Raw genomic sequence first — 72,089 nt, 5'->3', positions numbered from 1 at the left:
TCAAATCAGAAATGGATCTAAGTGGAGTCACAAAGCTTTGACTACTCACAGGTAGCATTTACATTGCTACTGGGGCTACTCTAATTTCTCCTATTGCTATTAACTCTGGTCCTGTGGGTAGGTCCCACTATACTCCTATGGAAACACTAATAGGGTTATGTAATTAAAGCTGCTAAGTTTGCCCATGGGCAGTAACCCACAGTCACAAGCACAATTTCTTGATGGGTACACACTACAGACACGGGTGAAGGTGGTTAAGAAATAGCTTTATTCACAATAATAGGATTATTATAGGATCACACAAATAGGATTATTGTGAATAAAGCTATTTCTTAACCACCTTCACCCGTGTCTGGAGTGTGTACCTATCAAGAAATTGTGCTTGTGACTGCCAGGTCTCCCTTTGCTACGGGTCTGGGGTGCTGCACTCGGACCACCGGATCAGTGGGGTGAGTGTCCATGAAAAACTGTGATTCACGTAATAATTTAATGGAAAAAATTTCCCTGGGTGAAGGGTCCGGGGCAAGGCACCTGAACCAACTCTGTGAAGGGGTGAGTGAATGCAAATTGAGACTGGCTGTTTCAAATTTTAAATTAGGCTTGATGTATTGTATTTAACAGTAACCCATAGCAACCAATCAGCAGGAAGCATTTACAGGTCACCTTTTTAAAAACAAACATCTTATTGGTTGATATGGTTACTGCACCTGGGCAAACTTAGTGCCTTTTATTATGTATGGGGGTAAATGTTCTACAGGATACAGCTTACTGCATTGCTGGACATTAGAAATGTCTCCATGATTCTATTTGTGTACAGGACAAACCAAATTACTGCATAAATTCAATCATGTGTATAAAGGGACTTGGACCCAACCAATTCTTGGTTCATGGATTAATGTTTTACTTAGTTTATGTCTTTTTTATTATGTATTGGGTGTTTATACACACATAATTAGCAATGCCTTATTAGATTCTAATGATGATATAATGGATTAGTATCTCCAGTCATCATAAAAGTAAGTATCTCCTTTTCTGTATGCTTTATTAGGTGTCTGTTAAATGGTGTTCTTTGTTTGTATGGGCCAACTATTTCGCATAGAATGGGTGCCAGCTTCTGAAGGAGCCCAGGGCTAAAGTAGTACAAAGGTTGTACAAAGGTTTATACTGGAGATGCTACTGAAACAGGCAGGATTCTGATTATGTTGCTATATAAAAGGCTTGCAAGGAATCCCCAGAGACATTTATACATTTTAATAGCCTACCAGTGAGTAAAGAGGAGGATAGCAGTAGTGTAAGTAACCCATGGGCATCATTCAGCGTCATTGGAGAGAACTTTCACTTGTAACTACTGACAATTACAATAATCAAGGGGTAGGAGTGCAAAGGTATAATACGGTCAAGAAATACATCCTAGCTGTATTTGCCAAGCTACACCTGAGAACCTGATAACACCTGGCACTGAAAGTTTAAGGTGAAGCAATCATCACATTGTTGTTTTCTTATTTACTTAAGCCCTTAATGACCATGGATATTTCTAAATATCAAGAGGAAGAAGGTCAAGCAGGTCTTTCATTTAACTCTGTAGAGGACTATGCATGTCTGCATGAGGCACGCATGTTACAGACAAGGAAAGGTTCACTATCAAGTGTATGTAGATCAGTGAGTGCAGTTATTGTTATGTCATGGATCACCACTACTTTACTACGCCTGTCTATCAAAGTCAAGCATTCTCTTAAGTAAGTCCTACCTAAATTAATCCAGAGGATATCTGTTTAAATTTTTCTATGAAAAGGAGTAAGAATTTTGTCTTTACTCCAAAAGGCTAGTCAGACCTATCCTGGCATCTACATTGCACTATTATCAGATGCCATGTAATCTCTCACTTCCCAAAAGCGGATCCAACCCAGTTGAGTAATTCATGGAGAGAATTACAGTCATTTGCCCTTTACAGCCAAACAGCATGCAGCTTTTATAGGTGCCAATGAAATAGTATAATGAATGTAAATATCTGACTGGTTGCTGTAAGATGAAGGACTAGGTTATACTCTGTATAGCCCTTAATGAGTTCCTTATTGGGAAAGACAACAGCTCAGGAAGGGCATCTGTTCAGCATTCTAAAGGCAGTGATTAATAGGGCACCTTTTTGTAAATTATATTCCAACATAAACCCAGAACAGAAAGCCATTGTTTGATTTTGTATAACTTATATCTCAAAAGTATATGCTCAGTCATATGTGTAATTATCAGAATGTAATGGATCCTTTATCTCTGTACAATGGAGAAGACATATACAGGTGGTGCAGAGGACCCTGCCAGTAAGAGGCTGAACAAGGTAAGATTGGGCAGAGGTGAAACATAGCCAAAAAACATTCTGTGCTGGATGAAGTGTCTCTTTCATGAATTCTGTGGAGTCTGGCCAAATTTATTATTAACAATAATAGGACTCTTTAGAAAAAAAAAACATCTACAGGCAGTGGGGCTATGAAGGTTGGAGAGCTCAGAGAATGTGGAAGAAAAAGGTGATTCCACATGCAGGACTGGGATAGGGTCGGCTGAACTTAGAAACAGTTTTAGTTTTAATGGGAACAATATTAACTGAGACATAAATGGCATGATGGTGTTCACTCTAGGGTAGGCACTGGCTTTATAAATCATTCACAAACTGTAGAAAGTTACAGAGTAGAGCAAGAGACAGAGGAGTCATATATCATAAGTCATACTCTGTATATCACAGGGCATACATATTATTAAAAGCCGCCACTTTTCATGTGCAGCATATTAGCTTGCCATCTAAACACTGACGGCACAGCCAGGCGCCCAATTATAGGGTCCTGACTGCTTCTTCAGGCAGTTCTATAGTGGCTGTGCACCCCACATATAAGGAGCAAAGTCATTCAGGCTTTCTGCCCACATAACAGATTTTAACCTCCCCAGTGCCATCTTGTGTCTCACTCCCAATTCTCAGTTGCATGAGATGTGAGAAGTCAGGCCCAGGCAGAACACAGAATAAATTGATGGCCTTGTATTCCATTTATACAAAAACCTACTTGCTATGAACATGACCCAAAGCTATTTTGAGTGCAGTGTCCAGGGAAGCTAATGATGCAATACCAATCAAAATTAAATGTGGTAAATGAGAACCTAGTGGCAATGTGAGCGTTAGTAAAATATCTTGACAGGAAGCTATAAAACGCGTAAAGCATATGGTGTGCTATAAATCTTCGTTTGATAGATGTTTTTAATCTTCTAAATAAAAGTGATGTTTTAAAATGGATGAAGCCTGGTCTCTGGTGCTCCCCTATTTTGATCCTTCTATTAACAAAAAATCTGGCCCGGGCATGGTGCATGTTGCAGCAAGGAGCAAGTTCTGCATTATAGCCATATATTAGCACTAATTATATGTTAGCACTAATTATTGAAGCTCCTGGTTAAAGATAAGAGTTTATTGCTACTTTTAGAAGTAAAGGCAGGACTTACGCATTAATAGAAAATCAAGTGTTGTGAGCGCCTGTATCAAACCAGCCTAGGAGAACTCCCATGGCCTGACCAGGCCATCAGTAAAGGTACAGATTGCAACAGGTACTTGGGAGTCCAACAACTAAAGTTGGTCATATTTACATTTACAGGTTGGAACCTTCAAGAAATCCAAGTGGGATTTGAACTAATCCTGCCCTCCTTAGTACAACAAACTTTGCTGTTTGCTGTCCTGTTGTATTAAGGAAAACAAATAATCTTTGCTTTAAAGCTAGAAGCATATAGGCAGGTCATGAACAAATAGTACTGTATGATATATCCATTTACCTCACCATTCACAGAAAATGTTGAATTCAGGGAGATAAAGATAAACATTCTTAAATATGCTGTGGACTGCATGTTAACCAGCATGGCTAATCTATGGCAGCTAATTTATCTTACCCTTGCGCTCTCTTATAGCATTGGGTGCATTAGGGGACACCGGCAAAAAAACATTTCATCAATTTTTATAAACAAACGGTCGAGACCAAAGTGTTAGCAATATCAAAAGCATGCAAAATGTATTTTCACCCACAAAATCATTTAAAACTCAACACAGATTCCCTTGAAATCACACAAGTTATTTATGTTTGTCCATGATAAATGCAAATGCTTGTACATGTTCCCTTTGTCTTTATACTAAAGTGCAAATATAGATAGACGTCCTGCCGTAGCTCCCAGTGTAATTCAGTTAGTGCTCATCAACAGGTATCAGTCCCTGTGCTGGCTGTATATCTTACAAATATATTTACAAGAACCTGGAGAGCACACTTAATTTGCAGTGAAGTAGTGTAGTTTTATTGAGATATCTTATAGCTCATTTTGCAGGAATTTATTCTTCAGAAGCATAGGTTCCTGTTCAGAGGCTCACAGTCCCAGCCAGGTCTCCTAAATACGTCCAAGAGATATGCTTGATACACAGACCCATTAATAAATGAGCCTCTTGAGTCCTCTTATGTATGGGATGCGATGTGCACTTCTCATGTTGCCCCGTGGGATGCACCTTGAGGCAGAATTGATCAGGGGGAAGAGCAATGTACGTAAAGGGGTGGTTGACCTTTATGTTACCCTTTAAGTATGTTATAGAATATCCTATTCCTAGAAACTTTGCAATTGGTCTTTATTATTTATTTTTTTTAGAGTTTCTGAATTATTTGTCATCCTCTTCTAAATCTTTCCAGCTTTCAAACGGGAGTCACTTACCCCCCTACAGAACTATTGTTCTGTGAGCTTACAGTTTTACTATTGTTACTTTTTAATCCTTATCTTTTTATTCTGCCTGGTTGCTAAGGTAAACATGACCCTAGCAACCAGATAGCTGCTGAAATTCCAAATTGTAGAGCTGATAAACAAAAATCTAAATAACCACAAACCCTGAACCTGGCAGTGCTCACTTTGTGCCAGACTCCTAATCCAGCACAAGGTACAGCGCTCAGCCCCAGTCGACGATTACCATAAGGGGTTTACGGAGGGGGCATCGGCAAGGGGCAGTATTCAGTCAAATCTACATGCTCTGAATTTATTCTCCCTGTGCACCCATCTCCTTAAAGGGATGTTGTCATCAAGGCGAACAGGGAAAGGGTTAAATGTCTAAAGAAACCATTCAAATCCAGCGCACTTTAACCTTGTGCAAGAAAATGGAATTCTAAAAATTTGTAAGTATAAAATACAGAATTGATTAAACCCAAACACATCCAATAAATCAGCAGACACTTTAAAGCATATGGATTTTTTTTAAAAATCCAGAAACATCCCATATATAATAACTGTATATATTCTGTCACATACTGTATAGCAATTGCTTCTTGTAAAACTCTTGTAACTATAGGGATGTGTTAGGGGAAAGTGAGACCCTACTGCTGTGCGGATATTACTTTTCAAAATTAAATGATATGAAGCCGATACATTGTTACTTCTTCTATTCCAAGCATATGGCAAATGGCATATACTGTGCTATCATCCAATGGCATCAGGTAAAAATGAACAAGGCAAGGCCTATATAAGCACTCACATGAGTTGCCTCTAGGCTACATAGCTGACTATCAGCATGTGGCAAGGCACCAAAGTGTCTGCTAAGACATTACCCATGACTCTATACCATAAAGGGACTGCCTTACTGCTCTCTACATGAATACATCTAGTCACCATTAGCGTGCCAATGGACTGACAGCCGCTCTGTACACCCCGGGTCGTCCCCAATGTTATCACAAGTTAATGCTACATTTATTACTGCTGTGTAAAAACACTTAGTTCAGTACATATTCATCCCAATCCACCTCTTTGAAAACATTAACCAGTGTCTCATTGTTCTTCAAGGTTTCTGTTGCCAAAGTATTTAACGTTATTGGATACAGAACCATTTTAGAGAATGTAATATTTCAATAAAGGCAGAACTTGTTCTTCTTGGCTTTATAAAAAAATAAAATAAAATAAGTTTTTATAGCCCCTGATTGGCTCTAGGATTATTGCAATAGGGAGTAGGTTGTGACGCTCAGTCTTCTGCTGCCCAGAACACGAGCAATAGAAACTAGAAAGGGACAGGTTAAAAAAACAGTTCTTCGGATGTCAGGAAAGGGTAAAATGTGCACAATTTTACTCATGCCCCACATACTGTAAGTTCTTGAGCTCATATACATAAAGCTGAGCAGTCCCACTGTAACCTCTGTCTGTAGACTAGACTTTACCGCATTAGAGAATTACGATACACTAAGAAGCACATTTGTCCTGAACTTTCAGTCTCAGAGCGTGGGTCCATAACAAAAAAAACATGCTTTGTGTTAAGTCCACATCACCAATTCCTACAGCAATGGGCCCTCCAGCTATTGTTACAATGCAATTTCCACATTCACCATCAGCCACATCTTCTTTGTCTCTAGTCACAATTACATATCCCGAGTCCTGACCCAGTTCGCTATGCCTAATATACAATACACTGAAAGAGTGTACAGATTATTTGAGAAATATATAGGATTTTTTTCTCTCTTTTTTTTGTATGTATTTTATCCGTCAAAGGAAAACTTAGCTATCATAATTCAACAAAAAGAAATAAAAAAGCATATGTTTGAAGGGTGGCACTATAATATGAGCTATGCTGTCATTGGGCACTGCTACATGTCTGCTCTGTTGGCTTAAGTAATAAAAAGCACAGGGCTTTCTCTGTGGATTACATTACATTCTATGGTGTTTAGGTCACACAGCAATGATGTTCAGTAATGGGAAAGGAACAAGTGAGTAAATCCCTTTTGGAGTGAAAACAAAATCTTCTTTATGCAAAAGGTAATAAAAAAGCAAATGGCACTTAACCGTATAATATTATGGCCATACGTTCACCAATGTAGCACAGCAGTTTGCCTGATTTCAATCTTCGTACCTGTCCACCTGTGCATGTATGGGGGCCATTAGGCCAGTTTGGGCAGACCACCATGCAATGCTATTGGACCACAATCATTCTGGGCAGATTATTTGATCTGCTGAGATCTCTGAAAGCGATGTATGGCACATGCAGGGGTCACTGCTCCGTCCCACTTCCTTTTAGATTAGCTTGTAGGAACTTGTTGTCCTTACTGATAACAAGGGCAGAACTATACATAGAACATCCAGTCCAGAGGCAGTTTGGCTTTTCCAGTCCAAAGGCAGTTTATTGGTTCAGTGCATTCGAGGATAGAAGTTACTTGTGTATGTTTTGTGTGAGAAGGACCATCTAAGCTTTTGTCCCACAAAATTATAATATTCTTGTATCTCAAAAAACACTGCATGTGCTATGGAATTGCTTTCAAGTTCACAAAAAGCTTGATTAAAAAAAAAACAGGCAAAATAATGCACAAGTTTACTCATGTAACCCTCTCTTGGCCCAAACTATGATGTTCCAGTTACAATGGAGCAGGGTATGGTTACACTATAACCCTCTCAGTTGGGCCCTCATGAGAGCATGTGGAGGAAGAAAGTGCTGCTGAACTTCACCTCTCACGCTGCAAAATCAGGATATTAGGACGCCACTAACCATTGCAGAGATAGTACTCACATAGCACAAGTGTAGTAACAGAGACAGATTTGTTGCAGTAATATTCATTTGCAGAGTAGAGTACACTAGCGCCACTGTGGAGATGGATTCGGTAGGTTTATGCTCAGCTTGTGGAGAAATCCTTTAGTGGTTCAGATTCCCTCCAGTTGAAGCCTCAGGGAGATACTTCCAGTCCTTTTTCAAACTGTGGTCCCTTCACTTCACTTTCAGGCAGAGTTTCACTTGTGATTTTTCTTGCTGGCCTGTTTGTCTTATACTTCTATGTACCAGGACTTGCTTAGCCAGTAGGGGAATTCCCAAACCTCTAGGGGATTTAACCCTATGGGTCCCCTACACTCACATAGCCAGGCAATAAGTATAGAAACTTGGCAGCTTTGGAATTTTATGCTGCCTGCGGCTGAATTACTGGTTAAAAAAACCTTCAGTGTACCTGTTTGTAAGTGGGTGGAAATTACTAATTTGGTTGTGCCGATTAGCACAACAAATTCTGGCGAAATTCTGGAGAAAATCACATGACGATTTGCATATTTGATACTAATAAAAGAGGCCTTGTGTCCAATTGTTTGTTTTCTAAAGTTGTAAAAGACTTTAAAATTCATTTGGATTGTGGTAGAGTTGTGTGTGTATGTGTACACAAGCTAGTCACATGAGGGTCATTTATTTGTACACACCCATACAACTGTGATTCTTCTTATTCTTTTCTCTACACTCATTGTTATAATGTGGCTGTGGGTCCTGTTTGTGCGTTAGAAGGACTCTATCATGAAAGGAAGTAAGGTGATCTTTTAGCAGGACAGTGATCCCTTACATACAAACCCAGACTGGGATTCAACCTAGGCCCTGGCATATCAAGTACACACAGGCCCAAACCGGCCCCCACCAAGCCGCTAAATAGTGACTGTCTATATGGCATCTTACAGCAGTCCCTCTGGCATTTGCCAGGTGAAGCCCCAATCTCAATTCAGCTGAGAATTTTGGGTACTATTGAAAACTGAGGTGCACAAATGTCAGACTAACATGGAGCAAATCTGCCTGCATGAATGGCACAAAAACACTCCTGATGTGCAAAGCCGGAGGTAGTTATTTGCAGTAGGCTAAGGCACTGTATTGGAGTAGAAAGTCTACGGCCAATGGAAAGATTGGTTTGAAATCTTTTACATCCTTCAAGAAATGGTTCATTTATGAGCAGGTGGGGGGGGGGGGGGGAAGGTGCAAGTTCAAACAATAGTCAAAAACGGCAATAGCTTTGCCATCTTGCTTGCCCATTAGGTGGAGCGAAAGGACCTGTGCTGTTCCACTTCCAATGAATACATACAGACTTGTCTGGAGGATATTTTCCTAATATAATGTACTTTATAAAATAAGGTGTTCAATATAAAACATTTTGGGGATAATGTGCCAATGAGGCATGTATAAAGTGCTTTTGGGACACGTCATTTTAATGCCAGTTTGAAACAACATAATGATGCCAATGTGCTGTATATAAGGTATTATGAGAACAGTGTGTTCAATAAAATGTTAGGCTTTATTGCATATGAAATGTTCTTTGCGGTTATAAAAGGGGATGTCCGCCTACCAAAATGTTTCAATTATGCATTAATATAAACTTGGCCATGAAAGTTGTTTGAAAATGTGTTCAAAGCAGTCTGAGTCTCGTAGTATTTCAGGCTCTGCTTGTTCTGACTCCCCGTGCCATTAAAACATCTGTAGTCAGCTATCCTTCAGCCAAGACTTCAATCCCACAATGCCTTGCATTTTCTGTAACAGACAGAAGTGTGCAAAGCATTGTGGGAATCAGAATCTTGGCTGTAGGAGAGATGGTTTTTGCCTTATTATTTCTGTAGTCAGGCAAGCAGTGAAATGAAGAGTAAAGGAGAGACAGCAAGTACTGCTTTTATTTGCAAATACAATGTATATTACACTGGAAAGCTGTAATTAATGTGCTGGTATAGAATCTATTATCCAAAATGCTTAAGGTCTCATAAGGGATTGGAATTGCTATACTTGAAAAACCCACTGAAACATTGGATTCATGCAGTTTAGTTACCATCAAGAACAAAAGTACTGTTTTATTATTACAGAGAAAAGGAAATCGATTAAGAAATCTGAGATCCAATACCTTTATATTGAAAAATGTACCATTTGCAGTGTCTTATACTAAGCTAATGTCATTCATTTGATGACAAACTGTCCGCTCACATAGCACTATAGCAGACAAGTGCTAGACTAGTTTGATGGAGGGGCCTGTCAAGATTCCATTCATGCCTGAAACCTGCTTGCTGACAACATGGAACAATGTCCTATGTCAACACACAAATGTGCAACTCTCAGGGAAACTTTTATGCTTGGGAAGGTCCAGGATGGAAACCTATAATCACTATTTGCCCAATTAAATGTTTGGTATTTATTTGCTGATCTTCTCCCTCACCTCCTACTTTCTGGGATTCTATAAAGATAGTTATCCCCCATCTTTAAGGCGGCAATACACTGCAAGATCCGCTCATTTGGGGAGGTCACCAAGAGAGCGGATCTTCTTCTGATATGCCCAACTACAGGTAGGAGATATTGGACTAATTCGATTGAATTAAAATGGCAGAGACCGCATCAAGGAGCCGACGAAAAAGTCAAACCTGCCAGATGCTGGTCGGTGAGGCTCATCGGTGGTGCCCATACACGGGCTGATAAGCTGTTGAATTAGTCTGAAGGACCAATATGGTGAGCTAAAATACGTCCATGTGTGGCCACCTTTCTTCTTTAACCTTTGTCTCTCTTGATGTATTCACCATTGTTCTGCCCTGCTCCATACTTCTTATTTTACGTACCATGTTCAGAAAATGTCTCAATATGCACCTTTATGTATATGCAGAATAACCCTCTGTATATAATTACGCCTCTTACAATACTATATTTATTATCATGCTACAGTGTATGAGTGCTTAATGTAAATTCTTCTGTAAAGCAACGCCCACATCATTTCCAATTATAAACTGTATGCTACAAAGTGCCATACTGCATGAGCAGAGAACTAACTAGAGCACGGTGCATAACATGAGCCTTATTAATGCACTGTTGTACCATGTTCCATGTATGGCACGCTTTACTTTATGGACTTCAAATATCCCACATTTATTTATGTTTTTTGAATGCTTGTGTTATGGCCATATTAAGAAACCAGGGCATATCTGCGGTGTTGATCTGTTAATCCGTGTAACTATTTATCCATAAAACAGCATTGGGGCAATAATTTCCTACTTTGCTTTAGGACAAATACGATAATACAAGGCCATTAAGGCTGATCTATACATTATGAGGATGCTTCAATTACATCTTTATAACCAGCTGATCACACACCAATACCACAGAATAGAGAGATTGTTATGTGGAACAAAATTAATTCCAAAGAATTCCTTTGCTTTAAAGGGGAACTTTGTTGTGGACAGAACAGGATTTATAACCCTTCTTTTGGACACACTGAGGAATGATCTTCAGACAAGAGTGAATGGCATCTGCAAAGCACTCCCTACACTCTGCAAAGGTTCAAGGCCTACACAGATTATACTTAGTGAACAAAATAACCCAGAAATAAATAAGAGTTTAAGGGGCCCACTCCTGCACTTCTATGTGGTGTCTATGATGATGATCAAGAGTTTTCTAATGATCTAGACTTTACTCCTCCACATAGGCACCAGACCCTTCTGCCGGTGCTCCTCTGGGGTTTCCATCAGCTCCAATGTATTCTTCATCAGAGCCTTTGCTTTCCTATGATTCTAGCCATTTGGATCATGGGAGCTGGAAAACAATGTCCATAATATTAGCAGACTCAAATAGGTTATGATTTTGTCTGCAAAATATGATTCACTCTTTCATATGTTGGGTTTATCAGTGTCACAATGGAGAACATAGGGAGCCCCTATCCTTGTGGTGGTGGTGTTTCACAGGTGCTGTCACCCAATCATATATGCAGTGCAATCACATGTGCACACAAAGCACCTAGGCACAGCTAAGGAATGAAAGTATTGCTGTCAAGCTCAAAGTTAAATTGGAGGCAATAAGAAGCTGATATACAACTGCAGGTATTATAACAGCATCAGTGTGACAGAGTTAAATACAGATTAGGAATAGCCAGATACTTTTAAGGAAAGGTGACAGCAGCATGGCAGTGGCATCTTGTATATGTCAGAGATCCAGACAGAGAGCTCATGTGATGGTTTGATCCCATGTATTGCTGCATTTCCAGTCTACCACAGGAATCAGCCAAAAAATAAAAGTAGAAGATCTGGTTTACTGAACAAGAGAGATTATTTTGTGATCATAGATTAAATTACAGTTTACTGTTATACAACAATAATCTTATTTGCGTGAAATTTTAGATGTGTAAATATGCAACTGCCACACTACCCATTGCTGCACAGGAAGATTGCACCATTGCATTCATTGTATTATATCTCACACGTACACAATATGCCTTTATTTTTTAGCAAGACTTGATGAGTCTTTGTAATGTAGGTGGTAGGCTTTAGGAAAGTTTTCTATAGATCTAAGTAAGAGTTTAGTCCACACCATCTATAAGTGCTGGTTTGGTCAAATTATTCATGGCCTTTCATCCAAGCAAAAAATAAAATGACCATATATCTATCACCTAAAGCCTATGTTTATCGTACTCTACCCTAAGACAAATTAAATTTAGTTAAGCATTTCCCATACCTGCACTGCCCAAAGATAATCACTTTGCTAACATTCTATTAGAGAACGCCCAATGGCTGTTACAATGACCTGTGTTCTGCTCAGTGTTCCTTTGTTCTGTGACTTATCACTTGGTTTTAGCATATTCAGGAATTGTATTAGAGAAAGGACAGATATATTTTTGGATATGTGCAGCCCTTTCTGGATATTTTACAGCAACGTTAAGTAATTTGAATAAACCACCCGCCCCGCCCCGGGTGGGTTAAAAGATTTTGATCGGGCGCCATAGAAGGCGCCTGAGCAAAATCTGCCGCCAGGGCTGAATCGGCAGAAGGAGGTAGAAATCCTATTGTTTCTAACTCCTTATCTGCCGTTTTTACGCCATTTTTACACGGCGAAACATGGCGATGTGTGGCGAATTTTCTCGCCCTTTTTTACACAGCATAATAAATATGCCCCTTAGCTTTGCCTTCTCCTTTATGCTATATGCACGAACGCAACAAAAAGAGCAACCCAAAGCAACCAATAGGATTTTTGTTTTCAAATAGCTGACTATTAAATGCTCCAGGGGTGCAAGATACCTCTTTGCCCATCATAATGAATACATAGTAAGTCAGAAATGACAACGCAGTACTGTGCTTTTCATATTGGAAATAACAATATGCTTAAATACATTGGTTTACATTAGTACTGTCCAACTGGCAGCCTGCAGGCCGGACCCGCCTGTGTGTGGCCCCCCCACCTGTCTGGCTGTTGTGACCGCTTACCTTTGTGTAAGATTTCAATGGTATCAGTACTGAGATTAACTGGCCCCCTGCATTGTTCACACCTTAGATTCAGGCTGTAAATCCCTGTATTGTTTAAACATGCAATCCCCTGTGTTGTTCACACCTTTTAGTCCCCCCATTGTTCACCCCCTGCATTGTTCACACAGTGTATGGCACACATGGGCAGCATAGGGCAGGCAGAGTATGGCACACACAGGCAGCATAGGGCAGGCAGAGTATGGCACACACGGGCAGCATAGGGCAGGCAGAGTATGGCACACACAGGCAGCATAGGGCAGGCAGAGTACTGCCTGTGTGTGCCATACTCTGCCTGCCCTATGCTGCCTGTGTGTGCCATACTCTGCCTGCCCTATGCTGCCCGTGTGTGCCATACTCTGCCTGCCCTATGCTGCCCGTGTGTGCCATACTCTGCCTGCCCTATGCTGCCCATGTGTGCCATACACTGCCTGCCCTATGCTGCCTGTGTGTGCCATTCTCTGCTTGCCCAATGCTGCCTTTGGGAGGTGAACCTGGCAGGGGTTTGTTCTGGGAGTTTGTTAGTATTTGAAAATAGCCATTATATGGTCCATAAGGTGTGTAATTATGTGCTGGAGGTTGCTGTGCTATCCGCAGGGGAGGAGGAGGAGCAATATGTATTTAAGGGTGTGTCTTAATATGACATAATATCATTTTTTCATATACGAATAAAAGGTGATATCCCTGCAGTGAGCACCAACCATTTTGGGTTTTTGCAGCGCTACCACCATTAATGTGGGTATGGTCTTAAAGGCTCCTGAGCCTAAAGTGGGTGCAGTTTAAAAAGGGGGAGTGCCCTCCATTACGTAGGCCAGAAAAATTCTAGCTCTGCATTACATTGCTCTTATCTATATGTATCATACAAATGATCTTTTGCCTTTCTGTTCAGTTTCATATTGTTGCATTTTATTTATGTCATTATTAATAAATGTTCCTTATATTCCGCTGCGGAATATGTTGGTGCTTTATAAATAAATATTAATAATTATATTATATAATATAATATATTCCGCAATGCTGAACATGCATGAGCGAATGCTAAATGGCACAGGCATAATGGAATAAGTGATAGCCTTAAAAGAGTCATTAACATTTTTTTATCTTGGAGAAACTTAAATCAAGCATCGTTGCAGTTTCCCTGTGTAAAAGGCATAGGCCTTCCCGTTACTATCAGATGGTTAATATCGGGTAACACTGTGAGCTGTGGCGCCACCGATACAACTAGTAGCTAAGTAAATAATCCATCATACTAATCTTTGCCATCAGACAGCGAAGATGCTACTCGGCAGCTGCAGTATGAACATTAGAGCCGAGCTAGCATGTTTTGATAACATTGCTTTGTAATCCCACCACAATGTGTTGCCTTAACTGTCATCTCCAATCTGCTGCCTGCCTATTTCTAAGCTAATAATCAACATTAACAATATTTTGTATATAAATAGAGCTAATTACCATGAATATTTTTCATGTAAAAATTAGAGTTGATAATTAACATTAATATTTTGCATATTAAATATCAAGCATACAAGTTTCAGCCGGAACACAGTAATTGTAATCTCTGCTTTTTGCTACACAAATTGCCACAGTTTGTGGCACAGAATTAGAATTATCAGCAACATTTGTAACTTTTAGTGAAGCAGAGTAGTATTGGGAAAAGATAAAGGAAATATATACTTTGAAGAGGGTTTATGTAGCCTTTGTATTTCCATGGGTAAATTCTGTGAAAAGAAGGTTATTTGTTTGATGCTGACAATCACAAACGTTTCTTTTCTGATGGTCTTTGCAAGTTTCCTAAATGTTCTGTTCAGATTCATTCAGCCATGAGGCAAGATGAGAAACTCACATCAGACGGAACCATTGTGCTGGGCTGGGAAATATAGGCCTGCACGGAATGTTACATGTGGTCCTGCAGAACAGACAGGCTTGGTTCTTACAGTTCAGGAGAGGGCAGAAGGGTCAATGCTCCTGTTCCCCACCGCACCAGGTCCCAGGGGTTAGATTTAGAGGTGAGTAGTGGGACAGAATAGGAACCAGTGGCTCGTGAGCAACATGTTGCTCCCCAATCCCTTGGATGTTGCTCCCAGTGGCCTCAAAGCAGGTGCTTATTTTTGAATTTCTGGTAAGGAGGCAAGTATAATGCCAATCAGATCCACATAGGGGCTATTAAGTAGCCAATTGTAGCTCTTATTGTGTTGCTCCCCAAAACTTTTTCCATTTAAATGTTGCTCAGGGGTATAAAAGGTCTGGGATACCTGAAATAGGCTTTGCTTCCTTGATGAGACATGAACAAACTATCACACTTTGCACTTACACTGCCTTTTCTAGCCATACTCATATCATGGTGACCCCATTGTAAATGTTGCGCTCTTACTTAGCAGAACATATATTTCGCCCCCATTCACACCAAGAAATTGCAAAAACAATTTAAGCACTGCAGTTGGGCAACAGACAGAGGGCAGGTTAGGTAAAAAATAAATAAATAAATAAGAGGTTTATACAGAAAAAAATGCATAAATGATAAAAAAAAATTGTATTTGACAATGCAATATTCATTAGACAGGTATTACAATGCAAATTGTATTTGCACTTTTAAGGCCTGTGAGAAGCCCTGGTGTCAGGCGTGTCTGAGAGTGGCGTGTTCTTGACAGCCTGTATAAAGGTGACTTACTCTTCTGTGCAAAAGTAAAGTTTTCAAGTAAGAAGTTCTGTACATACACTACTATAAAATGTGTATACTTTCTTCCACTTGCAGATGAGTTCACTAAATAATTCCTGGGTCCAAAAAGCTATAATTAGTTTACCCAAAGGAACTGTTTGTTCATAGAGAAATATTCACACTGTGAATATTTTTATGTTAACTTTTATTACATGCCCCCTGTAAAGCATATATTTACCCTACTAAAGCCATCATGTTCTTGGCCCCTTGCCATGGGGGATTTGCCCTACTTCTACCAGTACAGCTGGTATCCCTGTAAAAGAGCTACATATCTGGTGCATTTTGGGGTTTCTGACATTTTTCCAACCTATAACTTATCTTTATGATCCCATGACCCTTATGCCATTGCTGACAATTGGACCCCATCCCCCTTAAAGAAACTCTCTAATAAATAATAGTAATAAAAATAGATCATGGTCAATTTTGCACTGGATTGTATTTTGATACAAAAAGTTTGTTCCATTTAACGTTTATGTAGGCCATAAAAATGCCAGTACAGTACATGCAATCCATACAGAGGAAGAACAACCAGATAACAATAAAAACTGGTGCACACAGGTTTTGAGCCTTTACAAGTCCATCAAAGCCACAATCCCTTAGGCAGTATTTGCACTCATATGAACTGGGATTTTCCCTCTCTCGGCTCAGTTACCATTCTTTACACTTTATGGCAGCATTAGAAGTAGGTGTGATGCGCCTGAGAAGATTCACAAAACATGGGATATGCTTCTCGATCCCCTAGAACAAACATCTAAAGGCTTTGTGCTAAAAATATAAAATAAAGAGAAACTAAAAGGTCAGGTGAGATATTTAAGCTCTGTATAATAAACCATATGAGATAATGGTTTCCCAAGACAGTAATTGAAAACCTTCTTGGGATTGAAGATGATATGCACAGAGCTAAATAGGATTGGATTTATTTCTGTCATTTGAATCTCACATGACTTGGCTGAAATTCTGTACAAGAAGTCACATGAAGAAGATCCAATTAGCAACAGTCTATTTTCCATCCTTTATTATTTATTTTACTTTAATTTTAATCAATGGTTATTTCATGCTTTATTTTTTTATGTTTTTACCATGCCCCCCTCCTCGTTTCCATGTGGATAAGTAATACAGGTTACATGGTTTTTATGACTGCATTGACTTTTGGGTGATAACTGACAGAAAAACAATATTATATTATTACCCATGAAAACCAAAGTGATAGAGAACTATAAACCCTCCACTTGCTTAAAATGGGCACAAATAAACAGTTATAAAACCTCCCCTAAAAGGTTTGTTCCTTTAGCCAGGGCTGTGGCCCTCCAATAATTTTTTTGGGGCCTTGAATTTGCAGTATAGCTGAGAGAGGCACTTACATCTGCTATAAGATGGTGACAGGCTTGTGGCAAGACACTCTCCTACAGGACTGGCAATTAGCCACATGCAGGGCAGCTCAGTAGTTCTCTGTACTCTGGCAAATCCAGTCTTACTGTGTGAATCAGATTAAGAGTAAGCATTGATGGGTGTGAGGGCAGTGTTACAGAAGTGGAGGCCACATGTTCTGCAGAATGTCCTGAACTGACCCTGAAGCCAACTGCCAGGTCTGCCCATATCCATGCCAGTGAGGTTTACCTTATTGCTGAGCAGCTTTACCTCAGTGCTACTAAAGTAGCTAAAGAAAGCATTCTGTATATCCCTTTAGGACAGTCCCTGATCCAATATTCTTGCTCCTATAAAGTCCAGTGAAATAACATGCTTAGCCTGATAGGTACATGCATGCATTCAAGAATTACAAGCCTTTTTACTTTTCAGCTCCTGAATTCTGTGATTAGTAGGGAACAAATCTGAGAATATAATAGTTGCTTTTGATGCTACGTCTTTTACCCCAATAACATAATTATGGCTAGGGTGCCTAGCCATGGGGGTGGCAGTGCAATTAAGCATTCATGATGCAGTAACAATCTCATCTCTTATTATTTTAGAGTTTAATGCCATGATGCCTGTGCTGAGATACCCTCATCCCCAGTTTTAAATTGGAAATCCAAAGTTGTCATCTAGTAGCCACATTTTTGAGGGAAAATGGTAGACAGAAAACATTTGCAGATAAGGCCTCACTGGTCACATGTGAACCACTAAGAAATCACTCCATAAAGAAGTGTGATCCATTCGGGGGGGAGGGGGGGTATAAAAAGGTGTGATTTGAAGGCAGCAATGGGGACAGGGCTTTTTTTCCATTTGCAGAGCACACAACCAAGGGTCCCAGGCCATTAATGAGCTAATAGCCCATTGGCCCTGCTAAGTAGCGGTTGGTTGATTTCAACTTTAGTCCAAGCAGAGCAGTTGTGTAACTTGCACATACAGTCCCTTGAGGTGCTTCTCAAAAGTAGGGTGAACATAATGTCATATTGGTAGAAAGCCTTAAGTTTAAATCTCCCAGGCAGCTCTTTATCAGCCATGGCACCAAGGTAACACCCACACAAAATGTTTTTACACTAACACTTAGGGGGAGATTTATTAAGACACAAACGCTCCAAGCGTATTTTGCGCAACTTTTTTGAATGCTTGCGCGACTTTTTTGTACGCTTGCACAAAAAATTCGGAAAGGTTCAGCCGCTGTTTACAATCGTTCGGTATGAAAATTTCGTGACTTTCGGATTGCCAATACGATATTATCATGACTAATACGATTTTTTCGTAAGCATTTTCGCGATATTTGCGATCTTCAGAAATTATCGTATGCAATACGAATTTTTCCCATTCGGGATTCAAACTTGTGTTTTAATGAATCGGCGCCATAGGCTTATCTTTGGGGAGGGGTATTTTTCATGCTCAACAGACACATATGTACAGAGTTTGGTTAAGTATACACACTCGTTTCATTTTACTGATTTGAATGCAATTTAAGCAAATTTATCGCATTTTTAATTTGGTGTTAAAGGAGAAGAAAAGGCTAAATCACTGGGGGTACCAAATGTTTCTACTGCACATGCAGGAAGACCAAAGCAGGAAGAAGTGTCGCTAGCTCACATACAGCCTGGCCGCTGCAGCTTTCTCCTCACACAAGCACCGGCTGGGGGTTTCAGGTAAGTGATTACAATCACTGGGAGGTGCCTTTCGTCAGTGATTTAGCCTTTTTCTTCTCCTTTAATGCACAGTAAACATATTACAGATTGCAAGCTCTTTAGGGAAGGAATCTTTTACCATCTATGTACTGTGCACTTATTTTCATACTTTCTGAATATATATATTTGCACACACAAATAATGTATTCTTAAAGAGCACTGAATAGACTTGTGGGCAAGCAAAATGCAAATGTGGCAAATATTTGCAGTTTGGGGTAGAAAGACATTTACACGTTAAATTAGTCATAAAAAATTGAGGTTGTACTAAAAAAATAAATAATAATATCTTCTTCCTTCCTATTTTACATATACTTACCCCTACATTAAAGGAGCACTTTTGTTTTTTTTTTTTTTTTGCATGTGAGCACTGCTTTAATGATAGATTATGTCCCATTCTTAGCAACATTTGCATTGGTCTTTTCTTTTTATATTTTTTTTAATTATTTGCCTCTCTCTTCTAATTCTTTGCAGCTTTCAGATGGGGGTCACTGACCCCAAAAGCCAATTGCTGTGTGAGGCTACACTTTTATTGTTACTGAAACTTATTTTTCTACTGCTATTTCTGCTGTTCATTTTCCAGTCTCTCATTCAATCCAGTGTCTGGCTGCTACGTTAAACTGATCCCTAGGAACCAGATTGGGGCAGAAATTCCAAACTAGAGAGAAGCTGAACAAAAAGCTGAATAAATCAAAAATCATAACAAATAAAGACCAAATGCAAAGTGTCTCAGAATATCACTCTCGGCATCATACTAAAAGTTCATTTAAAAGTGAACAACCCATTTGAAAAGACAGTAGTTTAGAGTCGTTTAGTTTCCCTTTTTTAGCCCTAAGTATGGGCCAACTGCAGAGAGGTTCTAAAGTCATAGTTTGTCTTGTGTTTCTGTTAGAAATGCCTAAAAATGAAACTAATCATAGCTGCAACATAACAACACCATAAGTCTGCACAGAAAAATATTATTTAACTATGTTAGTATAGAAGCCTCTCAGAACTTTGCACACTTTGCAGGGAATGCAAGTACATTGTGGCCCAGGAAAAAAGCTGCTCAGAATAAGTCAGCTCAACAATCCTAGTACAGACATATCATAACCGCTGCTTTAACCTTTAGAATACACTGGAAATGCAGCAAAGGGGCAAATTAATTGTGTGTTTTACGGCTCATTAGCTGTTCTAACAGGAAGAAGATATCACACCAGTTCCCACATGCACAATGCATCAATTGTCTAGAATATTCTAATGAACTGATCATTTTTTTCACTCCCTGAAGTATTGGTATGATTAAATTTCTTCCTCCTGGTACTTTTCATTTATCCTTAATGTACTCTTCTGCACTGTTTCACTTGGACTCAGCCTGCCGAGGCCCACAGACATCTGTAGTTTCCTGCAGTTTGTCCTCTAGATTACAAATTACATGGCTAACCAGAGACGTATTTATGTTTACACATCAAATGAAAGAGCCACAATAATGAACCCATTCCTCCTAGAATCAAATAAGTATATAAAATGAAAAAAAAAATACAAATACACATGGGGCCTCAAGCTATATACAGAAAAGTAGTTACATTATCTACAAATGATAATAGACATTAAAATGATGTTTGTTAAAGCAAAGCTGGCAGGTTTAGAAGGTTGATTTTATTCTATCACTACACACTATTATGTTACCCTTATCGCACATTTAAAGATCCACTTGTTTGGCAAGGTCACCAAATGAGCAGATTTTTGCCACCCATGTGTGGGACCAATTTAAGCAAAACTGATTGGGCGAGGGGCCAGCGATCAGATGATGTTGAAGGCTGAGGGGGATCTGTTGGTCAAGTTCCTTGCTTAATGGAATTTTCAAACTTGCCCAATAAGACATATGTTCCAGTTTTTATACAGATACTGGTCAGATGGGCAGCCCTGAGCTTTTCATACACAGACAGATAAGTTGCTGACTTTCATCTCTGAGAGGATGGGGGGGGGCAGTAATGATGGTTTTAGGTGCTTCTCTGCTAGCATATATTAGCAGAACACTCAATGTGCCATAGAACTTAAAGTGATACTGACAAAAAAAACTACTCTTCAGAATAATAAATGTACAAAAGTTACCTATAGGACATATTATTTATTATTAATATTTATTTATAAAGTGCCAACATATTCTGCAGAGCTGTATAATAAGTGGGTTTCATACATTGGACATACAGAGTAACATATAAAGCAATCAATAACCGATACAAGAGGTGAAGAGAGCCCTGCCCAAAAGGGCTTATAATCTTGAATATTTTTCACCGATAGGTTTGTTTTTGTAAGTAATTGTTCCTTGAAGTTGACTGTTTTGCCAACCTGACTGTCCTTTCTTAACCTGTCAGTTATTGCTTTTAATGCTAACAGAATACTGCTGCACAAATATGGCCGCCCCCTCATACAGGAACCTGGGGCTGATAGGTAATCAGATAAGTAATATAAAAGCACTGGGCAAATACTTTTAAAGGACAATGAAAGGTTAATATAAATTAAAAGTAAGTCTAAAGGCATTCTTTTTAAGTACTTACTGCATATCTAAATTCCCAGATCCCTGCTTGCTTCTCTGAGATATGGTGCTGGCAGCCTACAGCAGTGTGAAGACTACAGTGACATCACTGAAATCTCTCTGTACTTCCTGTAGGCTGCCAGCGGCAGCCTTCCTATTCTCTGAGCATGTGTGTAACTTGATCCTGTCTCCTGTTCTGAGCTACACATGCCCACCAGCCAATCAGAACCTGATCTGGCAGAGGGGAGGGGGGGAGGGAATGAAACACATGTGCAGTATGAAGCAAAGAGGGAAAGGAAGGGAGAATACCTTTTTAGAGATGGCTGCCTGTTCTAAAAAATGTGAAGTAAGTGTAACTGAGTAAATATTTGATTAGGTGAGCCAAAAGTGTGGCGTTTTTACTAAACAATAGGAGGACTATTGGGCAGTATGCTTTTTACATTTTGACTTGCATTCTCCTTTAAGGACAATTATAATGCACATGCAAAGACAATGTTATGATAGGTGTCAGTATCTCTCTAAGATAAGGGGGACTGATCCACATCAGCCTCATTGTGAGTATGGACGACTTCCCCAGACCACACACTAAGACACTACGGAGTGAGTGTCAGTTGGGATTTGGCGCTGCCCAGGGGAATTAGCAGGACAAACATTTGTAATATATGAAAATGTGAATGATTTTCCTGACAGCAGAATTACCAAGCAGAACAATGGTCTGTTCGGCAGTCTTAGAAAATAAAAAAAACTTATTTGCTGATCAGTCATCAGAGATTTCATGCAGTCCTGCACTTGCTGGAAGTACATAATAACATTCAGTACATATACAACCGTTACAGAAAACACCTCATTGAATCTAACTGTAAACTCCCTGACCTACTGTACCCATTGACTTCTGTAATGCTGGATAGTCAGTACCCTTACACTAAGTAACAACTGGGTGCAGAGTCCCAAAACAAGGTCTTCATAACAACCTAATGCCCTTTCCCCCTAATATCTGACCTCTTGACTAATAGAGTTTCATGGGTACCAACATCTTACTAAACTGTGAAAAGCTTAGAATTCTCTAGGCTTTTATTAGCACAGAGGGTTATTGCACATACAAACAGATCGCCATGAAAATAATATGTACAGAGATTGCATATATATCAGACAGGCTTTCCAATAGCGGCAAAATGTTAAAACTACCAATGCTGCCTCCAGTTGGGCACCACCTGACTGCTCAGAGCATCTTCAGCCTGTCCCAGCTGGGTCAGGCAGTTTCCATTAACTTCAGTGGAGGTCCCTTTGTCACTGTAGCCAGGGCCACTATCAGAAATCATGAGGCCATACAAATTAATAGCAGGGGGCCCCAGTTATAAGTTCCCTTCCACTTTAGCCCTCCTGCCAATAAATTAGATTGTAGAAAGAATTTTAAAAATGGCGAACTACAACATCTGTCCACACCCCCAATCTGGTTCAAAGTGCCACCTATTTTATGCAGATTTTCCTGTGTGACTACATTGTTAGGCCTGTGCTATAGATTGTTTCAGATTTTATGGCCCAATATGTATTTATTACACATAAAGTGGCCCTAACAGATTTGTGACAGAGGTGCGTAGCTATAATATTAAAGGAGACATATCCTATAAAAATTAAGAATGTACCAGTGAATTATACTCCTCTAGATATAGAAGGAATGTGCTTAAAAAGTTGTATTTCAGACTGATTTATTGAGAAATTCCCCCAAAACCCCACTAGTCCTGCCCATCTGTTCCACTTCCTGCTGGCTGAATTCTCTGGATGTGCAGGGGGGCCGGCGGCCCTCAGTAACCTGCACTGTAGGATAGGAACCAATCAGCAGCTAGGCTGACCTGATAGGGAACTGAAGCCTGTCTTTGCTTGTGTGAGTGCAGGCAGGCCCGGATTTGTGGAGAGGCCACAAAGGCCCGGGCCTAGGGCGGCAGAAGTTTAGGGGCGGCATGCCGCCCTGCCGCAAGGAAAATTTTTAAATTTGGCTCTCATATGGAGCAGTCGAGACCTCTCCACACTGCTCCGTATGGGAGTTTAAAGGAGCGTTCGCGCATGCGCAATGGGGAGGTGGCGCGTTGCGCATGCGCACTGGGGGCGAATGCGCACGGGGGGACACCCACAGGGGCGGTCTCGGGGCGCCCAGGATAGAAATCCGGCCCTGAGTGCAGGGCTGCGATTGGCTCTCCCCCTCCTACTGTGCTTCTGGCAGGGACCGTTAGGACACGCCCACTCTTCATTTCACACTGGACTGAGAATTGATACGATCTATAGGGAGCTCCAATAAAGGGGCCATTGTTACAGATAGGGTTAATGTTTAGCCCAAAGGGAAACCAGCACCGTATATTATTCATAATTGCCTACAAAATTAGCGTTTTTCCCCCATCTAATATGTCTCCTTTAAGGTGCCTAGAAAGACCATGCTCCTCAAAAGGTAAATGAACTAAGCGACACGTCACAACCTAAAATGCCTGCGTGGAGCAAGTTCATTGTTTGCAGGAAAATCTCCTGGCTGACATAACTTACAAAGCAGAACGCTGTTCCATGAATCTGTTTGGATGACAATAGGTCAGTAAATATGAATTGACAAGTGAAAGGAGCTCAACTTCCAAGCAGACCATAACATAAATATACAGTGAAAGAAAAGTGACAGAAGACACAAAGGACACATGAGTGATATCTGAAATCCACAAACAGTAAGTGGCACAACTGACAAAACACATTTTTTATATGTGTACCTGAAAACATACAATAACAAATAAACCAATGCTCTAATAGATATATCAGAAGAATTAAGCTTCTAAGAAAAGCATTTCCATACTTTTGTGTATTGTGGCAAATTAATTAGGACAAAAAGTATTTGAATAATTATTAAAGCTAGCTTGTAAGCCTGGGTCCTATGTACATAAACATACCCCTGCGCAGATTAAGAAGTACTGAACACAAACTGACAGCAGGAAATATAGCAGCGCTCATTAAAAACTAAGAAACAATTGCACTATCACTTCTGACTATGTTCATGGCATATTACATACTGTATCCTACCCATACTATAACCTTACTATACATACACACACCAAACTGGTCACTGTTGCACTTGATTGTCGCATACTAACAATAGCTGCCCCCTCTCTGTCTCTTCCATATGCTTCCCCTCAGAGCCTACACATAGCCCTTCATCCTGTCTGTCTGTCTGTCTACCGAATAACTTTGGCCACCCCATAGACAGACTTTAGCACAGATCCTGGGCAGAATTACAAGAGATGTCTTGGGAAAGATATGAAAATAAATTCCCACAAACTGCATGGAAGTTTGCAGTTTTAATGTTACATTTCAGTAATTTCTACATATTTGTGTGGCAGAAACTACAGTTACTAAATATACATATATATGTTATTTACATGTATATTATAAAAAACACATGGACTTACCTCTGACAACTCTATAGCCTCCTCAGAAGCCTCTGGTAAGAAAGAGATTTTATTTTTCCATGTTATGAACAGAGGTGCCTCATAGCATGTAGAAAGGTAGATGTTTTCCTTTGGCCTTGGTGGTTGGCTGCCTGGATGAGCCACTGCTTCATTTGTTTGTAAAAGTTCCAATAGAGGTGATAATAAATAAAACAGGTACCTTATTTTTCATTCATGCAGGGTCCATTTTTTGCTCAGTACCCCATGTGGCGATGTGTGGAAGATTAGACTCTGGTTTTCCTCACTTGGTAAGCATACTGATTGCTTATAAGCTTCAGCTGACCCAATAAGCTAGTTCCCTGGAGGACTGGTCCTACCCTGCTATGATGGAGCTTTGGTTATAGGTGTTTACCATCACTATCAACTAAATGCCAGATCATTAAAGCTTGTAGCATGCCATGTCAGTCGTGTTTGTCTCCCTGTGTAAGAACTAAAGCTGTCCATACACACACCGATAATATCGTACGAAACCTCGTTTCGTACAATATTCGGTGCGTGTATGGCATGTTGGCGAGTCGACCAATATCGCAGGAAGCTGCTGAAATCGGTCGACTCGCCGATCGGCCAGGTTAGAAAATTTTGATCGGGCGCCATAGAAGGCGCCTGACCAAAATCTGCCGTCAGGGCTGAATCGGCAGAAGGAGGTAGAAATCCTATTGTAAATAATACGGCGTATTTGTCAGATTAAGGCACAGAACCTCGAAAGAGGCAGCCAGCTCCCCGTGATACATAATTCTATCTTGCGCACTAAATCAGTGTATAGGATACCTAACTTGTCTGTGAAGATAATAGCTGAACAGATAGGCTGAATTTTGCTCAGCTTTCCAATTATAACTTTTGGGTATTATAGATAGCTACCCCATTTATGTTATAGTAATGAATAATGTGCAACTATGTGAACTATAACTCCCATAAACTTCCACTCGAACTACAAAAGACTGTTTATGTAGATGACCTAGGGTAGAGGTATTATTGTAGCAAACTCGTTACTACCTTAGGAAATATCGATCTCTTATTAATACTCGCAAATATTCGGGATTTTGATCTAGTACGATCATTTTACTCCCAGTTTGGAGAATACCAATAGCAATTATAGCAAAAAACCCTAAGTCGCTACATTGTTACTATGTTGCTACATAGAATGTGAAATTGTTTCAATTCCAACAAACATAGGGCCCTTTTCCCCTTTTTAACCTTTCCTGTTTCCACCATTTGCTATTTTAAACTAATTAATTTTTAGAAGTAATTGAAATAATTATTTTAATTTCCTATATGGTGTGCCTTGATTAAATGTGTGTCTGTCCTTTGCATCTAAATTCCTCTCTGACTACCCTTCATAGAGTGGCACACTAACATAAATAATGCATAGCTCATTCTGTAAGGATTGCCTATAAGTCTGTCTGTGCAGGTCATGGGGTCTCACTCTAGGAGTTTTCATAATCTTTTTCTTCAGTAGCTCTGATGACCTAGGGAGAGCTATGAATTGTATTTTCAGTGGGCCTGTGCCTTTCCTGCCCTAGTCTGACAGTCTCTGTAGGTTTCTATACATCCTATCATGTGTCATTTTTTTCTCCTTTCCCATTTCATACCAGGGTCACTGCTAGATACCCAAAAGACCCTGGGACACATATCTACAGTCAAACACAATACTTCTCCATTCTAGTCATTTCAGGAGTTCTTCATTTATTATCTTTTATTTTTTACTTTCTCTGCCATGTCTCTTCCCATGTATGTATGTCTTCCTTTCCTTTCTTTTCATCCTTTTCACCAGTTATGGTCTCGTCTGTCTGCCTCTCACTCTCTTATACTGTACTTATTTTCCCTTTGATACTCTGCTTCTCAGCCTAGCTATACATATAAACACTAGCATTAATGTTATGGGGGAAAATAGTTGGAGCTAAATAACAGAACAGAAATCCATTTCTGAATTCAGCACTGTAGCATCAGTTTATAACATTATATCTTTATAAATGGTGCGAAGTGATGTCATCAGTTATAATCAGTGCTTAGTGATGTATTTTGTCACATTACTCACTGAAACTTGTGTATCACAAGTGCTGTAAAATATGAGGATATTAGAAGTCACATTTGTCAGTTTTCTTTCTTCAATTTTAAAGGGGTGGGTTAGCTTTAGTTATAGAATGCTCATTTCTTAGCAACTTTTCAATTGTTTTTTTTTTTATCATTTTGTAATGATTAGTTTTCCTAATCTGACCCTTTCCAGCTTTCAAAAAGGGGACCCCGACCCCGGCAGCCAAAAACCTTTTGCTCTGTGAGGCCGTAATTTTATTGTTACTGTTATTTTGTATTACTTATCTTTCTGATCAGACCTACTCATTTTCATAATCTAGTTTCTTATTCAAATGACTGCCTGGTACTAGGATAATTTGGATCCTAGCAACCATATAGCTGCTAAAATTCCGAACTGGAGAGTTGCTAAATATAAAGCTAAATAATTCAAAAACCACAAATTAAAAGATTGATTGCAAATTGTTTCAGAAAAGTACTCTCTACAACATACTAGAAGTTCATTTAAACAGCCCCTTTAAATGGTAAAAGCCCCTGCAAACATTCCATCACACCATTCATAGCATTTATGAAATGAATATTAAAAATCAAATTGATTCAGATTAATCTTTCCCGATAAAAAGAACAATCTGAAACAAAGTAACCCTTCTGCTGTGGTTTGTCATCATTCTAAACATGGAAAGATCTGCATTTGCAGTCAGACACTGGGGTACAATATCAATGTTTTTTGCCAGTTGTGTACCAATGCCCTAAGAGATATAAAAAAAATAAAAAAAAAAGTCTCTAACTTTTTTTTATCTTTCCTATAGAATATTATACAATTCTATTTTTCTGCACTGACAGATCAAAAAGCCAAACTGGAATCACGCTGATCCAGCCAGCCGGAAACATGAGCTCTGGGAGTCAGATTCACAGGTGCTGTTTACCATGGAACAGATGTCAAAATCTGTGTTTTTAATAAACATCCTCTACCTCCTGTCAGTCTTGTCATTTCCAATGGGTGGATGTATGGTGGAGATGCAAGATGAGAGTAAGAAATCACTTATGTTAATTATGTGGAAGTATGTTCCCCAGATCTTTGTTTTAGTGCAGGATGCCTATGATTAACAGCGGTGTAGACTGAACAATCCTGAGCCTTGAAAAAGAATTTTGACATTGGGGCCCCTTCACTGCCATATTTTAGTAACATGCAACCTCCTCCATTCAAGAGGGAGTTCGTTACAAGGCACTCATAACACCAGCCCTTTAGAATCCTCATAAATCCTGCTAGATTTTGGGATTGGATCAGTAATAAATACTGTTTACTCAAATTTTCTTTGTGCAACACAATTACTGGCCCTAGACTGATGGCTATTTAAGGCAGGACTTGTATGAATGTTTATTTGTTGTCATATTGTTAAAGCTACAGAAGAATTACAATTAAAGGGAAACGAAAGTCAAAGTCACTTGGGGGTGCCAAAATGTTAGGCACCCCCAAGTGACTTTAACCGCTTACCTCGTACCCCGGGCTGGTGCCCCTGTTAGGAGAAAACAGCACCAGCCCGGGGCACCTGGAGCGCAGCGCTTCCGTCTTCCTCGCTTCCTTTTCCTGAGTGCCAGCGGTGGGCGCATGCGCAGTAGAGTGAAAAGCCGACTTTAACATTTAAAGTTCGGCTTTTCACTCTACTGCGCATGCGCGCGCAGCGAATCAGGAAAAGGAAGCGCCGGCAGCTACCCCGGGCTGGTGCTGTTCCTTCCTCACAGGGGCACCAGCCCGGGGTAAAAGGTAGGCGGTCAAAGTCACTTGGGGGTGCCTAACATTTTGGCACCCCCAAGTGACTTTGACTTTATTTTTCCTTTAAGTCAATGTTGTGCATTTCCCTGTCATGAAGGAACGGCTGCTCTGACATATTTACATACAGTATGAATGGATCCAAACCATCATATATTTACTTTGTAAATACATTAGGAAGGCATTTTTTGTTTGACCTTAAGGATGATGTCCCATGTGGAGATTAGTTGCCTGCAGTTAATCTCAGCTACCGCGGATGGCTAATCTCCCGAAATGCCTTTCCATTCTCAAAAAAGTGTATCGCTGGTGGAAAGGCATATGCATCACTTTGTTTTCCAAAGTCACGCAAAGCTTCCTCCTGCAGGAGACCTCACGCAACTTCGGAAAAACAAAGCAACGCCTATGCCTTTCCATAGGCAATTCACTTTATTGCCGGTGGAAAGGCATTTTGAGATTAGTTACCCACGGTTGCTGATATTAACGAGTGACTAATCTCCCTGTGCGACATCACCCTAAATTTAACAGCAAACAATTCCTTACATCATTTGAGCTCTATCCAGGTAGAAGGAGGTAAGGCATCGATGATTTGCTGCTACAACCTCACTGAAAGTCACGGACAAAACAACAGTAACTTGAGTACACATGAGAATTGTACTGTACAAGAAATTCTCTGCAAGACATCTATTTGACACAATTCCTTAAGGTAGAGAGGTTAAGGATTACTTACTACACAAATTATTCCTAGTTTCAGAATTCCTTACACCAAACTTAGATGATAAAATCCACTTCATGGAGGAATCAGTCTCAGAAAGCAAATGTCTTCCCACAAATACGTAAAGCTTTGAGCTCCTTAAAGCAGGAGTTTATAAAAATCCCTCCATCACCATCAACATTCTGATGTACATAGTGAAGACCTTAACACCTTTAATGATTAAAGAAAGATTTGAAATCCTGGTGCACTATTCTTTAGAGACATTTTCCCCATATATCCCTCACATATCAGTATGTCTTAAATGTCTCCTATATATTACCAAGTATGAGTGCTTACAGAGACATTCGAATATGTGTGATGCGATTGGCTTGATCCTCTCCAAGATACCAGTGTAAAGTTGAAAAAATATAGTTATTCTTAAACTCACAATTCTTACCAAATCAGTTTGCTCAGCAAACCATGATGCTTCTGGATCAAAAGTATGTTAAACACATGCTCTAAGGTTAAAAAAAAGGGGTCATACTTCCCCCTTTAAAGTGTCATTACTTTATCTTTTATTAAAAGGCCCTGTGCTATATTCACCCAAAACAATTCTCCACAATTATTTAAAAATGGTAATGGGTTGTCAGGTCATTCCTGCAAAGTCTCACCTGATACACCTGCTAACTATACAAAGTGATGTGTACCTATGTCTCCAGGTAAAAACACCTTAAATGAAAAACAACACAATTGTTTAAAAATAAATGCTTGGTATTATTGGAAATTATCATTGTGCTTTCTTTCCTGCATTTGTCTCAAATGAAACAATGAATCCTCAAAAGAGAAGTATTTTGATTTACAAGCACAAAATCCCATACCACTACTATGCTTTTCATTTTCTTGGTATAGTAGACAAACTATTTTAAGCTTTGAAACATTTCTTTTGCCTAGATTGGGGGACACAGGCACCATTGAGATAAACATCCAGCAGATGGAGAATGGACTCTAAGGAGAAAAAGTAATAAAAGTCGTAAACATATAAAAAAAAAAAAAAAAATGACAGGAGAACGCAAAGGGAAAATTGGGCAAGAGAGTACAATTTTGCATTGTGAATAGTTTTTAGTTAAACACCCTTTATTACATTTCCCCCATAGGGATTAAAAGTGACTATCTCAGGGCTTTATTCCCTGCCTATCTTTACATTTTCAGTTTGCACTGCAGTCCAAAACCATTTTCATAGAAATGAAGGCCAACTAGTTTAATTATAGAAAAGTTAATTATAGACCATTTTTAAATGGCCAATACGGTCTTGAATGAGCAGCATAGTAACAGTACTCTATCCTTATCGATAAGTCCATATTTTATTTGAAATCTACTGCAAAATTTCAGATACAAAAGAAAAAAAAAAAAAGTAAAGAAAAACATGGTGCTGAAACGGTTTTTTTTTTTCTTTTTCCATGATATACTAAAAAAAAAAAAAAAAAAAATATATATATACTATGGGAAAATAAAATACTTCCGCTGCAGTTCACAAACACGTGATGAAACAGAATGGTTCATTACAGGGTGATACATTGCCACGGCAGAAAAATCTGTTTTTGTTACATTATGAAACAATTATTACAGATGCAATAACCACATGTATACACATGCATTCACAGAAATGTAGAAATGCCTTTTTTTTGATGGTTTTGTTTTTCTTTTATTTATTTTGAAAACCCCCTCCCCCTCTGTCAGTGACCCTCCTTGTTGAACAGTTCAGGCACAAAAACATAAAATATTAATCAGAGACAAATGCATTTTTCAGTAAACGACACTTAAAAAAAAAAAAAAAAAATCAACTCTGGTCAGTGTTTGCTTTTCTTTGACTTCTTATGAGATCTGTGAGGAGATCTAGATTGAGACCTGGATTTTTTTACAGACTTTTTGGGTGACCGTGACCGCGACCGTCGAGACCTTTTTGGTGTCCTAGAGCCAGAAGGTGACCTGCAAAATCAGACAGGCTTTTTGACTTTGTGAAACATAAAAACTTTAAAACAAGCAAGTGGATCACATAAATGTGAGCACATTGTGTGCAGTTCTAATTTAAGCTTTTTACAATGTCTGTTGATCATCTGAAATCTAGTTTAAAGTTAGCTGCTTAAATTAAAACTGAAAGTCCTAAATGATAATATGTATTCCTCAAGGCATACTTTTTCTGAGCAGAAAAGGGTCAGGGGGTGTATCTGGCAACTGTAGGGCCAGAAACAACACAGGGGCTTATGTTACAAACTCATGTATAAGATGAACATTTTGAGAAATTTTACATTTAGTTGTTTAGGTAGGTATCATTTCCTTTTAAGACTCCTTTTATAATCCACTGAAAATGAAAAGTCTAACCTCATTTCGTACGATATCATCAGTGCGTGTATGGACAGCTTTAGTGTTTGGCCTCAAAATGACTGACATGGCCAAACTGCTAATAATTGAGAAGTTTAGGGAATGTCACAGTAATTTTTTTAAAAATATATTTTGGGTACAGAACATGAAATCACAGTTTATGGCTAAAAGCATCTAGACATCTGAATGGCCAACATCCCATTCCAAAACCAACATATAATGTTGCTACTATCTCTTCTGCTGTAGAAGGCTCTGTTCTGTAAAGGTTTTTTACAAGATATTGGAAAAGTGTAGGTGGGATTTGCTTCCATTCAGCTAAAAAAAAACTTTAAGGTTAGGCAATCTAGCCTGGCCCATAGTTGGCATTGTAGGTCATACCATGTGTGTTCATTTGCAAGAGTTTTCCATTTCCATCTCAGGAAAAAAAAAATCAAGGAGTAAAGAGATTGTTGTTCTGAGCACTTTTCTTAAAGGGATACTGTCATGATTTTTACAGTGTACTTTGTATTTCTAAATTACACTGTTTTCAAAGCAAATAATTCACTCTACCATTTAAAACCTTATTCTTGAACCAACAAAGTATTTTTTTTTAGCTGTAATATTGGTGTGTAAGCAGCCATCTCAGTTTATTTACCTTTTGGACTTTTTAGTGACATCCCTGGGTGAGTCTTTATGAGAAGACCTGGATCGAGAGCCATCTTTATGGGATCTCTCCGATCTCTCTGAACGCTCTGATTTTGGTGAAGGGGACTTCCCTCGCCTGCTGCTACTACTTCGCGTCGGACTTACAGACCCACTGTGGCGTCTTTTCCTACAAAAACAGAAATAAAAAAAAAGAATTAAAATGAATGAGTAGCGCATGTGACCTCCACTAACATGTCATGGACACCATGATTAGAAGTCCAGAAAACGTACTAATTTTAGGCTTGCAGCATAACATTTCTTATTCTTGCTCCAATGGCAAAATATGATGCAATGCCTCAACGAGGGGGAAAATGTAGATTTAATTACTGCTTAATCTTTTAGGGGAACACAGCACCAGTAACTTAATTCAACATCTAATAAGACAGTACATTCTAGTAATATTCCTGTTCTCCTCAAAATCATCTGTTTGCTAGTAACATAGTTAAAAAAAAAAAAAAAGGGGTTGAAAAAAAGACACAAGTCCATCAAGTTCAACCTTAATGCCTAAATATAACCTTCCTTTTAGTTGACTGTTAGTGCAATATAGACTTTCAAGAGAAATGGTAAACAGTTCCACCAAGGAGAAGAATTTATGGACACCTAATGCAGTAGAAAGGTTAAATACTGAAAAAAATCCTTACATAAATAAAGGGGTGCTAATATATGGAGTGCCATGTTCAAATAAATGTTTGCAACATTTCTTACTAAATCTCTAAGTTTTACCATGTAAATTCTTAAATGGCTTTGCTAGCACATAACGGCAAAACATGAGAAAGGCAATGCACCTATACTAGGAAATACCAACTTCATGAAAATTCCCAAGTTAATCATTTTGCAGACTGAAGGGTCTAAACTAGATATTGTAGTAAATTTGAGATGTGAAGATTTGCATATATCTACTGCACACATTAAGTAAAGGTACACCTGTCTAGTACACCATGTAAGAAGAAACTGTAGAAAAGTTAGCCCCATCTACCCCCCAGATTCCGAGGAAGACCCAACACCTCCTTACAAGACAGTATTATGGTTATGCCACAAATAGCTACAGTATTTCAACGCAAAGGAAAAAAAAGTTTATGTAGGAAAGCTGTGACTTGAGAAAACAGACTGACTAGGCATTAAAGCTAACTTAAGTAATTATAATGAAGCTGACAAAAACTGAATGAATTAACCACGCAAACGGTTCTGCAGAGGCATGTTGCAATCTCTTATTTTTGTGTCTTATCAGTGTCCCTTGAAAAATTACCCACAATAGAAACATTTTTCATTAGCCAATACAGGATTGCCTATAAGAAAGCTGCTGTCTCAATGTATTACTTGAAACTAAGAGGATGAGTTATTTATTAACTGTGGCCCCCAAAGATACCTCAATGGAATGTCATAATCATGTTTATGTCTTTTCCTCATGGCTTAAAGGTAAGTCACAACTGACCTCTCTTTTCTGGTAGGAGTAGATTCATCTTTGTCTTTCTTTTCTTTCGTCCGATACTCAGCCTTGTCTTTATCTTTTTTGTCCCTCTCTCTTTCCCTTTCAAGCTCTTTTTCTCTTTCCTGCAAAACACAAGCCACAATTTAATATATCCACCAACTAAAAAAAAATATATATATAAATATTGTTCTTAGAAGAAAATAGTACCACATGCCCTTAACAGGTAAAATGGTTAAATCTAAGATACAGTATGGAAATAAGAAATCTGCAATGAGGCTTTAATGTTCTTCAGGAATGTCGCACAGCATTTTATATTCAACTTAACATTAAGGACACAAAGACAGACCAAGACTCTACATTTTTCTGTAAAATTACCATGTATAAATAAATTGCAAGCCTAAAGTGCCCTGCTTGGTTACTTTTGGCAAGTTCTTGACTAAACTGCCATAATTTATGCTTGAGCCAGGGAAGAGCTTACCATTTGCTCTTGGAACATCCAATGTTGTTACTTAATACTAGGCAATTAATTCTAACGAGGAAAATCCTAAGAACCTTACTGACCCAATACCCATGCTGCAATAGAGGTTCACTATCTTGAGTAATCAGTTTGGCTTCCACAGAAAAGGTTTCCAATTTCACACAAAAGATCAGTGGAATTGTAACTTTTTTAAGTTGAAAGACACAAGGAAGCCAGAGCCAGGTGGTTATCTGATAAGAGGCAGACTACAGGTGTGCTTTTGTTACAGACATCCAACACCTTCCCTGTCCCTTGAACCTTTCAGATAGCTACTAATCAGATGCTCTTACGAACCCAAGGACCATTAACTTCTGCTGCTCATGTTCACTTGCAGATTCTCCTGCTGAAAAGCAATATACAGCAGAGTGCAGCAATTTAAGACCACACATCATTCTGAACCATAACAAACTCAGCAATATGGACTACATAGAGGCAATTTTTCCACTATGACTGTTACGATACACGAAAAAGTGGCAAAACATTAGGTAAGGAAACAGCAGAACTCAATGTAATCTTATAAAAAATCTAGTTTTGTCATGTTTGCAAAAACTGAGCAGGACAAACTAATCAACTAGGCTAAGTAAAAAAAATTAACAGACCATGCCTTTTAACTTATCAAGATAAAAGATCCAAAGCCTAACCCTTCTTCATCCATAACTAGCAGATAGAAAAACTAGCAGATAGGAATCTAGCTAGTAGCCATTTAAGAAAATTAAAGGAAAACTATACCCCCAGAATGAATACTTAACAAACAGATAGGTCACTTAACATAATATATACACACATACATACACACCCTTTCCATTGAAATAATGCAGCTCTAACTGTAACAAGGAGTGTGGAAGCAAAAGGCAGAACTCTGTCCATTCATTGGCTGATGTGGCCTAGCATGTATTTGTGCCTTGGCTCGTTTGTTTGCACTGTGAATCCTATGGTCCCAGGAGATGGCCCTTAATTCTTAAAATCGCATTATTCTATTTAGGAGTATCCAATAGCACATACTACTAAAAAAAGTATATTTTTATGAAAGTGGTTATTTAGATGAAGCAGGATTTTACATATGAACTTGTTTATGCAATATCTTTTTAAAGAGACCTACATTGTTTGGGGGTATAGTTTTCCTTTAAACTAAATATAGGGGAACATTTTCAAAATAAAATATCATACCCTCTGAAGAAGTTTATCCCGATAGTGTTCAACTTGTTCTTGAATACTCTGTCCAGGTTTCTTTGGCCTTTTTCCAGACTCAATTTCATCTTGAAATTTCATTACTTTAAGCTATAAAAAAAATATACAGAAATAAATAAATAAATTAAAAAAAAAAAAAAAAATTATATATATATATAAAATAAAAAAAACAAATACAGCAATTACAACACAACATTGCTGCTGCTGAATAGTCCTATAAAACTGTTAAACCCAAATGCATTGAATAGGGTTGCACAACATGAAAACCAATAAATGCTGAACTCTAAAGTAAATGCTTGTCTTAGATATTTGGGGTATAATAGCAGAATGGCTATTTACATCAAGTTTAATATGTGTGTAATTGATGCAAAACAAATGTTAGACCAATGGAAGGGGGGGCTGAATTCAAAAAGTCTTAAAGTTAATTGGTAAACTACTTTTAAAAATGTATTTTGAGTATCATTTATAGTGCTTACCTCTATTTCCCTGAGTTTGGCACGTTTTTCTTCACTCATTTCAGAGTATTTCATGGATTTAGAATCTGACATTTCATCTCTGATGGGGTTTGAGTAATAATGCTGATCCTCAGATTTGGAGCTCTGCGTATCCTCTTCGTCTTCGCTCTCTTCGTCTTGGCTGCAATTAAAAAAAAATATGACATGTGTAAGCAATCTAAAACTGAATAACAAATACCTTGAACAAATACCTGGAACACCTTTGCCAGTCAATTATAGTTAAGAGCTTTTGTGCTGCAGTGGGTTTCAGTGTGTGGGACATGATAAGCAATCAGCAGGGCTATAATGAAATGCAAGTTATTATCTAGATTTACTCCACTGTTGCAAATTCAACAGAATCCAAGCTTTAACTAGAAGTAAAAATACAGGGTTTTTAAATGTATACAAATACACATAATTGTCCAAATATCAATAAACAAATGAATACAATTACTTGACCCAGTTTTTTTTTTTTTTTTGACTTACTGAAAATTAATGTGCAACATTGGCATCAAACCAGAGTACACAAAAATGTCTACAGACAAAAATACTGTGTATTTTTTTTTTTTTTTTTTTAAATATAATTAAACTGTAAAAGTAATCACATAGTATATAAGATAAATATTTACTCAATTAGAAATGTAACAATATTTTAACAAATTTTAACTACTGTATGTTCTAAATCCTTCTTACTTCAGATTTTCTTCTTCTTCAGACTCTTCATGCTGGTCAAATAATTCCCATTTTGATGTTGTAACTGCTATATGAAAAGAATATTCAACAAATTACTATAATCTTTTGCAAAGCAAATTTGCAAATAACTTTACTGAATGTTACTGAAGAGGTGGTCAGTCAAAACAGTGGAAACACGTTTGCCAGCCAATTATAGAAACATCACTAATTTAAGAGCCTATACAGATTGATGACTATGAAATAATTCCTCTGTAGTTAGCACAAGGTTGTTATCCAGGTTAAATCTGATGATGTTCAGCATAGAGGATCAAAAAGGTTTGTATCTATGTGCAGGTGTTTATATCTAAGAGATGGAGAAAACAAAAACAAGCTCATACTGTGTGCCCTTGTGGCCAACTGAACTTTACCCAAAACTACAAAGCTATGCATGTAAAGCTGGCAGCTTAATGCATAGCTTTATGAAGGACAGGTCATGTCAGACAAATGTACCGTATATACTCGAGTATAAGCCGAGTTTTTGAGCCCCAAAAAAGAGCTGTAAAAGTCGACCTCGGCTTATACTCGCATATATACGGTCAAGATGGAACTCGCTGCGCATCCCCATGCGTTCGCTGCTCGCACCCCCCCCGGGTAAGCACGTTCGTGAGTCTGCCACTATATTAGAGTATATATGGTATACGGTATATACGGAACCTGCTACCTGCTGGCGCGTACGCATCCGTTCGCTGCTCTTTCTCAGCAAGCCCAGCCTGTTAGTGTGCCGCTTGCAGCGCTCAGTACAGCGGGAAGTTGGACTGTTCCGGGGCAAAACGTCTCAGCGCTAAGGTCACGGGGCAGATCAGGGGTGGGAGAGTAGGGCATACCCAAGGGGGCCGATACCTATGGGGCTGAACAGCGTTTGCACGGGCCCTGTAGGCCGGGAAGGGACTTAGATCTGTAGAATGGAGCCTACAAGGCGTGGCTGCCAGGCTGACTCCTAACTAACTTTGACCCAACACATTGTTACATGAACAGGCACTTAGATTTTCCGCTGGAAAGGAATGTATATGCCTACACCTGTACTGCCTGTATAGGGCATTAGCCCAACTTGCTCCTTTCCTGCTGTAGCTGGACTACAACTCCCAGCATCCTTAGCAGCTCCACAGTAGCTGCATGTTGGCTATTTCATTACGATTCCTTGACAGTTCCACAGCACAAACCCCCCAGAATCTGTAGCAGGCCCGAAATTCTGAGGAATCCAGATCTGCAATAGAACTGCTGCTTCCTGCCTGACCCTGTTTCATGGTGCTGTGGGTGGTGATAGAGGCAGAATTGCCTCTAGATATGAGCGAAGGGAAGGCTGATCTGTGCCCTTATTATTCTGAATTCTGGGACTACAATTAAGTAGTGGAGGTTGAAGTGGGGATCATGGGAGTTGTAGTTCCGGATGAGGTGAGTTGTAGAGGCTTTATTTTTCTCTTGCACCTGCTCTCCATTGCATAAAACATGGGAATTTGTCCTGAAATTGCACAGGCTCATCAGTGAGAATTTGTATTTAGTGTAACCTCGGCTCTTATACTGCGCTGCTCGCACGGACTCATGCTAGGGGGGTAGAAGAAACACGGGAAGAAGCACGGGGGGGGAGAAGAAGCCCCCTAGGAACTTACGTCCACTGGGGGGGTAAGCATGATTCACTTATTCCAGCAGATTGGTATGCTGTAATATCCTGGCCATTTCAGTATCTGGTTATATGCATTTAGCTTGTACTCACTATACCTTGTCGATTATTTACAGGGTGCATCCACAGGGTGGGGGGGGGCAAGTGAGTTGCATGCAAGGCTGCATGTAATCATTTGCATAAGGCTGCACGTAAAAAAAAATGCTTTCTGTATGTAAACAGTACACGCAGTGATAAATTGTTGCATCTAATTCCAAGTGCCTTGGCGCACACAAGGGATCGCACAGTAGCTGTTAGCAGTAGCGGCTGCATTTCCCTCCCTAGGCTTATACTCGAGTCAATAAGTTTTTCCAGTTTTCTTAGGTAAAATTAGGTACCTCGGCTTATACTCGGATCGGCTTATACTCGAGTATATACGGTAATTGTTTTTTATGATGAGGTTAGTAAGATGCTAGACAGTGGGGGTGCAGTAGATGTGATCTTTTTGGATTTTGCCAAAGCATTTGATACCGTTCCCCACAATGACTGCTTTCTAAAGTAAGGTCTACTGGTCTTAGTGAAGTCGTTCGTACATGGATAGGAAACTGGCTACAGCAGGGATCCCCAACCTTTTATAGTCGTGAGCAACATTTCAATAAAAAAAAATCTGAGGAGCAACACAAGCACAAAAACTTTCTTAGTAGGTTACCAATAAGGACACAGATTGGTTAATTAGTAGCCCAATGGGGACTGCCAGACTACAAAAGACTCTGTTTAGCAGTACATATGGCATTTATGCCTCCAAGTCAGAAATTCAAAATAAGCACCTGCTTTGAGGCCACTGTGAGCAACATCCAAGGGGTTGGTGAGTAACATGTGGCTCACGAGCCACTGGTTGGTGATCACTGGGCTACAGGATTGGGTACAGAGAGTGGTTGTTAATGGTACATTCTCTGCTTGGAGTAAGGTTATCAGTGGATTCACGGGAGGAGGGTGTTATTCTTCCCCTTTACAGAGTGCTGGTAAGGCCCCACCTAGACTATACTGTCCAGTTTTGGACTCCAGTGCTCAAATTGGACATTATTGAGTTAGAGAGGGTACAAAGAAGTGCAACTAAGCTGATAAAGGGTATGGAAAGTTATGAAGAAAGACTGGCCACGGTGGTGGTGTTTACACTGGAGAAGAGGCATTTAGGAGGTGATATAACTATGTATAAATATATATGGGTATCATATAATAACCACTCTAATGCTTTATTTACTAGTAGGTCTTTCCAACTGACACAAGGGCATCCACTCCGTTTAGAAGAAAGGAGGTTCCATTTAAATATTTGGAAAGGTTTTTTTACTGTGAGAGCTGTGGAATTCCCTCCCTAAACCAGTTGTACTGGCTGATACATTAAATAGCTTCAAGAAGGGGTTGGATGGCTTTTTAGCAAGTAAAGGAAAACAGGGGTATGGGAGATAGCTCTTAGTACAAGTTGATCCAGGGACTGGTCCGATTGCCATCTTGGAGTCAGGAAGGAATTTTTCCCACTCTGCGGCAAATTAGAGAGGCTTCAGATGAGGTTTTTTGGTCTTCCTCTGGATTAACTAGCTCTTAGGCAGGTTATATACTTGGTGGATGTATGCCTTTTTTCAACCTAACTTACTATGTATTTACATCATAATTTACATTTTATATATATTTCATATATAAAGTTACTGCATTTCCTTAAAAAAACAAAACACCTCTGCTGTTGGAGCAAGAGGCTGTTGACAGAAAATATGAAGTGCAAACACTTGCTTTTCTGTGTAAAATTAGGGAGTACTTAAATAAGCCTAACTATTCACTACAGCAGTGCAACAGTATAAAGGTCTACAGTGGTCTACTGGCATTTATATGAGCCACAGTTTATCAGAAAGAGTGATTTTAAATTAACTTCAGGTAACATGATCACAGTCGATTATACAATTAAAAAAATCTCAAGATTCTTTATTAAAAAAAAAATGACTGAATAAGAGACTTACAAAGCTGAAAGTCAATGAACTATCTTGTCACCTTTTCTAGTGTTACTTTGCAATCAAACTAGCCAAAGAATATGTCTGCATGTAAAATATACACAATGTTCTGCAAACCTTGTGATTCAAGTTCTGATTCATCCACAGCTTCCCATTTCGAAGGTGCAACTTTAAAAATGGGTTCATTCTTCTTAGCATCATCATTAATGTCCACTAAGAGAAGAATAAAAAAAAATTTAATGCAACAGTATCTTGTAAAAAGTATATGTTTGCTATCATAATACACTGTTATCTTGGCACCTGAAAATAAACTCTTAAAAAATGCTAATACATTTTCACATTCCTACAAATGTATTTCCCACAAAGAAAAAACCACAGGCTTCTCAAGTTTACACTAACTAGGGAATTTTACTTATATAATAATATATGTTTGCTCCTCCTGCCCATTCACCCCCACTCTCTCTTTTGTCACAGACTGCAGAATTTGACAATCATTTATATATTCCTTGTCTGCCTCTATACTCTTACTTTCTTTACTGCCTTTTTTATCACTTTAATACAAAGCACTCTTGGAACTCCACTAGCCAGGTATCATATGCCCCCTATATACAAGCAAGCCCAGCTTATTACAGATGGGATGCAAGGCTAAGAGCCTTTAACGTGTATAGTATAGTCATTCACCAAAAACCTCAGATGTCACCAAAAAAGGTGCTGTGATACTAGATGTGAATAAAGCAAGCCAGTTAATATAAAAAGGATACCTTAAAGTAGGTTAAATAAACTAAAGATAACACCAAATGTTACATGGTAAAACTAGATAGACAGACACTATTATGTTCTGTAGTTTGTATTTTCATGCTCTTTACAGGAAACTATACTTATATAAATCATCCAAGAACCTCTATTATCAGATGCAAAATGAGGGTAAAGTCTCAAATGTGGTCTGTCATTTGAATAACAAATAATGCATAATCTTGCCACATTTAGGCTTGGAAGGTGTCACAAAAACAGATGTCGTTAACTTTGATGATCATATATTTTAAAAAATATATCCTAAACCTAAAGCAAAATAACTGCTTAATATCAGGCTGTGCGACATCACAAATGAAGCAATGTGAAAGATGGGACTATGGGCTCCCAGTGGAGTAAGGCACACAAGGGAGGTGGTCTGCGCTTATTACAAAATTTAAACCATATAGCAACATTTTAAGATAGAAACTTACATGGTACTCCATCCAAATCATCTTCTAAAGATTTTATGGGAACACCATCTAAGTCATCAATAGGAGCACCATCAATTGGGATTCCATCAACATCCTCAATAAGAGGTACATCCAACTCTTCCTCAATCGGAGCACCATCCAAATCATCTGGTACTTCCTATAGTCAAAAACAAAGTTACTGCTGTAAAATCTATTTTACAAAAACAACATTTTTAAAGCTGACAGTATTGCTTATTTATAAAATATGAAGCAGTGTATAAGATTTTGGTAGCATTTTGTACATTACCAATACAACTTTGTAAATCTAATTAAAAAAAAAATTTAACTAGACCAAATAAAGTTTATGATAGCAATAATTTTTTCTCATGAATGCTACTTGGTTTATGTGGGGGTCCAGTTATTACACAACCACTTTGCAAAAACTGGCTGTGTTTCCAAAAATATTCTCACAAAACTCCCACAGGTGATGAGTAAGACTTTATATAATTATGCCAAAAAAAATTATGTTTATTGTACCTCTGGTTCTTTATCTTCAATATTTACAAGTCCCAGGAAAATGTTTTGTAATCTAATTAAGTAAGGCTCAGGATAAATTGCCCAGTCTTCCCATGCACGAAAGCAAGCCATGACACGTTGCTAAAAGAGAAATAAATAAATAACACATCTATAGGCAAGCAAAGTACAATTTTTATCTTATTATTATTAACATTTATTTATAATGCGCCAACATATTCCGCAGAGTTGTAAGAGTCATTATGCATTTATACCCAAAATCAAACATCTTTTTAATTCTGACCCACATAAGACTTGTAGTAGCGGCTTGGGCTGAGAGTTAGGTGTGGAATGTGTCACCATATTGTACAAAAAAAAAGTTACATGATATGCATGCTGCTGCAATTAGTTAGGATTTTTAAAAATCCCAGCAACTAATCACCCCATCTGTCTTTGCCCTATTGGGATACTTATCTAGCACAATTAATGAATTAGAAGACTTACCTTAAAATTTTCTGACTGCAAGTGACCTTGTATAGCTCTGTAGGCAGCATTGAGATCAGCAAATATTTGGCATAACTTTGCTTCAAAGCTACAGACAAAAGAATGGTGTATTAAGAATGCTTCAGAAATTTATACTTTGGATGTTTGTGCTTTTAAGAAACCTACTTTTGAAACATTAGTACATTTCTGGAAGTGCAATACTGATCATCAGATAAGATTGGTTTCTTGAATAAATTGAGCTTGGTAAAATACGGCATATAATACAAATACATATAAAAGTTAATAATAATTTGATATTTAGGCATGTAGAGAATGTAAACAGCCAGAAATACTGCTTTTAACAGTAAATCACAATTAGAAATATATTTAAAACCAAAACTGTAAAAACATTATTATTTATGGTTGCTTAGAACTACATTTTCTTTAACTTTACAAAAAAGTGTTTTGAGGTGGAGGATGAGGAGGACCCCTTTAAATTTGGAGTCAAAGGCATTAGAACAAATTGGTTAGGGAATGAAACCTGTGCCAGACTTACATATTCAGTGCACCTGTACTCCAAATAGTTTCGTTAAGTGCAGACCTTTATTGTTCCATCTAAAAAAGAATTGCCTGAGGCAATTACCTAAGAATTACCTTAGGCAATTCTTTTTTAGATGGAAAAATAAAGGTCAGCTCTTAACGAAACTTTAAATGGTCTGGAGTGTTTGGAGTTCGCATTGTTTGAATTACTGATCGTTTCCCTTCAGCTACGGGTTTGGGGCCCTGAGCACCCGGACCACCTTTGGACTCTGAACGTTTTCTCATTTAAATTACCCGCTTGACTTTTGGGCTCTTGGATGTATTTTGCACTGTGCTAGGTCCGGGTTACACCCGGGCCTCATCAATTTATTCGGTACGATTTTTGACACCCTGAGCCCCCTCTTTTTCCTTATATTGAGACAAACTAGTATTATTTATTAATAATAGTTTTTCTATCTTGTGGATACATGGGAACAGTAAAGTATTGTGTTAATTTGTATTTAAATGGTCTGGAGTGTTTGGAGTACGCATTGTTTGAAGTACTCTTCCCATCTAATTGCATAACTATGTCACTTTATTTCAACTGACTTCTTTGGATAGGTATTTTATCCAGATCAATGTAAAATGCTGTACAGCACAAGTTTTAGACTTAGTACTTAGTGGAGTTTCTAGACAGTAATATTACCCAATATAATCTGAATGTGAATACTTACTATTTTCTGTAGTATGAAGCATTGGCAACTTTAGCTGAAGAATTATATAAGACATCAGACACTAGATATAGTCTGGCAATCTAAACAAAACAAAGATTCCATCAACTAAATGCTCTGTATATAGGAAAAGTAGATTAAAAAAAAACAGACCATAAACTATAAGGCAGATGAGCACATTTAAACATTATACAGGTATGGGATCCCTTATCCGGAAACCTGTTATCGAGGAAGCTCCGAATTACAGAAAGCCCACCTCCCATAGACTCCATTTTAATCAAATAATTCAGAAAGCGGATTTTCTTTTTCTCTGTATTAATAAAACAGTACCTTGTAACTGATCCCAATTAAGATATAAATAATCATATTGGGTTTAATTAATGTTTTATTGATTTTTAGTAGAGTTAAGGTATGGAGATCCAAACTACGGAAACACCCCTTATCCAGAACACCCTTGGTCCCGAGCATTCTGGATAACGGGTCCTATACCTGTATTAAAAAATGCAAATATTTAGAAAAAATCCTTAAAGGCAATAACATACCTAGCGGGTAAGGTGGCAATGTTAAATAATCAAGGTAAACTTCATAAATATATACACACTCTGGGGAGGGGGGAATGCAATATTCAAGCTAATGTGTTTGTGAATTCATGGGCCAAAACAGATGAAAGTAGATTAGCTCAAGGTCTAACATTGGCCTCAAAGTTTTGAAAAATACTTAACTTAATTTCTATTGATAATTAGGACAAGCAAGTCAGCACTAAATATTTACCAATTAAACAACACGGTACAGAATAGTTTGGTGGACGGAAGCAGATGACTGAAATTTACAGAACAGCCACATGCAGCACCATTTCAGGAACAAATATAGTTCTTTCACTGACCAAATATCTGGGTACCAAATGCAATCTTTTACAAAAAATGCAAGGAGGAAATGTTGTAGGTGATATTCTATTCTGCAAGTTTAAAGCAGACCTTTAAGCAGACAGTTAATCAAAACTTTCTAATAGCACCACCATATATGAATTTCTTATTCCCTTGGCACACATGGTGCTTTGTCTGCCACTTCCATCAGGCAAAAAACAGAGGCAAATAAAATGCCCAAGATCCACCTGTTAGCACTATGCAAAGCTCCTTCTATTCTGAACAAGTGGCAGTGTCACACAACACTGTGTTCCATAGGCATTAATCTTTCAGTAATAAGAGGGACTGCATCCGCAGCCAGTGGTCTCATCCCTTGGTCTTGTATTGTCCGTTCAGTTAGCCCTTTGAATGTGCCATGTGTCTTCCTATAGCAGTTTGTAACAAATTCCTGAGCCGATAGTTTCTCTACTGGACAAAATTTTACTTTTACAATAGTAAGGGTCCAGCTATGTATATTTCTGTGATGGCAGTGGAGAAATATATATGTAGTTGTGGATAAATTATGCTTGTATATTTTTTACCTTTTTAGGGAGTGGGGTTTTTAAGATAGACAAAGACTCCGTTATACAGTCTACAATCTCTTCAGCAGCCTCAGCATGATTCAGGCAGAACATCATAGCCTCCCCGATGTCATTTTTTCTTGGTGTTAGCCCTCGTAAGATCTCTTCCAGTTTATCCCTTTGTCTAAAACAGAAATTGCCATTAATGCCTGTAACTGCCCTTAAATCTTTAGAAATGTCAATATCATTTAGATAAAGAGGCCTCTGTGAATGTGTTTTTCCTGTGATGAGAGGCTGAGCGCATAAATGTCTGATGTTTAGAGTATTTAAAATGTAATCCAATATGCATACATTTTCAGGTGTGAATGACATTAACCCAATGTAGCATTTCCACTTACCAAGAGAACACTTCCCCAAGATATCAGATTTTGCTTCTGACAAATTTAATATATATAAACTATATAGGATTGTTAGATATATACTGCATCATAAATAAAGAGTGGGGGAAATGATACACTCATCGCTTAAAAACTAAAGGCATTGGGACCCTTAAAGGAGAAGGAAAGGCTAATAAAGAGTTAATCTCAAGCTGCAGGAATATTTCGCCTGTTCAGGTGATCAGAAGCCTCATAGGAAAAAGAAACGCTGAGCTCTGTAAAGAAAATTCCCATAATGCCACGCCACAAGTTCTTAGCATTCTTGTGGAAGGGGGGAGCAGTAGAGGGGAGCAGACTCTGGCACAGGAAAAAAAAAAAGGATACAAGAAATCCTGTTTCTTTTGATAGAGGGCTCTCTCACATTTCTGTGAGTGCTTTGGCTGTATTTACATAGACCTTTCTGATAAATGAAAAACAGAAAAAAGTTTATGTGCTTCATCTGAATGGTTAATACATAACTTTCATTTCATGTCTGTATATAAAATAAAAATCTATATACACTTGTGACGATTCAAAGTTCATCAATCCATGTCAACCAGTGGCATAGATGATTAAAGACAAATGTAAATACACACACGGTTCGAGTTTCGCTCCGATATGCTCACATAAACGTGCTTCCTTCTTATGTTTATGTATATTGGTTAATAGTATGAGAATACTTTTTGGCCCATAGATGGCGCTTTTGATAAAGGTACACAGGTAAAAATTACGTCATCAATGATGGATTATTTCAAGACTGGAGGACGTGAGATTCAGCCAATGATTGCCCCTGACGAAGTCACGTATGTGCCGAAACGCGTAGGGGGGGGGGGGGTCTGGGCGATGTCACGTGGGAGCCAGTTAGTCAGCTGAGGTAGTGGCACGATTTGAGAGTAGACGGCTCTTGATAGCCGCAGCAAGAAGCAGGGGAGGCGGTTATTGGGGCAGAGGCAAGACCCACGGCTAGCCTGTGTTTGTAACTTAGGCGGCTCATGATAGCCACGATCAGTGCTGGGGTGGCAGTCCGCGAGAGGGGTGTAGGCGCCTGTAGATTTTCTGTTGAACTCAAGAGGCAGCTCCTGATAACCACAATCAATGTGGGGATGGTGGTTGGTGAGAGAGCGCGTCATGCATTTGATATAACGGTGCGATCCGTGATGGGTGTACCTGCACTATTACCTGCCTCTCTCCTCTCTAAGATGCTACATTACCCCTGAGACGTATATATGTACTTACTTTTGGTGGCTGACTGCTTAAGTCCCCACCAGTTTGTATGTCACTAACTTTTGTATGTAACATAAGTATTCCTCCCCGAGGGATTTGTATATAAGCTGACTGCGGTCATTTGGAACAGTGCTCTACATAAGCATCCCTCAGATATTTATTTGTGGGTATACACAGGAACTGTAAATATATCTAATCGACTCCGGAACATCAGCCCTTACTAATCATGCTCTGAAACTGAATCCTGACCAACTAATGATGTAAATAGATGAACTCTGAGCATCCATGCCACTGGTTGACATGGATTAATGAACTTTGAATCGTCACAAGTGTATATAGATATTTATTTTAATCAGACATGAAATAAAAGTTATGTATTAACCATTCAGATGAAGCACAAAAACTTTTTTCTGTTTTTCGATTATTGACGAAGGGTGGGAGACACCTTGTGCAATCTGACTCTGAGTATACACAGAGTGTTGGAGTACTTCCCCTGTTAAACCTTTCTGATAAAGCTTACTTAGTTTTTACCTTTCCTTCTCCTTTGAACACAAGATAAGAGAACTTACTCTTCCTTAAGGGAGCCCTTTTTGATTGGTTCTTCTACAAAAGGCTCAGCTTCCTGCTCTTCAGCCATTCCATGCAGGTATGGATTCAAGGGTGGAGGTCTCCAGAATGAGCCATTCTTGAACATTCTGAAGTCTTCTGTTCTCCATTTTGTTGGGGAGTCCCCCTAGGAGGATCAAGTGTTTACCAAAGGATATCATGACACATAAACCGTTGTTCAGTAATATTACATGTAAATGTGATTTGTCTGTTCTTGTCCCAATCTACCTGTACCTTAGGCACCAAACTTACTGTACTACATGTAAGTAGCAAGCTTTAAGTGCCAGATACTTAATAATATGACTAAATAACAAAAGCTATCTCCCATGTCCATATTACGGAAGGATGTTAAGGTATAAAGCAGTATACGCCCTTTATAAACAGTAGTTCAATGTAGAGTGTGCTGAGCATTATTTTTGTTTTAATTAAGTCACTGTTTTCAGAGAAGAAACAAGTTAAAAAAAACTCTACATAAGCTGCTCCTTATCTCAAAGCCTGCAGCTTAAAGGGCATCTATCACACTCAAACTGTTTCTCCCACCAGAGGTACTGGCTAATAGAGCCCGCACTCTAGTTAGGGGAAACAATAGCTTTTATTTTGGAAAATATAGCCCCTGCCAGCACTAGGCTGCCCACACAAAGAGGGAGCTCCCAGAGCAAGCAGCCATGTGGTGATACTTACATGTGCATAATGAGCGAGTGCCACAACTCGCTCTGCATGCGCATGCTTGTGACATAGGAGGGTGAATCGCATCCACCGGGAGCTCCCTCCTGGTGCGGGCAGCCTAGCAATGGTGAGAGCTGTGTTTTTAAACAAAAACTAATGTTTTGCAATAAACAAGCAATATGTGGCACCCTATAAGCCCACAGCTCTGGTAAGGGAAATAATTAGTGGGCGATAGGTGCACTTAAAGGTTCTTTATACAGAGCTCATTCTTATCTTGAGTGCTTTGCCATTGCTTATGATTTTCAGCTTGGACAGTGGATGGCAAAACCCCATTCTGTAAGCTTTAACAGAAATTACTTGGGCCCTCCCTGAGCACTTTGCCACCAAGCAAGCTGAAAATCACGTGTAATTAAAAACAGTAGAATTTACACCATGCTAAAAAGGCTGAGAACTCCAACTATTAAAAGCACCTTCCTCTAAAAGTAAGGGTTTTGCAGCAAAGCAATATAAAATATAACTTAGAATTCTGACAACGGGAAAAATACCGAAGTCATACAAGACTCCAGTTAAAGAGATACTGACATCAGAAAGTAAATCTTTTTTTTACATCTCTCATAACATTGTCTTTGCAAGAACTTTATAATTTTGCCATAAAAATATTTGCCTGAGGCATTTACATAACCTGTCTGATCCCCCGTGTTCCTCTATGAGGGGGCGGCCATATTTGTCTGTTAGCATTAGAAGCTATAACTGACAGGTTGGAAAGGGACAGTCAGGTTGGAAAGGGACAGTCAGGTTGGCAAAGCAGTCAGGTTTAAGAACTTCCAAGTAACGATTACTTACAAAATCAAACCCGTCAGCGAAAAACCGTCAACACGACCTATAGGTAGCTTTTTATGTATATTCATATTTTGAAAAGTAGTTTTTTCATGTCAGTATCACTTTAAAGAGTTCTTAATTTTTTTGTGTTTCTATCAGGGTAGTACAAATTTAGACACAAACACAAAGGACAGCACCAAACTAGTATGTTTTATTTTATACTGCAAAATCTATATAAATAAATTAGAGTTTCTATTCTCTACAATATTTCCTGTTATGCTGGGGGACTACCTAACACCTTTCATTGTGCCAAAGAATCTACAGAGCAAAACCTTTAGACCATTCGAAAGAAGGTAACATTGATGGAAGAAGTTAAGCATATTCAAAAGGAAGTAAATGAGTCACTTTCAACATACCATGTTTAAAGGAAAAGTATTCCCCCTTTTTGGCATAAGTTCAGTGAATAGGGCTTAAAGAAGAAGGAAAGGCTAAGTCACTTGGGGGGTGCCAAAACGTTAGGCACCCCCAAGTGACTAATCGCTTTACCTCAGGCTGGTGCTCCTGTTAGGAAAAAACCGCACCAGACCGGGGTACCCGCAGGGAGCGTCTTCTCTTCCTTCTTCACACTCTTGTGCAGTAGAGTGAAAAGCCAGACTTTAACAAAAAAAAGTTGGCTTTTCACTCTGCTGCCCAGGGATTTTGACAACAAAAGGAAGCACTCACTGCAGGTACGGTTTTCTCCTAAGAGGGGCACCAACCCAAGGTAAAAGGTAAGCTATTAGGTCACTTGGGGGTGCCTAACATTTTGGCACCCCCAAGTGACTTAGCCTTTCCTTCTCCTTTAAGCTGAACATAAATTTTGCCTATCATTTTAATCACAAAAAAAATATGACTTCTGCTATTTCTTGAGCTTAACAGGGCAAACGGAATGTGGCATTACTACATATTTATACATTACCAGAGTTCCTATAATCCCCCTGCATAATGGACTTCTGTTTATCTGTGCCCGGGTAATCTAATTATCTACACTGAAAAGAACATGCAACACGTATCATCTTCCTGACAATATATTTATTATTATCTATTTTAGGCCCTCCTCTCAAAGTTACACATACATGAAAAGCATGTTACATGAACTGCAACATAGTCTATGCCTAAGAAAAAAAAAGTATTTGTGGTCCATATTGTATTTCTAAATGTTTACCTGTAATATTGAATAGAGTTTCCACCTGTAATAAACATGAGCAGGAGCCTGATTTTCAAACAGAAACCTGACCGAAATAAAATTTGAAAAAAAAAAATTACAACTAAATAAGGAACAATTACATAAAACAGCAATTATAAATCACAGTTGTAGCGATCAATGTGAAATAAAAGCTAAAGATTACAGAGTTTTTTAAACAGTAAGTGACTAAATACTAATAGACTAGTAGAACTAGCTTGTACAAAAGTCTATTTTGTCCATTAACATGCATATCTGAAAAGCTTTTCCATATTAACAGGTACAGGTATGGGACCCATTATCCAGAATGCTCAGGACCTGGTGTTTTCCGGATAAGGGGTCTTTCCAAAATTCAGATCTCCTACCTAAAGTCTGCTAAAAACATTAAATAGTTTAAATTAAACCCAATAGGATTGTTTTGCCTCCAATAACGATGAATAATTTCTTAGTTGAGATCAAGTATGTGTTTTATTATTACAGAGAAAAGGGAAATCATTTTTAAAAATCTGAATTATTTAATTAAAATGGAGTCTATGGGAGATGGCCTTTCTGTAATTTGGAACTTTCTGCATAATGGGTTTCCGGATAAGGGGTCAGATACCTGTAATGATTTCAGAAAAAGAGAGATACTTTTTGAAGGCACACGATTTTGTTGTTATTCTAAGGCATAACTAAGGCAATCATAGCGTAGGTTTTATTTCCTACCCATGTTAAAAAGCAAACACTTACCTAAACATTGGATTGTTGATTTCTCTGTTCATGATCATAGCTTCAAACATTGGCCCTTCACGCACCACAAACTCGATCATCCGATGTATCAAAGCGAGTAAATTCCTACAACGACAGTACAGTTAAAGAAAAATGTATTCAGACCTAACAACATTGTGTTCAGAATTTAAAGTAAAGATTTCTAGTCCTATATAGGAAATTGCAACATCAAGGAAAACCTTAAGCTCTAATAGAAGTGGGGGATTCAGTCCCTCTAACACACAGGTAATACATTAGTCTTTCCACTAGTAAATGGCAGAGACAGCCTTTAAAAGAGAAGGTTTAATATTTTTCCTACTCCACACAATCATTTAATTCTTAGCCACAGGGGTACATCAGCTAAAATATTTAGCAATGCAATTTTTAATAAGCAAAAACTTAACAAAAAAAGTAAAATATGCAGTTTCTAACGCTAAGAAATTTCAACTTTGTGGTCATAACTTCAAAATACATTCTTCCATCAAATTAATTGGGCAAGATCCAAAGTCTTCATGAACACAGTTGGTACTGTGTGTTCTGGAATTGTAAGGAAAGACCTTATAGAACTAAAGCTTATAAAAACATATCTTTTGGTAAAGCTTACTTTGTATTCTGAGAACTAGGTGGAGAAGGGATGATTAAATGTGCCCACGACTCAAGGATTTTGCCTCAGTATTCATATCATGTATGGTTAACACCCATTCAAGCTTACACACAAACGCACACAACAAAACAACCCAGAAAGTATCAAAATACAATATTTAAAAAAAATGCTAACCATAAGAGTAAAAAAAGCATTCTGTAAAAAAAATTTTCCTAGAAGAAATCAGGAATTCTAAATTAAGCTGGTGCATTTAAATCTTTTCCATTAAAGTAAAAATAAAGCACCAATTTGCTGAAAATAACCAGCTGTTGTCTCTAATGGATAAGAAATATATATTCCACACTAGTATACTAGACTTTAAAGAAATACCTTCCTATATCTGGTAATACAGGTATGTATACTAAAAACTAGTGTGAGCAGAAAGAGAAATGCACTAAAGGCTATACATTTGGCCAAACATTATGTATAGTGTTTCATTTATTACAACAACCACATTTATTGGAGCCGATCGTACCAATGTCTGGTCAAAATACTTTCCCAATCCATCCCTTGATGTTTTCCTTGTCCCCCGCTGCCGCAGACAGTTCAGCTGTGGTGTTTCTCACCAAGGCCAATGTCAAAGGTCATTTGAGATTAAATATTTGTGTCCGATTTACTTTTAAGCAAGGTTGTACTTTTCATCTTGAATAAGAGACTAAGCTTTACTGAGCAAGAGTATAAATCACCTAAGCTAGCCTGTTGCTGCTAATCACTTTTAAGCTCATGTAAATTAATCATGCTAACTGCAATTAACTTAGGTAATATTTGTTGTCATTTCATAAAACTTTGAACACAGCTTTTAATAAAAGGTAATCAATAAATATCCAGTTTGGGGAAAGGGGACTCATAATATTTTGATTTAACAATACCGGATATCTTAGTTAAATAAGCAGCAACTCTAAGGCATTAATTAATTTAGTTGATTATATCTTTACAACACAAGAGGGGGGGAGTAGGTGTAGGGAAAGAAAACCAAAACAGCTGTCTGCAGAAAAAGCTAAAAAGGAAAGTAGGTAAAAAAAAAAATAGAAAATAAAAAAAAAAATCCTGCAAATAAGAACTTTTGCTCAGTGAAGCAAAAATCACCTCCTCAAGACCATCAACCAGCTTGCAATTCCGTAGGGGGTTATTTTCTATATTCATATCAGTAATAATAAAAGAAAAAAAATGTACCTTTCTGTTGGGATAACCACTTTGACTATGGCTTGCGACAGAGTCTGTATATGAAGTCACATCAGATAATAAACATAGAATATGTGAGTATTGTTAACAAGTAACAAGCAAAATAATATACATATGCATTAAAGACTATACATCTAGCACTCAAGATCTGACGTTACTTTTGAAAGTTTATAGTACACTGGATATTGAGCTTTTGTGTACCTGACAATTACTTGGTGAGAACCATTTACTATAATTCACATTAAAGGAACCAACTACCATTAGGTACTACACTGACATTATGCTGAAGTGGTGGCTCTGAGTGAGTGATACAGTTGTGTTATTCTACCCCAAATTAACATTCATCAATGCTAGGTTAGATCAATATTTATCAAAATTATTTGACAGAATTGTCTCAAAAATTTGTGAGACACCATTATATACCACATGATGTATATATAAAAAATATGACATTATTTAATGAGGCATTACTCATAGAAACTGCTTTAAACGAATATCATGTTACGCATTGGGTGAATAGAAAGGAAATATAACAGAGAAAAGGTAACACACCATCTTGCAAAGTTTGCTTCAGTATGAGTGGATATAGCAATCTGACATCTATTAAATGAATGACCAAACCGCCCCCCCTATCAGGTCTCTGATTGGCATCTAACAGGGAATACATGGATTGAACTCAGAGTATATAGTGTTTCCTACAATTTATTTAGAAATAGTGCTAAAGTTAGGCAGAAGCTGTTAAATGCAAATGTAAGGGAATTACTCTAGTTTTAACCAATCCAAATACTCATTCTTCTCTCCTGCATACATCCATACACATTATCATTTCTGCAGTCTAGTTTTAAAAGCTGCCAAACCATTTTACTACCTTAGAAGGCCATCTGAAATTGCTTATTGACATTCAACTCCGCTTCTAGTAATTGCAGCACACCAACTACTCAGCACAACACAAATTAACTCAAGATACCACTACTTTACAAGACATCGTAGATTTAAAAACTCCTGAGATCTACATGTGAAGATAGCCTAACTTAAGATATGTAAGACACAATGTCTAAAAAACTATATACACTAAATCAGAAGCACTGATAAAAATTGGCTGTCTATATATGCACAGCGACACACCATTTCAACAAAAATAATTAACAGCTAATAATTTTGCTGTCTTAATTACCTTCTCAAATTCCTCTTTATTTTTTGGAAGTGGCATCATAGGAGCATTGGGGTTCTTCAGTCTCTCTCTAGGTTGGGCATTAAATGGAAGACCAGAAGGAGGGGGTGGAAGGGTGTGTTCCATCATGGATGGAGGAATATATATTGGATGTGGAGGGATAGGTACAGCCTTTCCCCATCCCAGTTTCATCTCAAAATTCATAACCATTTTCCCTGTAAATAGAAAAAGGGCAGTGAACAGATAACTGGTGTAAAATTTGTTTATGTTAAAATGGACTAAACATACCTGGACAAGGGGAATACAGTAGGTCTGTTCCCTTGTTATCAATCGTCACAATTTCCCAGCATATATGAATTTATTTACAGGAGTGAAAACAGTCAAACCAGTCAAGCATTCTCGATGTACCTCAATGTAATGAAGCAAAGGCTGCTTATTCAAAAACATTTGCATTATCTGAGACTAGGAACATTGCTTAGTACACACAAAAACCTACAACTTACATTCATCTTGCTGACATTTATCTTAGAGAGTACATGCCAGTGACATACGGTACTTTGCTGGGTTCTACATGTCTACATGCACCTCACACTTTTCCCAGTGAAAATTTATGTACAGGTATGGGACCTCTTAACCTGGAAACCAGATATCCACATAGTTTAAAATTAAGGGAAGGTTATTTCCCATAGAGTTCGTAAGTAAATAATTGAAATGTATTTATTTCCTCTGTAATAATAAAACAGTACCTTATACTTAATGGTAACAGAATTAGTAGAAATAGTTATTGAATGCAAAACAATCCTGTTGAGTTATTTAATATTTAAATATCTTCAGGAGGCTTTCCGAACAGCAGATCCCATACTTGTATACATTGCATTGCTGTGTCCTATGCTTGAAGTAAATTAAGCCAATTCTCATATTTCATTCAATATCATATGAAGGCACTGGTGTTTATTCATACACATAACCAGATCTTAGGCCATAATATTCTATATAGGTTATTTTCTACTGTCTTTTGGCTAGCAACTTAAGAACACAGAAAAGACATAACAAGAGCATACCAAGAAGCATAATTCCAACTCTATAACAGTGTTCAACCTGCTTCTGGAAGGGATGTCCTGTTTCCCCCCCCCCATATTAGACTAGAGAGAAAGATTTAACGTTAAGTTATACAAAAAAAAAAATCTCCTTTTCGCTTATGTCTAATGGGGGACTTGGGAACCACTAGGACTTACCAAAGCAGTCCCCAATATTTAAGGGAGGGAAAAACAAGTATTAACCTTTCTTCGGCTGTGACTAAATCCTGGAGAACTTTCCTACCAAACTAGCCTTGGCAGAGGAATACACATTAAAACGATAGAATTTTGTGAAAGTATGGACTGAAGACCATGTAGCCGCTCTGCAGAAGCGTCATTCCTCTATATCCACGAGGTACTCAGGGGCCCTGGTTGAAGGAGCTTTGACCTGTGCCAGGGGACTTCTGTGAGAGGCCACATATGCCTGATGGATTTACTTCCTGATCCATCTAAATATTGTGGCTTTTGCCGCAGCTGTCCCCTTATTGACTGAATATCTATGTATGCTCTGTGGAAGTTCCATGGAGACGTCATCACATCCACCCCTTCTGCTTTCGGATCCTAGTATCTAGAAAGGAAGCGTAGGACCTTTGCGTTGTGATGAGATGCCATGAGGTTGATCTCTGGTTGTCCCTATCTGTGTACCAGTATGTTGATCACCTCTGGTAAAAGCTCCCATTCCTGGGATTCTGAACTGAAAGGTCGTCTATCTCAGCTGGAATTGCCACCAGGTGTGCTTGCCCTGCTCACCCACACACACTCCCTTAGGAAGCTTTCCAACTGTCCTTGAAGGCTTCTGCATCGGGTACCAACAGTGCGGTATTCTTGGACAGTCTGGACACCGGGGCGTCAACCTTGGGGGGAATAATCCACTTTTCAACAAAAGTCTTTGGAAAAAGCGTGTGAAAGGGAAGCTCTTCGAGAAGGCTTAAATTTCTTCTCCCGAGCAATACATTCTTGGATGATTTTCCCTGGTTGAAATTAAGCTACTGGTTTAAGCTGCCACTTAGTGGCGGAGAGGTTTCTGTAGGCTCCGGTGCTGCTTCCCAAGAAGTGGGCAGTGTGTCCAAGGTGCTGTGTGGCAGGCACGAATAAGCAGAGAGAAAGCATCTTATCGGGTGCACTTCAAGACCTGGAAGTTTTATGCCTCCCCTACTGCCTCGTGTTCCTCCCCCATCACCAGGTGAAAAACCAGTCTGTGTGGTCTAACTGTATTGTAAGACTGTCGACCCCTGCAGAGGTATCCCGCATTGGGGGTTAACTTCTGGAGTCCAGGTGTGGCCCTAGCTCCTGTCTCACCCGTTGTCAGTGCTACTCACTGACCGATGTAGTTCCTGCGTGGGGTCACCTAGAGACCAGGTCCTACCTCCTATTCGAGGATACTGAAAAGAACTGAGCAGGATGGATTAAACAAAGGGTATATATGGAAGGAGAAGATGGAGTTCTTGTTTGTGTCAGGGTCCTGCCTCCTGGTAGAAGCTTAACTCAGTGGTTCCTGTGTCCCCCAAAAAACATAAGAGAAATAACAAAAATAATATTCCCCCATAACAAAGAAAAAACTCTGTACAGGGTACGGTCTGATAAGTCTAATAACCAACCAAAACAGGCAAGGCTGTATAAGAAAAATCATGTAACTTTCTAGAAAATTGAGGCCAACAAGTTGGTTGGTTGAGACATGTGAAAAATGTATACATCATGCATAACTGTCCTTTTAACATATATTTGCAGTTCTGTTAACACCTTACTACCTACCATTCAAGTTTTTTAAAGCTCTTTCAGCATCCCTTCTGTTCATGAAAGCTACAAAGCCACAATTTCTCTCTCTTGCCCTCTCCTCATCTGTTCGCGGCCACATAATTTTGACACTAGCCAATGGGCCAAAACGCCCAAATTCCTGACAAAGCATTTCTTCATTCATCTGGTGGTGCATGGAAACAAAAATAGAGTCAGAGTTGGTGGCTCCCCCGTGGTATTGTATGCAGAATGAAAGCTTCTTAGAATTATATTTACTTTATTTATGCAAAAAAATTTTTAAGGCTTGTCATTTTTGACTAGAGGCTGCTTACAGTGCACAATTCAGCAGCTGCAGTAATTCAAAATAACACTAACAATTGCAATATTTGTCTGTCCTTTTCTGCATGATTCTCTAATAACAATGTAGCAGAAATAAGCTCACCAAAACTATTTTGCAAAATATTTTTTAGGATTTTTTGAAGGACTATCAAATGGCTTCTGCAACATTTCTTCTTTCAACAAGTAAATATTTTTATTGTTTTAAAAGTTAAACAAAATACTGAATCACTGCTTACAGGACAAGAACAAGTATCACAGGAGGGTGCCAGTAAGTTAGCTTAATTATAATAATCATTAACCATAAACCTAAGGCCAGTGCATATATTATTAGCATATTATTAGTATTATTTCTGCCAGCACCATGCTACCAAATCTACCATACTGCACATTCATGTGATCCAGGATGAAGGAGGGAATTGTGTGGATATATTAACAAAATTTTCTCTATTTCCTATTTTACAAGAAATATAACACAGCCCAATGTCATATTTAGCAAAAAGGAGCATGAACATGGGGTTTAAGGTTAGCAATAGTAATCAGTAGGATTACTGCACTGCCCAGTAATTTACACTTCCTTTGTCCTTTTAATTTATAGTTGCTTTATATTTTGCATTTCATTTAATATTCAGGGTTTATGATCTATTTTAACACATAATAAACAATGGGAAAGTAACCAGAAGAGTGAGATGAACTAAACTCCTCTTTAGACAATTTAGTAATAGCAATGTGTCAGTATTATGGGTTTTAGCTCATTACAAATATACTACTAAAGGCTATAGAAGGCAGTAAATATTCTTAATCTCAAATTGTCCGCACTCTCTTTAAACATCAAAACTCTCTCACATGGTTGGGTGCTGCATATAGTTGTATTAGATATCTCTCACCGAAATACATCAAATTGACGATTCGGTCCTGGTCTGGGAACTTAATCAAGATGTTACACACAATGTGATGATAGATATAGATATATATACAAAAATGAAAGGTACCGCACTCACAGGACTTAAGAAGATCAAAATTTTATTTTACTTACAGGGTTGTATCTAACGTTTCGGCTGCCACTGCAGCCTTTCTCAAAGACAAGAAACAAATGTGAAGGTGCACCTTATAAACGCAATATGGCGGGAAATAGTGACGTCATAAAGTGAAAAAAATCACTGTAAACATTACAACACAACTTGAGGTAAAAACGTAATAAAGTAAAATCAACACACACACAAAGACAAGGGGAGAGTGCGCAAACATAAAGGTTTAGGTAACAATGAGACAACAACATAGACACCCTTTGAGTCAGTGATCCGAAGTATACAGTAGCTCAACTACAACTCGCTGCTTTTGGGACTAGTGCAGTTAATAGTTGTAGTCAAAAAGTAGCCGATCGTGCTCAGGGCAGAGTTACTGCCTACGTGCCAGAGGAAGGGCTGGAACACCCCTTAAATTGGGAGCACCGTAAGAAAAGAAACAAGAGTACGGTTTCTTTTCTTACGGTGCTCCCAATTTAAGGGGTGTTCCAGCCCTTCCTCTGGCACGTAGGCAGTAACTCTGCCCTGAGCACAATCGGCTACTTTTTGACTACAACTATTAACTGCACTAGTCCCAAAAGCAGCGAGTTGTAGTTGAGCTACTGTATACTTCGGATCACTGACTCAAAGGGTGTCTATGTTGTTGTTAAATTGGGAGCACCGTAAGAAAAGAAACAAGAGTACGGTTTCTTTTCTTACGGTGCTCCCAATTTAAGGGGTGTTCCAGCCCTTCCTCTGGCACGTAGGCAGTAACTCTGCCCTGAGCACGATCGGCTACTTTTTGACTACAACTATTAACTGCACTAGTCCCAAAAGCAGCGAGTTGTAGTTGAGCTACTGTATACTTCGGATCACTGACTCAAAGGGTGTCTATGTTGTTGTCTCATTGTTACCTAAACCTTTATGTTTGCGCACTCTCCCCTTGTCTTTGTGTGTGTGTTGATTTTACTTTATTACGTTTTTACCTCAAGTTGTGTTGTAATGTTTACAGTGATTTTTTTCACTTTATGACGTCACTATTTCCCGCCATATTGCGTTTATAAGGTGCACCTTCACATTTGTTTCTTGTCCTTGAGAAAGGCTGCAGTGGCAGCCGAAACGTTAGATACAACCCTGTAAGTAAAATAAAATTTTGATCTTCTTAAGTCCTGTGAGTGCGGTACCTTTCATTTTTGTATACATTACTGCTATTTTTGGTCTGCACCCAGGCAATGTTGTTTGCTTTTTCGTGAGTGCCTGTTGCAGCATTGAAGATTTATAGATATATATATATATATCATCACATTGTGTGTAACATCTTGATTAAGTTCCCAGACCAGGACCGAATCGTCAATTTGATGTATTTTTATAATGGACATTAATGGAGTGCGCAGTACTTTCGGTGAGAGATATCTAATACAACTATATGCAGCACCCAACCATGTGAGAGTTTTGATGTTTAAAGAGAGTGCAAACAATTTGAAATAGATATATATATTTGTCCCTGAGGAAGAGCACAGATTGTGCTCGAAACGTTGGAATTTTTTCAATAAAACCACTTTTTCTTTTGTATCAAGTCCCTGTGTGCGGCACTCTTTCTACTATATTTTTGTTTTTTGACCTGCACCAAGGGCATTTGGACTTGTATAGGGTGTGCTCCTCCCTGTATAATTATATATATATATATATATATATATATATATATATATATATATATATATATATATATATATATATATATATATATATATATATATATATTTGCTATTACCCTCAGATTGTAAGCTCTTTTGGGCAGGGCCCTCTTCCCCTCTTGTATCGGTTACTGATTGCTTTATATGTTACTCTGTATGTCCAATGTATGTAACCCACTTATTGTACAGCGCTGCGGAATATGTTGGCGCTTTATAAATAAATGTTAATGTAATGTAACCCTCTCTAACGACACATTTCTCACCTGAGGATTGATATTCCCAAGATATAAATTAGTGGTGCTTGGATCTCCAACATCATGTGACCCAGGTGCATAATCATCAAGGGCTGAAATAAAAAGAAATAAGAATTTGTTACAGGGTTAAAACAAATGATATCATCAATTTAATTTAAAGTAAACATGTTACCACCAGAAGATCTGCTTCTTCGTGAAGATGGTGTGTCCACTGTACAAGAAAAAAAATATAAGTTATTGCAACAGCAAAATCATAATTTTGTAGTAATTAGTTGAACCCAATACATTGTAAAGGTGAGAAGAAAATACATTTCTACTGTATAGAGCTTTTGCTAGTATAGAACATTTGCTAGTACTTATTCTAATAATTAGGGCTTATTCTCATGAGGGGGTCATCATGAATTTTGAAAATTACTCACACAGCAATTCCCACACATTTTCAAGATGAAAGGTGACAATAAATGTGCTTACAATTTAAAAAAAAAGGAGTTTTTCAGCCATTTCTTAAATATTTCAGGGAATAATACCCTGTGCATGCCACAGCTATTAAGCTATTGGCTCACAGTGTATTCTACATTGATATTTATTAGCCAGTGTAAATCATCAACACTGATTTCATGCAAACTGGTCAGTGGTCAGCCACGAATTTGCTGGTGGCAGGCTGTATCCACTGAACTAATGACAGGCTCCTCAGCCAAATGATCTTTACAGGTATGGAGGTGATCATATAAAAGTAATAGTGTATGGTGCACGTGAAGGGAACAGATCTCTCCAAATTATTACTTTATTACCTTTGACTAGAAGCACAATCGAAGTACAAATGGTTATCATTCAGAAACGCACCCGTTGTTCCAGATGACAATAAAAGTCACTTGCTTTTTATTTAAAAACACCATCATTGAGGCAACAATAAATGAGCTTGTGCTAACAGTCCCGCACCAGGAGAAGACTACCAGTCACAGGTCTGCCCTTAAACAAGGTTTAATGAACTGCAGTTCCCCGACAGGTCCATTTAGCTACTAGTTGTCCTTCTACTAGGCAGCAGTGACATATTTCTAAATTTAATGCCAAATATGTATCTTTGTAGAACTGGAACAGAAAAAAAAAACCCTCCAGGCCAGTGGCGTACCTAGATGTTACTGGACCCTATTGCGAATTCAATTTACGGCCCCCATAACGTTAGTAAATTGACCTTTTCTACCAAGATATTTTGAAATTTCTCATTTATTTAGGGCCCTTCTGGCTCCAGGCTTGAAATATTTACACTATAAAACATGAAAGTATATACATAACACATAATATTTGCTTAGGAGCCCCCTGCAGCAAAAGGGGGAAAGTGCAAGTGTACAGTGGAGAAGAATTTACTTACTTAATCTCCGTTGTGTATCTGTGTCAGTTTGAGGGGGTTCAAATCTGCTTGTTCTACCTTTAGTTTTGTGACGTTCATCCCTCTCCTCCTGGATTCTGTCATGAATTAACATTTGGTTACAATAAATGCTTCTACTACAATTAGTATCCCAACTGTAAATATTTTACCAATATTGTGGGTGCATGGCATACAAAATTATTCAAAACCAATATACAAGTTTCAGCTAAATCAAATAAAAATTAAAGAATGAAATTAACACAAACAAGATTCCTTTGGACCTGTAATTAGCACCAAATAAAAGCTGCTGTTCATCAAATGTTAAAACGTTAGGCTGATGCCACACGTGGCGTTTTTACGCTGCGTTTTTTTTTCAGCCGAAAAACGCCGCACAAGCCACACAGCCCCTGACTATGGCGTTTTTCAGCCTAGTACTGGTGACGTAGCAAATCCCTTTCCCATGGTGCTAATAGTGCAAAATAGTAAAAAACGCAGCGTATTTCAGCTAGGTCTGGCAGCTGCTTTTGTGTATACATAGGAATAGCTTGCTGTGCAAATGTACTGGCGTATTTCAGCCAACGCTTAAAAAATCCGTGCTAAGGCGTTTTCTAGCGTATGTACGCATTGTGTGGTTTGCCTCAAGTCTTTTCAAGTTATTTCTATGGATGATGATATCGGGCGTTTTTCAGCCGCTGAGATAATTAGAAAATACGCAGCATAAAAACGCCACGTGTGGCATCAGCCTTAACTAAACAGCAATTGTTTATGTTAGCAGAATATGCCAGTGCAAATATTAAGCTGTGTGATTGTGCATCTGCACATATTCATGATACACTAGTAAAGTAAAAAACACAAGGTTCCTGAAACACAACATTATACAGTTTTCTGCATTCAAGTATTGTTTGTGCCATTTGTCTAACTTTTTTGAAGAAAACTTTGGGGCAATGATTTAGTGTGAGCATGAAAACACAGTGGTATGCTATATTGGCAATGATTTTTCCTTATTGTGTCTATATGTTGGGTTCATAGGTGCTGGTTCATTATACATGCTCATTATATATGTTTTTAGAAATGTTATTTGCCAGTTTTGCTAAATATGTTTAAAGGGGTTGTTCAACTTTGAGTTAACTTTTAGTATGTTGTAGTGAGCTATTCTGAGCCAACTGCAATTGGTCTTCATTTTTTATTATTCGTGGTTTTTTTTTTTTTAATTATTCAGCTTTTTGTTCAACAGCTCTCCAGTTTAGAATGTTAGCAACAATCTAGTTGTTAGGGTCCAAATTAATTTAATTCCATATGAATAGGAGAGGACCAGAATAATAATATAAGTTATATAAAGTAACAACATTAAAACTGTAGCCTCACAGAGCAATATTTTTTGGCTGCTGGGGTCACTGACCCCAATTTGAAAGCTGCAAAGAGGGCAAATAATTAAAAAAAATAGTTAGAACTGACAATTCTATAACATACTAAAAATTAACTTAAGGGTAAGAACCGCTCCAAAGAGGCTTTCCACCAGCAACAATAGGAGTCGCCTGCGGAAAGCCCTTTGCATCGCTTCGGTACTCTGAAGCCATGCAAAGTTTTCGCAGGAGGTAACTTCTCATGACTTTGGATTACCGCTCCTTTTTGGAGCGGTTTGTCACCAGTGACAGCAGAGATCTATTGCAGGTGACTCAACCGGTCCGTGGGTTCTTACCCTAAAGGGGAACCACCCGGTTAAGGAGATAATTGCATGCACCTGTCACAGACTCATCTAACAGATTTTTCTAGAGAAAGTAAAAAGCCTTAACAGAAAGACCAACAAAGGGGTGGAGCATTGCCTGATCTGGCTAGCTAACTGACTAACCAGGCAGATCCGAGTGTGCTTTGTGCACGGTTTTGTTTATCATTTGATAAATAACAGGGATAGCCTTCATGCCTATGTTCATATTAACACTAACTGCAAAGTATAAATGTAGCTAAAAACAATTTATTTCCAAGCACAGGTAAAATTAAACAATTTCAATGACAGGAGCAGGCTACTTTCAGTGCCATCATCACACCATGTCAGCCGGAGAGAGAGAGAGAAGGATGTTGTTGTTCTGCAAACCTTAAATACCTAATAAACAAATACTTACTGCTTCAGTTCTTCTTTGAAAAGTTCCAAATTACTTTTTTTCTTTTCTTTTTCCCCTTTCTTTAGAGGCTGAAAGCAAAATTATGAAGATTTCATTCTATACTAATGCAACGCACAAAAGCAAGAAATGTATCAAAATATGAAGAAAAATGCACTCAAATGAACACTGCTCAGTGGCATGCTCCTTGCACAATAAAAAATCAGATAAAAAAGAAGCTCAATTGTATGGGCACGTGTGACTAGATTTCCCTAGAAGCTCAACCTGTTGGGGTAATATTTGTGATAAGCCCTTATTTCCTGTCCTAAACATTCTTGGAACTACGGTCGAAAGGCCAATACAACAATAATTTTGTATCTGTAACTTCATTAGCAACAAGTAGGTCACTTGACCAACTATGGAGCATCAACAGGATCGTGAACTAAGAAGTGCCAAAACCATTGAACATATAGGACAATATCATACCCCCATTCATTATCAAGACACAGAGATTCTTCTGAAACTATAGGGGTAGGAAAGCACCCTAAATGTTATTTAGAAATTATAAATAAAAAAAAAAAATTAAAAATATTTAAAAGTGAATAGAATGCTGACATAAGAATGCCAGCTTATTGTGGATGTTATTTACAAGTTTTCTTAAAACTTATTTTCAGGGAAAAAGCATCACATAATTACACAGGTGAGAAAAAACAGCTCAGATCCATGGCTTACAGGTTTTTTTGGTTCACCAAGAATAATCGGAGGTGGGGGTCTCTCGTTGCTAGACTGCTGGCTTTTGGGTTCTGAAAATCGTGAAGAAGGCTTATATAATTTTCCTCGCTTTTCATCTGCTTCATGTTCCTCTGTATAAAAAAAATATTAGTGAGGATAAACATTTTACCATAAAATTCAAATAACATATTTATAATAATTGCCATAAATACAGTGCCAAGATAATTTACCTTTTGTGGCATTAACAATCCCTCCTCTTACAAATGTTTTCACTTTGCTGGCATCACCTCCTTCAAACGCAGCAAGAAATTCTTCATAAATCTCTGCGGCAGCTTTTTCATCTTCCTGTGTGCATTAAGAATCTGATTAGTTTGATCTTAGAACAAGAACAATCCTGATTAAGTCGTCGTGATTGACTTTACTGAATACATATTTGGACGCAGCCAAATCCCACCTAAAATATTTGACCAACGCCACAATTTCTATTTGTTTTTATTCTGTAACATAGCAGAAAACACAGATTGCTGCAGTAGCAATTAGCTACTTATGCATTTTAAAATTAACTAAATATATAATTTAGATAGGGGTGCCCTTAAATATGCTTTTAACTAAATCTATATACAGGTATGAAGATCCTTTAACCGGAAACCCGTTATCTAGAAAGCTCCGAATTACTGAAAGTCTGTTTCCTATAGACTCCATTTTAATCAAATAATCCAGATTTTTAAAATTGATTTATTTTTGTCTGTAATAATAAAACAGTACCTTGTACCTGATCCCAACTAAGATATAATTAATCCTTATTGGATGCAAAACAATCCTATTGGGTTTAATTAATGTTTTATTGTTTTTTTAGTAGATTATGGTATGAAGATCTAAATTACGGAAAGACCCCTTATACAGAATACCCTTGGTCCTGGGCATTCTGGATAACGGGTCCTATACCTGTACAGAGATATTATATATATATATATATATATATATATATATATATATATATATTTATAAAACTAAATATGCTTGTCAACAGGGGCATAAAAAAAAATTAACAAACGTACCTTTTTCTTCAGCTCATCTTGCTCCTTCTTGCTTAATGTTCTTTTAGCAGCAGCACTCATTTTCCCAATACTGAAGGATTTAAGTTTACTTTCTAAAAAAGATTGCTGACAGGGAAAAAACATATGAATATATTTTAATTTCATTAAAAATGTGGCATGTATGTTGGCACACCATATTTTGCTCTATAATCAACAAAATATCAAAGACCTTTTATTTTAGTTTCCTTAAAAGTTCTTTTTGCGCTTCTCTGCACATTCTTACCTTCGTCATATAGGGGTACAGAATGCTTAAAGGCCAATGATACTGACCAATTAAATTTTTTTTGAGAATATTTTAAATGGAGGTTTCAGCACTTCATGTTTGTTAAGGACATCCAGTATCCACCCCACTTTAACAAAAATCAGAACAAGCAGCAAACCATATCTGAACAACTAAGTTGAAAAGGAAAAGACCATTGGGGAGATACTTTCAGTGGTATGTACAAAAATTCAGTGTAGTAGGACTAATTCCAGCTTACTGAAAATTCAGGGAATATGATAGAACACTAGAAATTAAAGAACATAGCTGCTTCAGAGAGGTCAAATCTGGCAAAATCTGCACCCATGTTAAATATCAAAGCAAACACTAAACTGAGGGCCCTTATACACCATACAAAAGACACAAAAAAAGCAGAGTACACTTGTGGTAGGAGAGTTAAGGTGGCCACACGCATTACAATTACGATCTTTCCTAAGACCATCGAAAAGATCGTTATTGCTACGTGTATGGCCACCTTAAGTTTAGCTGCTATCCAACAAAGCAGCCTATCCAAATAAACGCCTTACAGTGATGCCAGATAACTGGCATGCATTGCAGAAATCACCCATATTGCCCAACCAAATAGGGCTCTGTGCCATGTTTACATTTGAATTCCTAGTAAACCCTCCCACAAAAAAAAAAAAACCCTCCCAGCAACTAATCGCGGCAACTTTCTCAACATAGGTTACTGTATAAGTCGCTGCGATTAATCGCGTGCAGTTTTTCACTGCGACTTTTTGAAAAAAAGCCCATCAACCTAAGCATGCTTAACTACAGAGGATGCAGATCTTGTGACTGCTAGGGGTCCAACAGAGCACTGACTGATAAGCAGTTCATTAGAAAGGTACAAACGTACACAAATCCTCAGATTGAGAGAAATCCCTGATGGTCTACCTCTGATTTGCATGGAGTACCCCCCCCCAATTACCCCCAACTGGTTCCATGTTGAAGTGATCGATTTTGGTACTTGAAATTCCACTGCTTTCCAAAGAATGTGTGCACTGCCCATGGGTCTCCTCCTTACAGCAAGCAGATGCACCTATTGGGGTAAAACGAAGCACAGGAGGTGCAGGGTAATACAACCTGCCGTCTGGTTGGGGGAAACAAAACCATTTGAGAATGGCTGTTCCCAGCGGAAGCTCCCTCCTGGTGTGGGCAGCACAGGGCTGGCTGGGGACTTTAGTATGCCACATCTACAGTGGGGGGAAATATTCCAGTGATCGGTGCTCTTTAAGCAAATAAAGGTGTGAGAAGGCAGGCCATGGGTTGGATTATTTCCATGGAGGCTTGGTCAGAGTGGGCAGCAGAAAAAGTCCCAACCTGAAGAGAGATTTAAGCTGGAGAAAACATAATGGCGATGCAAAGATTCTCTGAAACCAGTTAGATTTACCTCCCAAAATCCATCACTACAGCATAGAATAAGTTGTGGGAGGGACTGAGTGACTGCCAGCCTAAGGGGTCTCTGAGGGGTCGTTTGTCTACTTGAAAATATGTGTACGTACGTACCTGTTACACATATATACATCTAGTTGTTAGGCCTCAGTGACACTAAAAAAAAAGCGTACGAAAAAGCCATGCAAACGCGAAAAAAATTGGCGAATGAACGCTCCGAGCGTTCGTGTCTTCATAAATCTCCCCCTAAGACTTGCGACCAGTTGTTTAGGCATTTGGGTAGGTTAGAAAATTTTGGTCTGATATGACGATATCCTTGAGGGACCTACAATGCATTTCTGGGAGGTCACTTTGGTACAACTGTTGACAATTATTTTATGTTCAGACCACCCTCCAATGTATTATTTTAGTACTTTACCCTACAATTTAAATCTGAATGTTAGTTTTAGATCGATGCATTAAAACAGGGATCCCCAACCTGTTTTACTCGTGAGCAACATTCAAATGTAAAAAGAGTTGGGGAGCAACACAAGCATGAAAAAGGTACCTGGAGGTGCCAAATAAGGGCTATGATTGTCTATTTGGAAGCCCCTATGTGGAATGGCAGCCTAAAGAAGGCTCTGTTTGTCTTTTCACTTGGTTTTATGCCACCAAAACTTGCCTCCAAGCCAAGTTATCAAAAAATGAGCACCTGCTTTGGGGCCACTGGGACCAACAGCCAAGGGGTTTGGGAGCAACATGTTGCTCACGAGCTACTGGTTGGGGATCACTGCATTAAAACATATGATGTTTTCGGAAGTTGACTAAAATCTGAACATGTAAGGTCAGCAGGGTTGCCACAGAATAACTGCCACCAGCCTTAGACCCATAAGAATCCTAAACCTTTTAGGTTTCAATGCATACTGTACTTCATTGTGCTCAACAATGGGTTTCAGCAAACATCCCACAAGCAAAGCCATCAGGAAAGCACTGATTAGACATACCTGCAGTTAAATAATTGATCTAGTTAGTGCTACGCAGGTAAAAGCACCCTTTTATACCCCTTGAGGCAGCCGTATAATTTAAGGTGGCCAAACAGATCCCAAACAAGGGTGGCCACACAAACAGATCCCAAACAAGGGTATTTTTGCCCAACATGATGACCATTTGCAGGACCAAATCAGCAGGTATCTGATACTGAGAATCTTGGCAGTTGACTGTATCAAAGCCTGAATGTGGTTCCCTTATGTCATCACAGAACAGCGTTATGATTAGTTTGATTTGGCCCTGTATATGGGAGTCATTTGGTGACTTTAGGCAGAATGCTGGAAGTGCCCCATATATGGGCCCGTAGGTTGCTGTGTGGAGAGGCCAAGTGAGCAGATTTTTTTGGCCCATGTATGGGCTTTAGAATACACCACATATTGTCATCTGAATATTATGAAACAAATTAACAAAAAAAACAAATTTTCTTCAGAAAGAGGGATGAAAAGTATGAAACCTGGAGGGAGATGCACACGGCTTCATAGGTACCACTTGTTTGTTTGTTTACTAGTATAAATATACATGGCCCTCTATGTTGTCGGTTTGGAACCTGATTAGATCCTACGTTTGTTGAAAAAAAGGCACTAGGAATTGGATATATTATTTGCTGTCGAGCTAAAACCCTCTGAAAGCCTATGTGAGATGTGCCTCCTACAGTACAGAAAGTCGCAGTTAGTTGTGTTTCCTGCAAACAACTGTGGCATCCATGTCCCTGGCTTAGGCCGTAAAGCAAGCAGCTTGGCTGGAATATCATATACCAGAAACTGCACTCCTACAACTTTCTACATACACTGCCCCGGGCCTTGGAACTAACGCTACTGGAGCGCCAAAGAATCCTCCCAACCCTCCTCTCTTCTGTTCTAGCCAATGCGCGGCACCGCTTTGCCTCACGGAAAGCTTGCCCGGCGCTACAGAAAGCTTGCCCGGCGCTACAGAAAGCTTGCCCGGCGCTACAGAAAGCTTGCCCGGCGCTACAGAAAGCTTGCCCGGCGCTACAGAAAGCTTGCCCGGCGCTACAGAAAGCTTGCCCGGCGCTACAGAAAGCTTGCCCGGCGCTACAGAAAGCTTGCCCGGCGCTACAGAAAGCTTGCCCAGCACTAGGCCGCCTACTGCACGCTAAAGGTCCCCATGTGTTGCTGGAATTGCCCCATTGCTAAAGCCGGAACTGCAGGCCCATAACAACCCCAAAGCCAATGTACATGAGCCTCCCCAGGAGACCAGGCCTCGACTCCTGCGCACATCGCTGAGCCAGGCCTGCGGCTTCGCATCTGTGCCAATACCCGTACCCTCCCTTCCCTGAGCGCCACAAACAGAAGCTATATACAAACAGCACAGCGCCGGGGCATCCCAGTAAGCGCTCACCTTTTGCCCCGCTCGTTGCGAGCCGCCAGACGTCTTCTCCGCCATCTTGCGTATCTCCGCCTCCTCCCGGCCGAGCAATCGATACCCGAGAGCTATGAATGTGAGTAGGCGAGAGTTCGCACGCTGAGAAGGCTGGATAATGGATTTCCGAAACATTCAGCAAGACCAATTGTTAACTGCGTCACTTTTGCGACGTGCTCCAGAATTGTGTTTTGTGTGATTGTCGCAGTGATGATATGAGCTTTACACTGTGTCTTTTACATGTATTGTGGCGATTTCACGCAGGCATTCGTTTTCTCATGTGCATTGATTAATGCAAGTAATATGTTATAATGCCGGAGTATTCTGCTGCCGCATTTCATTTGGCTAGTGACGTTGCAGCTTTTCTCTGTAGCAGAAATATGTCCCTTGTGCCATCGGAGAAGTGACTGAGCTGCTGCAACGGATCCGTTTAAAACGCGGTAACCTGTAGGATATTATTATTATTTGGAGATGTATCAGTGGTAAGGTCCCCCCATTTGTATAAAGTGGTATGGTCCATCCACATCAAGTGGTACAGACCTCACACCTGTCCACATCAGGTGGTTTGGTTCAAACCCTCCCATCCGCATGAAGTGGTACAGTGCATAACCCACTCCACATTAAGTGGTTATGGTCTACACCAGTGCTGTCCAACTTCTGCGGTGCCAAGGGCCGGAATTTCTCGCATACATGGTGGAGGGCCGCTAATGGAAGTCACTTTTGACCACTCCACTTTTTTAAACCACACCTATTTTATCACAATGGTGGTAGCGCAGCAAAAACCCAAATGCTTGGTCCTTACTGCGGGAATATCTACTGTCATTCAAATGTAAAAGAATTATATTATGTCATATTAATATATACCCTGAAATCCATATGCCTCCTCCTCCCCTGTGGATAGCATAGCAACCCCCAGCACATAATTACACACCTTAGGGATCATTTAATGGCTATTTCCAACTGCTAACAAACTCCCAAAACAAACCCTTGCCATGTTCACCTCCCACAGGCAGCATAAGGCAGGCAGAGTATGGCACACACAGGCAGCTAAGGGCAGGCAGAGTATGGCACACACAGGCAGCATAGGGCAGACAGAGTATGGCACACACAGGCAGCACTCTGCCTGCCCTACCCTGCCTATGTGTGCCATACTCTGCCTGCCCTACCCTGCCTGTGTGTGCCATACTCTGCCTGCCCTACCCTGCCTGGGTGTGCCATACTTTACTTGCCCTATGCTGCCTGTGTGTTCCATACTCTAAATGCCCTGTGCTGCCTGTGTGTGTCATACTCTGTCTGCCCTACCCTGCCTGTGTGTGCCATACTCTGCCTGCCCTACCCTGCCTGTGTGTGCCATACTCTGCCTGCCCTATGCTGCCTGTGTGTGCCATACTCTACCTGCCCTATGCTGCCTGTATGTGCCATACTCTGCCTGCCCTACCCTGCCTGTATGTGCCATACTCTGTCTGCCCTACCCTGCCTGTGTGTGCCATACTCTGCCTGCCCTATGCTGCCTGTGTGTGCCATACCCTCCCTGCCCTATGCTGCCTATGTGCCATAATCTGCCTACCCTATGCTCCCTGTGTGTGCCATACACACAGGCAGCATAGTCCAGGCAGTGCCTACAATGTCTGAGGTGTGAACAATGGGGGTGATTACAGCCTGAGCCTGAGGTGTGAACAATGCAGTGGTTGACCAATGCAAGGATTAAAAAGTGTGAACAACACAGGGGATTACATTTTTAAACAATACAGAGGGATTACAGCCTGAATCTGAGGTGAGAACCATGCAGGGGGCCAGTTAATCTCAGTACTGATACCATTTAAATCTTACTCAAAGGTAAGCCATCAAAGCAGCCAGACAGGTGGGGGGCCACACAGAGGGGGGTCACGGGCCGCCAGTTGGACAGCACTGGTCTACACCATAAAGTTGTGCAGTCAGCCTCTGTCATCAAGTAATATGGTTTGCCCCCTATCCTTGTAAAGTGTTACTGTAAGCGCCCCCCCCGTCTCCAGAATGTGGTCTATGGAAAGTGGTATCGTCCGCCCCCATCATCCACTTGAAGTGGTACTGTCTGCCTCCATTGGTGGAAAGTGGTACAGTCCATCCATGGGAAGTGGTACGGTCTGCCCCCTGTCCACAGAAACTGGTACAGTCCTCCCCCCCCCACATCAAGTGGTACAGTCTGCCCCTTTCCTCATCAAGTGGTAGTGTTTGCCCCTATCTGCGCAAGTGGTACAATCTGCCCCCATCCACATAAAGTGGTACGGTCCACACCCCAGTCCGCATAAAATGGTATGGTCCTTCCCTGTCAGTGTAAAGTGGCACAGTCTGTTTGTGACTATGAAGAAACTATTTTACACCAGTTTTACCACGACTTTTACTCTGAAAAGGGCTATTCTGTGAATTCCCCAGTGTGTCTTAGTTAAAAGAACTGTGTGGTGGAAAGCAGCACCCATAAGCACTGAGAATCCTGCTGCTGTGATGAAGCAAGACGGTGGTAGTGGTATGTTGTGAGGGTGATACTCAGTGGCAGGTACTGGGAAAGCGGTGAGGTTAGCGGGCAGCTGGAAAGCCTTCAGTTTGCAGGAGACAAAACTGGGATGAAGGAAGGTAAGGCCAAGACCTCAGTCTGACTGAGAATCTGAATCAATGCATAAAAACTGCTGTTTTACTAACAGTCCCCGGCCAACCTGCGTATTTTAGCCTAGCAGGATTAGAAAAACCTGTAGGAT

General features: G+C 39.1%; 1 protein-coding gene across 3 annotated transcripts; it reads right to left on the bottom strand.

Annotated features, from left to right (window-relative positions):
* Nucleotides 1–30,439: 30,439 nt before the first annotated feature.
* On the bottom strand, nt 30,440–69,636 carry u2surp (U2 snRNP associated SURP domain containing). Of its 3 annotated transcripts, none has more exons than XM_012962813.3 (26): nt 69,337–69,636; nt 65,262–65,366; nt 64,434–64,548; nt 64,204–64,334; nt 63,496–63,563; nt 61,379–61,473; nt 60,182–60,220; nt 60,019–60,101; nt 56,740–56,905; nt 53,915–54,126; nt 52,732–52,775; nt 50,898–51,002; nt 50,151–50,217; nt 47,425–47,588; nt 45,237–45,399; nt 43,796–43,875; nt 42,564–42,651; nt 42,084–42,203; nt 41,568–41,724; nt 40,462–40,557; nt 36,709–36,775; nt 35,998–36,157; nt 35,501–35,611; nt 33,820–33,938; nt 32,338–32,514; nt 30,440–31,310 (listed from the first exon to the last, which is right to left on the bottom strand). In XM_012962813.3, exons 1-26 carry the CDS (start codon nt 69,490–69,492, stop codon nt 31,172–31,174), a joined length of 3,027 nt encoding a protein of 1,008 aa, XP_012818267.1. In that variant the 5' UTR covers nt 69,493–69,636; the 3' UTR covers nt 30,440–31,171. The 3 variants fall into 3 exon arrangements, with proteins under 3 accessions (XP_012818267.1, XP_017949300.1, NP_001135684.1); NM_001142212.1 differs by having other exon boundaries at nt 31,001–31,310; nt 60,185–60,220; nt 69,337–69,392; XM_018093811.2 differs by lacking the exons at nt 52,732–52,775; nt 56,740–56,905; nt 60,019–60,101; ... (5 more) ...; nt 65,262–65,366; nt 69,337–69,636 and having other exon boundaries at nt 53,915–53,999.
* Between the last annotated feature and the right edge of the window lie 2,453 nt (nt 69,637–72,089).

This window comes from Xenopus tropicalis, chromosome 5 (genome assembly GCF_000004195.4).
Source record: "Xenopus tropicalis strain Nigerian chromosome 5, UCB_Xtro_10.0, whole genome shotgun sequence".
Lineage (NCBI taxonomy): Eukaryota > Metazoa > Chordata > Amphibia > Anura > Pipidae > Xenopus > Xenopus tropicalis.
This window is presented reverse-complemented; position numbering and strand designations above follow the sequence as displayed.

What these genes read in the sequence shown, in the direction of transcription:
- u2surp (XM_012962813.3), bottom strand. Translation starts at nt 69,492, where the DNA reads ATGTTTCGGAAATCCATTATCCAGCCTTCTCAGCGTGCGAACTCTCGC. An exon ending in AAACCCCACTCCCTAAAAAG is followed by an intron (nt 43,876 to 45,236) that starts GTAAAAAATATA and finishes TGTTTTGTTTAG; the next exon opens with ATTGCCAGACTATATCTAGT. An exon ending in GAAGAAGAAGAAAATCTGAA is followed by an intron (nt 36,158 to 36,708) that starts GTAAGAAGGATT and finishes TTTTAATTGCAG; the next exon opens with CCAAGACGAAGAGAGCGAAG.